The sequence below is a fragment of the Herpailurus yagouaroundi genome, unplaced genomic scaffold (genome assembly GCF_014898765.1).
Source record: "Herpailurus yagouaroundi ecotype Mexico unplaced genomic scaffold, PumYag 202, whole genome shotgun sequence".
In the NCBI taxonomy this organism is placed as follows: Eukaryota; Metazoa; Chordata; class Mammalia; order Carnivora; family Felidae; genus Herpailurus; species Herpailurus yagouaroundi.
Window position 1 is genome coordinate 6,015,694 of NW_024412433.1, and position 71,830 is coordinate 6,087,523.

The 71,830-nt window shown below is 48.0% G+C and overlaps 2 long non-coding RNA genes across 2 annotated transcripts; one reads left to right on the forward strand and one right to left on the reverse strand.

Annotated features, from left to right (window-relative positions):
- Window positions 1-532: 532 nt before the first annotated feature.
- Window positions 533-26,942, reverse strand: LOC121014392 (uncharacterized). Its single transcript, XR_005783192.1, has 3 exons — window positions 26,815-26,942; window positions 25,956-26,129; window positions 533-577 (listed from the first exon to the last, which is right to left on the reverse strand). It is a non-coding gene; the product is annotated as an uncharacterized LOC121014392 (long non-coding RNA).
- A 5,675-nt stretch (window positions 26,943-32,617) lies between these two features.
- Window positions 32,618-39,210, forward strand: LOC121014283 (uncharacterized). The gene is made up of 2 exons (XR_005783140.1): window positions 32,618-32,759; window positions 38,243-39,210. It is a non-coding gene; the product is annotated as an uncharacterized LOC121014283 (long non-coding RNA).
- Window positions 39,211-71,830: the final 32,620 nt, after the last annotated feature.

Here is a 71,830-nt window from a genome sequence, read left to right on the forward strand (position 1 = left end):
CGTGCAAGCCGTAGCTCCGCGTGTCACACAAGCAAACCTCTTGGCACCGGGGTAGAGCATAGATCCCTGATTTAGAAACGCTCTGAATTACAGCCCTTCTAATTTAACGTGGTGTTATTGGGTGCGTCCCATACACCGCCATTTGGTCTGTTCCCGAAGAGCTCTTTCTCCGCTGTTCCTACATATACTGGGGTTTCTTTGATGTCACACCCCACAGCGATGTAGAAAATCCACATGACTCGTTCAATTCTATCAGAAGGGGACAAAATCTCTCAAAGCCTTTCTTGGACCGATCTATATATTTCCACTTAGCTAAGTCATGAATAAAATAATAATTTGACGGTTCTTTTTTTTTAAATTTTTTTTCAACGTTTTTTTATTTATTTTTGGGACAGAGAGAGAGAGAGAGAGAGCATGAACGGGGGAGGGGCAGAGAGAGAGGGAGACACAGGATCAGAAACAGGCTCCAGGCTCCGAGCCATCAGCCCAGAGCCCGACGCGGGGCTCGAACTCACGGACCGCGAGATCGTGACCTGGCTGAAGTCGGACGCTTAACCGACTGCGCCACCCAGGGCCCCTATAATTTGACGGTTCTTTACGGAACGTAAGAAATTGAGTGACACAAGCACCCCACGATTGTGCTCTGGGATAATAGACGCCTTTCAAAAATTGCTTTTGTCCTCTTGGCTCGTTTGGGGTTTTATTATTTTAACAATACAGGCAACCTATGCCAAAGACTTTTTCTGCTACATTTTGTAATCAAAGTAAAGCGATTATAGGCGTTTATTTGCTACCATGTACACGGTCAGTCTTTTTAAGCCACATCTTGGTCCATCTTTCATCTTTTATTTTTTAGGGGCGCCTGGGTGGCTCAGTCAGTTAAGCACCCGACTTCGGATCAGGTCGCGATCTCGCGGTTCACGAATTCGAGTCCCGCATCGGACCCTGTGCTGACAGCTCGGAGCCTGGAGCCTGTTTCGCATTCTGTGTCTCCGTCTCTCTCTGCCCCTCCCCTGCTCGCACTCTGTCTCTCGAAAATAAATAAACATTAAGCAATATTTATTTTTTAATAATTTCAGCATTTTTAATTTTTGAGTCATCTTTGATCATTTGCTTGGAAGCTTAACCAAAGGCTCATTATTTGAGTCCTTGCGCACCTGAGACTGTTTGACCAACAGAGGACAGCTTGGTCGCGTGCACGGCTTTTCAATCAGTTTGCAAAAAACCAATGATATTGTGACTTTGAATTTATCATTTTTGTAAAGCCCAGAGCTTTGTGATTCTTTGTCTGGGTTGCTTTTTTCTTTTATCCTAGCCCTAAATTAAATCATTCCAGAGATAAGTGGACAGGGACAGAACAAGTTGGCTGCTCGTGTGCAAGTTAGCATGCTTGGGGTACCGCTTAAATCATTTATCACATTAGCTACAAAACATTGCTGTGACATTTCGGCAGCCTTCCATTTGACTGGGGTCCAATGTACAGCACTAATTAATCCATAGTTGATGCTGATCATTTCCCATCTGTCTCTCTTGCTGGCACTATTTTTCAGAGACAGAAGACCTTGCCAAAGGATTAGGTTATACCATTCTCCCTCTAATTCCGTGCGTAGAGTCTTTGACCTATGACTCTGGATATACCTCTGGCAGCCTGTGGACAAATTCGGATAGCCCTCTGTGGTTCACTGTTACCCACTGTGGCCCCATCACATGTTTCTCTGTACAAACCGTTCGTCTCTGCACATAAGGAGAGATCACGTAGGAGGTCATCCTTGGACTTGGAATAAGATCCAACTACATGAGAAGAAGCCAACAATTTGGACAGGATTCATCCTCAGTGACTTCTGTGGCCAGTGTCCAGAGTTTGGGCTGTACCTCCCCTCCAGGGTCAGATCCTCTCCCATCAGATTTTCATAAACTGGTTTTCTTCCTACGTGCCCCACCTCCACCCACCTCCTTTTCGAATTTTCGAAGCTTTCGAATAATTCGAAGCTTTTCGAATTATTACTTTTATGTGCTACCGTTTCTTCTCTGCCTTTCCTTCTTATCGTGAAAATATTAGCCACGTACATTAGCCACGTAGGATCCATGTACCTCTCCCCTCCCCCTAAAATGCGGCGACAGTGGAAAAATCTCTCATCAGCTTTGTTCAGGGATCATGGCAATGAAACGAATCAGCAGAGGACAGCAGGCATGTCCTCCCGACGGAGGTCATGCCGACCCAGAGACCCAGCGACCCAAGTCCAGTGGGTTGATGTCGGGGCCAGAAATCCACCTTTTTGGAAAGCTTCTGGATATCTTGATCATCAGTCCCATGGGGGGAAACCAGAGAATTTCTGCATCTGAGGTCTGTAAGTGCCTGAGGGATTAAATAGTCCAAGCCTCCGAAGGGAAACAGAAGCCCAAGACCACATAGCTGATGGCTTTGCTAAAACATACAGAGACTCGTTCAGTATTTCCAGCACACTCACTTAAGAAAGACTGGAACGTTTCTGTTACATCTGAGGAAAATTTGCATCAGTGTGGCTTAAATTTAAATCTTCTAAAAATTGCTCCCGAAGAGGCAAACCCTCTCACACCATGAAAATGCCATCACTCCCTCCGGAGATGATTTCCCGGGATTCCAACGAGCGTGGGTTTCCCCGAGAAGTGAGGGTGGTGTCTAAATCGGTGACCTCGCTGCCCCCAAGTAATCACAACATAATTATTTGCATTTTTACTTTGATCCCCGAGCTTCAGTCTGAAAACCTAACGTGGGGGTGGGCAGTGGACAGTGAAGTCTATTTGGAACATGGCACAAAGTCTCAGAAAAAAATGACTGGCTAAGTATAATCCTACCGAGAGCACTCACACACTGGCCAGCGGCTGTATGTTTTTCAGGCCACCTGGAAACCCACTGAAATAAGAGGGGAGGTATGATCTCTTCTTTGCTTCTATTCTGTTGGATGATTGAATCACACACGTTTATCGTGGGGGACAATCATCTCTAGAAGGCATGTTGATGTTTTTGAGAACGTAATGTTAACTGTGGCTTGCCACGTGTGGCTTTCTTCTTTTGTTCAAATTGGATTCTTAACTCATACCGGGGTCAGCATGGGCTTCCAAATATACAATGGAGGAGTTGAACCAACTCTAAAAAAGATAAAAAGCAAACAGTTAATGTTTGGAACGCATCTGAGCATGGGTGGGTTGAATTCTTGCATTTATCCATCGGCCACAGAAACGAAGTGACACCGGGTCAAATTTTTAAAAACTCACGCTCTGCTGGGCGCTCTCGTGGGACCAAGTCTCTGGCAGCCGTGATTATATTCCTTTCCAGAGTAGGTGCTCCAGCGGGGGGAATGCTAACTATGCAGACAAGCAGGAGAGGAATGTGGTCACCTCTTAGCCCTGACCTGGGGGGTCAGAGGGAGACATCCCGGGAAGCAGAGCTTTGAAAGCAGAAGATAAACATGATGGATGGCGGGGGACTTGAAAGGGAGCAGAGGCAGCTGGCCGCCCTGGGGGTGCACAGACTCCCTTTACTCAATGCCTTCCCTGAGCCCCCAGGCTGTGGGCCCTTTGCGCCCACTTGGGCAGACTTTCCCGAAAAGGGAACTGGACGCTTGTAGGGGAAGGGTCTGTCCAGGGTGCAGGGCTGGTGACTTGGTCTGTGGCTGATCTGCCTGCCCGTCTCGCTGTCACCATTCAAAATGCCTAGGAGAGTCTCAAATTTTTAATCTTGAAATCTAAAGGCGATGGAGAGGGGCCTCGAGTTGCTCCAAGCATCTCCTGTGGGGATCAGTCAGGGCGCAGGGCTTTGTTTCGAAGGAGGTAAGCTGGGGTGGAACCTGCTCACGCTGCTGGTTCAGGACCCGGTAGGAGAAGCTGCAGGCTCTGCCCTCTGTCTGTCACTGCCCGGGCCAAGGGCAGAAGGGACCCTTGAGGACTCCATTGAAGCCCACCTGCTCGCACGGTCATTCCGGGCTCTTGACGCTGCGGCTTCTGCTTCTCCTCTGAAAACTCCCTGCACGGCCACCGCAACCCAGAGAACCAGACTCCGTGCCGGGTTCCCACAACCTCCCTGCACTCTTCCTCCCTCCGACATTTGTCCAGGACCCATCCCTCCCTCCCAGCCCTCCTGAGGAATTCGTTTTTGATAGAATTTTTTTTAACGTTTACTTATTTTTGAGAGAGACAGAGTGCGAGAGAGGGAGGGGCACAGAGAGCGAAGCACAGAATCCGAAGCAGGCTCCGGGCTCTGAGCCGTCAGCACAGAGCCCGACGCGGGGCTCAGACCCATGGACCGAGACCTCATGACCCGAGTCGAAGTCGGACACTTAACCGACTGGGCCACCCAGGCGCCCCATCTCCTGAGGAATTCTACCCTGTCCTTCAGAGCCCAGCTCGTTCACATTTCTAGGACCCTGTCCTCAGACCCCCGAGGGCATGCTGTTCCCATCTGTTTCCACTCTCTGCCTCCTATGGTTCATCCACCCAGTTAATTCCAGTAAATATATTTACTTACTCAACAGTTATCATGTGATCCTCGATACATCCTCTAATGAGGATCAGTTAGCCTTTGGGGGGCATCCCTAAGAATCCGTGGATTGATGGGGCGCCTGGGTGGCGCAGTCGGTTGAGCGTCCGACTTCAGCCAGGTCACGATCTCGCGGTCCGTGAGTTCGAGCCCCGCGTCAGGCTCTGGGCTGATGGCTCGGAGCCTGGAGCCTGTTTCCGATTCTGTGTCTCCCTCTCTCTCTGCCCCTCCCCCGTTCATGCTCTGTCTCTCTCTGTCCCAAAAATAAATAAACATTGAAAAAAAAAATTAAAAAAAAAAAAAAGAATCCGTGGATTGATGAGTTAATCTGTTACCATCATCGTTTTCGTCAGAGCGCAGGTGGCTGCCTCTGAGGCAGGTGGGGGCCTCCCTGGGGTGGCGGTGAGTCCTTGAGGCTCACTTCTGGCCTTTAATAACCTCCTCGCTCTTTGGCATGACGCCATGTCCCAGAGTCACTCGCCTGCCCTGTACCTGGGTCAGCCGTTTCTCCAAGCATCTCTGCTTTCCTTTGCTGCCACACTTCTGAATTTCCCTGAGCTGTAAAATGGTACCTTGTCTGGCTACGATCTATATCTCTCGGATACTCTATAATATTGTGACGTTTTCATGTATTTATTCAACAATTACGCGTTCTCCTTCGCGATGCCTGCCCATGATTTCGTCCAATTTACACGAGTGATGCATATGCGTGTATGCTAACAGACTCATAGTTCGTTATTTATTCCACACGGCAATCCCTCGACAATTGCATGTTTCACGAACATCTTCCCCTACTTCACGGTTTCTGTCGTCTCATTATTAGGGTTCCTCTCCCGGGACAGAACATTTTCATTTTATGTGGACAAATGAAAAACATGTTTGTTGGGGCGCCTGGGGGGGCTCAGCCGGTTAAGCGTCCGACTTTGGCTCAGGTTATGATCTCACGGTTTGTGGGTTCGAGCCCTGCGTCGGGCTCTGTGCTGATGGCTCAGAGCCCGGAGCCCGCTTCGGATTCTGGGTCTCCCTCTCTCTCTGCCCCTCCCCCGCTCATGCTCTGTGTCTCTGCCCTTCCCCCATTCATCCTGTGTCTCTCTGTCTCTCTCTCTCTCTCAAAAATAAAGCAAAAACGTTTCTAAAAATTAAAAAAAAAACACCTGGCGCTTAGTCTTCCATTGTATGGACACCCCACAACTTGTTCATCCGCCGTGTGGCTGATGGACGCCTGTTGTTTCCAGTTGACGGCTACCATGAATCAATCCTATAGGACACACCTATGTCGGTCTTTCCAATGGACGTGCACACATCTGTTTGGGGTTCGTGCCAAAGAGTGAAATCGCTGGCAGGGTAGCTGTATGTAGAGTGACCACAAGTTCCCTTTGCATCCAGATAATTCATGTCTATGCCCAGGATTATGTCCCAGCTTCCTATGTTGCCTTATGCGCGAGGGGCACACCCTCTCTCAGTTGTCCCACGGCAAAGGGACTGCAGCTTTGCTAGGTGGTGAGGTCCCCGAGCCGGACCCGGTTCCACCCCTCCTGCCCACCCCCAGTCTCCAAATTACTGAACGAAAGGGGGTGGAATGAATGGCCTTCACCCTAACCGTGGGGACGTTCCCCAAGCCTGGCACAGTCCTTACGAGCCCCATGGAAACAGGCACTTCTGGTGTCCTGTCCCTCGAAGGAAGAAGGAAGCCCCTTGTCCACGGAGGGAGCCGGGAAGTGGTGAGAGCCCGGCCTGAACGCCGCCCGTCCGGTTCCAGCGCCAGCAGCTGTTGCGATGACGGTCACACTTTCCCTTCCTGAAGGTGGTGTTGCTGGCCCCCGCCCCCCTGAAGCTCTCTGTGTAGACTCCTCCGTGGTTGACCCTCCTTGACCGGTAGCAGAGCACACACACTGTTTGGACTGACCCTGCCTTCATGTGATTCCACTGCTTAACCCGCTAAGCGGCGTGCAGGCGCTGTGTCCCCACGTCCCCCCCAGCCGGCCGGAGGCCGCACCGACTTCCCTTACTGTCGGGGGCCGATCGAGAGCCGTTTCTTTTCTGGGCTCTGGGTCAACACAGTACAGCCCCCTGCTTCCTCTCCCTGGGACTCCGTTTCATTTCTTATTGTGTTCACACTTCCTTCTTTTGTGTAGGGATTCCCCTATTTCCAGTCAAGCCCTTAATTTTTCCTTACCTCCATAACTGCTTAACCAGCCAGCGAGAAGACGAGGAGAGGTCCCTGCCCCCCCTTACGGCTACGCCTGGAACCTCACAGAAGTTCCCCTAAGGAACAGAGAAGTGCAGGGGCGTCTGGGTGGCTCAGTCGGTTGAGGTTCAACCCTTGATTTCAGCTCAGATCATGATCTCACAGTTTGTGGGTTAGAGCCCCGCACTGGCCTCTGTGCTGACAGCTCAGAGCCTGCTTAGGATTCTCTTTCGCCCTCCCGGTCTCTCTCGGCCCCTCCCCCACTCAGGCTCGCTCTCTCAAAAATAAGTAAACGTAAAAGAAAGAAAGAAAGAAAGAAAGAAAGAAAGAAAGAAAGAATGGAGAAATGCAGCTGAGGGACTTCCACAGGCCAACAGCTGCCTCGCCATCCTGATAACACCTTCTGGAATCTACCCCAGCATTCCCAGATGGTCGCGGGTCATTTTCTTTCTCTTTTCTTTGTTTTAGTTTAATTTTTTTTTAAATTTACGTCCAAGTTAGTTAGCACATAGTGCAACAATGATTTCAGGAGTAGATTCCTTAGTGGCCCCCCCCCCATTTAGCCCGCCCCCCCCCCCCACAACCCCTCCTCCAACCCTGTTTGTTCTCTATATTTAAGTCTCATGTTTTGGCCCCCTCCCTGTTTTTATATTATTTTTGCTTTCCTTCCCTTAGGTTCATCTGTTTTGTCTCTTAAAGTCCTCATGTGAGTGAAATCATGTATTTGTCTTTCTCTGACTAATTTCACTCAGCATAATACCCTCCAGTTCCATCCACGTAGTTGCCAATGGCAAGATTTCATTCGTTTTGATTGCCGAGTAATACTCCATTGTATATACATCCCACATCTTTTTTATCCATTCATCCATCGATGGACATTTGGGCTCTTTCCCTACTTTGGCTCTTGTTGATAGTGCTGCTATAAACACGGGGGTGCATGTGTCCCTTCAAAGCAGCACACCCGTATCCCGTGGATAAATGCCTAGTAGTGCAATTGCTGGGTCGTAGGGTGGTTCTACTTTTAGTTTTTCGAGGAACCTCCATCCTGTTTTCCAGAGTGGCCGCACCAGCTTGCATTCCCAGATCGCGGCTCATTTTCTAATCAGAAATCACCTCAATCTGGTCTCAACCTTGATAGAAAAGGTGGATAAGACTCCCAGAGAATACATTTAATTTGAATTCCTTACCCAGGCAAGTTTTCGAAGAGAGCTGCTCTGAAGGCTCATGTGCTCAATGGTTTGTCTGGAAGTCAGAAAGCTCTTTATCAACGGAAACTGTGGAGGATTGGTGGTTAGGTCCACAGAAGCTTGTCTAATATAACCTCAACTAATCGACCATTTTAACGAAAAAACGCAGTGCGCAACAGGGTCCTCGCTAGTAACAACAGCACACCTCCAGTGACATTCAGTACAGAACCCTGACGGCCGGAGAAGGCAGGGAAAACAAATCTCGACTTTTATGGGGATGTTACCTGAGACTGCTCAACACTGTAAAGAGCTTTATAGAAATGTAATATTCTATTTGGTTTCACTTAAAGCAGGCTTTACTTTTTCTTGAGCCACTGAAGTGATAGAATCACTTCGGCGTATGCACCAGAGATTAATCACGATACCGTCAGGTTCCAGCTTTGAAGTGGAGTAGATATCCAGTTACCCGCTAGACAGCTGGAGAGACTGAATCCAAGGGCTTCTCCATGTAGTCCCCCCAACAGCTTCACATTTTAGATGCTTCTATTATCACCTCCATTTTGTCTGTGAGGAAACTGAGGCACAGAGAAGTTAAGCGGCTCGTCGGAAGCCACGTCGCGAGCAAGCAGGGAGGCTGGGCTGTGCACTGAGCCAGCAGGCCCACCGTCCCTCATACTGCACAGCCCCACTCGGATGGCTTCAGACAGGGAGGGGCACTGAGAGACAAGAGACAGGACATGACAGTGTAGTGGGGTCACCGGGGAGCAGGACACTTCAGCTACAGGGTCTCTCTCGAAGCTAGAATTAAGAGTGGGCAGAGCAAGGGATGCCCTGGGAGACGGGCTTCATAGGGTTGGACAGTCAGAGCCACTCGTGCTCCCGAGGGAGCCGAACCCACCACCTCCACTGAAATTCAACCTTTCCCTTGTCCCTTGGCCCCCCTCATGGGGGAGCCCACGCCGAAGGAGACGACAGCATTTGTAGGTGGGGGGACTTGCCAAGATCCGGGCGACGCCCCAGCGTCCGTGTGATGGGAAAAGCAGACAGAGGTTTGAGCAGACGGGATACGATGGTTCTGTATTAGAGTTCCCTTGAGAAACAGAACAAGGGGGAGAAAGATGACAGACAGACAGGCAGGCAGGCAGAAGAGAACCAGGAAAACAGGTGGGGTGGCTCAGTCTGAAGGCCCAAGAACCAGGAGTGCAGGTGGCTAAGGGCAGGGCGTCCTGGTTCCCACGGGGAGTGTATTCCCTCTTCCTCCACCTCTGTTCCAGGCAGGCCCTCCTGGGATCGGGTGACGCCCACCCACACTGCTGAGGGCATCATCTTCATTCGACTGATTCAAGTGCCAGTATCTTCTGGAAACACCCTCACAGGCACACTCAGCTCTCTGGGCAGCCCTCAGGCCCATGAAATCGACCAATCAAGTTAGCCATCACAGGGCGCCTGGGTAGCTCGGTTGGTTAAGCATCTGACTTCGCCTCAGGTCAGGGTCTCACAGCTCGTGGGTTCAAGCCCCACATCGGGCTCTGTGCAGACAGCTCGGAGCCTGGAGCCTGTTTGGGATTCTGTGTCTCCCTCTCTCCCTCCCTCCCTCCCTTTCTCTCTCTCTCAAAAATAAGTAAACATTATTATTATTTTTTTTTTTAATTAGTCATCACAAGTCCCCTAAGCCTGGGAGAAATAAGACAAGTTTAGGGACCTGAAAGACCAGAGACGCTGTGGACACTGAAGGAGATAGAGAAAGAGACAGAGACAGAGAGACGGAAGACAGAGAGACAGAGGCAGGGGCCAGGTCATGCAAATATTTCCCATTTCCATGGAGTGTCACTGCGTGTTTGACACAGGGGAGTAAGTGGACCTTAGTAACTGGACCCTGAGTAAAAGTTTAAAGAGACCCCTCTGGGAGGAGAGAAAATCCCCTGGGGCCGCCTGTGTGGTCCCTGCTGTGCCCTTTAGCTCATGAAGTGTGAGAGGAAGTCGGCGTAGGGGGCCTGCTGGTGATGCGTAAGTCTATATCGCTCTTTTTTACAAATTTTTTAAAAAGATTTATTTATTTTTTGAGCAAGAGATTTATTTTTTTTTTTTGAGAGAGAGAGAGAGAGAGAGAGAGAGAGAGAATGTGAGTGGGGGAGGGGCAGAGAGAGAAGGAGACAGAAGATCCAAAAGCAGGCTCCAGGCTCCGAGCCGTCAGCCCAGAGCCCGATGAAGAATTCGAACCCATGGACCATGAGATCATGACCCGAGCCGAAGTCGGATGCCCAACCAACTGAGCCACCCAGGCGCCTCCCCACATCACTCTTGAAAAGAGTGTATTTGTGGGGCGCCTGGGTGGCGCAGTCGGTTAAGCGTCCGACTTCAGCCAGGTCACGATCTCGCGGTCCGTGAGTTCGAGCCCCGCGTCGGGCTCTGGGCTGATGGCTCGGAGCCTGGAGCCTGTTTCCGATTCTGTGTCTCCCTCTCTCTCTGCCCCTCCCCCGTTCATGCTCTGTCTCTCTCTGTCGCAAAAATAAATAAACATTGAAAAAAAAATTAAAAAAAAAAGAATAATAAAATAAAAGAGTGTATTTGACTCTGCACCATATTGGTAATGCAGAAACACATCTACTCCCATACCAGTTTCCCAACAAATTCTTGTGCATTCGATGGGGTCTGGTTTCCTCCGTGGGAAGCTAACTTGCGAGTTCCGCGTGGTCTTTCCAATCTTAGAAGGAAACAATGAATGTTAAGGCCAAAACGAGAGAACAATTAACCGCGGCAGGAAATGGAGGCTATTCTTGATGTAGTCTCCATATGTCATCTTGATTCTAACTCCATAAATGTTCAATTCCGTCATCATGAAATCAGTCACTGAGGTGTATTTCAGAGCAATAAAACGGCCCCCAAACGTTTGCCTTCTGGCTGGCATTGCTCTGCGTGAAAAACATGCCAACATATTAACATACTTCCCAAATGGACATTCATTAAACATCAGAATGAAAGAGGCACATCTCGGGTCACAAAGTTCCCGATATCTTCATGACGGTCCCGGGGAGGTCTCCATCTCTAACGCTCTTCTTGGCCCGTAGCATCTGTGGCTGTAATCGTGTTTAAGCAGTGGCATTTTTTACTCAGGAATCTGACTGCCCACATTGATCTTAAATTCTATGCTGAAAGCCCGAGGAGTGGGTGTGATGGTGCCGTAGACATCTGTAGCTGCCATCGAGAGAAGGTTCCCTATGAACTCCCAAGAGATGACGTCATACAGTCTCCTGTGTGTGGGCCCTGCTAACGCGCTTCCAGAAGCAAAGGCAAGACGCGACAGTTAGGGTGCCTTCTCACCTGCTGGGCGTTGGGCTCTGATAACCTCATTTAACATCACTGATGGTGTTGTTATCACCACCCCTCTGGCAATTGTACAGATGCGGATGAGCCCGGGGAAGAGGGTCAGAGCCAGCCTAAGGCCACACGGCCATTGCATAGACGACCCAGGATCTGATGAACCCAGCCACGCTGACTTCAGACCTGGATCCCCAGCCCCCTACTTTTTACTCTGCGTCTCGTAACTCCTTTCCCAATGGGAGAATGATGACTTCTCCAAGAGAGGCTCCAGACGTAGCTCTGAGCCAGCTCCGACGAGTCCCTTCTCTTGGGCACTGGGGAGTCTGAGGCCCTGGGCTAGGGTCCTTGGGTGTTAAGGGTGTGTCCGGCTCCTCGGACCTTGGCTTCCTCATCTGTGAAATGGGCATATGAAGGCAAAAATAGCCACCGCCCAGGGCCTGGCTCACAGACCATGTAGGTCAGGAAGTCACTTGTTTCTGCACAACACGGGCAGGAAATGAGTGAAACGCGCTCGCCGTCTTTTTTACGAGCTTGCTCTTGGCTTTCCTAAGCTGTGTCTGCCTGTCCAGGAACGGCGTCGACGCTGCAGGGCACCGCTGCAGGGCCTTGAAGAAATGCTGCTTTGGGTAAGAGGACACTGGGTGGCTGTCCCTGGCCCCTTTTCATTGATCAAAGGCTATTTAGTGTCACTTTGAGCCACTTAGAGTTCAGATCCTTCATCCGAAGCCCCAGGATAAGGGTTAGAAAGCTGGGAGGACCCAGTGGGAGGAAGAAGGCAGAACTCTTGGCCCAACTCTTAGGAAACTCGACAAGCCAAGTTTGTTACTTTAATTTTTCTGGCTGTCATCCGCCGGGTAGGTTTGGGGTGGCATCTCAGAGGGCATTTTGCTTTAACCGTGACGTGGGGGAAGGGGAGGGCCAGCTATGGTTACTTATGTCGGGGCACCAATGCCTGGCAGGCTCCCCGAGCCCGGGAGGGAACACACTGGCCTCCCTCTCTGACCACAGTCCCCCTCCTTACTGCCCCGACATGACCCCAGGACCGGGGACCAGCTTCTCTGCACCCTTTCTGCGTCAGGCAGGTGCCGAGACCACGTAATCGTCTTTCCGTCTTTGGTTTGGATCTGGGAATGTGGGTCTACGTTGTGGTTCTCACGGGCCAGCGTTAACCAGAAGCCCTCAGAAAGGTTTTCAGGAATACAGATCATCGGTTCGTGCTGCAGACATTCCAAATGAGCCGGCGTGGGGTGGAGCCCGGAACCTGCATTTATCCAGCACACCGGTCATTCTGCGACCACATGGAAAGCATGGGCCTTAGGAGTGAAAACCCCAGGGCATCCCCGGCCTGGCTAGATGCAAACAGAAAGTCACGGTCCCATCAGCTTGCGCTCCTGAGCGTTTCCAGGGTGCCCGCTCTGTGCCAAGTGGGGCTTTTAGACACAGGGCCCCATCTAATCCCCAGGACAAACCATGGCAGGGCATCTTCCCGTGCTGGGTGAGGTGACCGCACAGGCCTCCGATTCAGAGCTGGTACCACCCACCGCGGCGACCGTGACCCCTCAGGCCTCTTGCCCAGCTCCGCGGTCTCCGGGCTCACCTCCTTCTCTCATTGGTCCCCTGGCTGTCCCAGGACGACTCGGCCCACACAGCCTTTCAATCAGGTCCCAGGTATTTTGCCACAAGCTCCTTGAGCACCAGTATAGTATGTTGCCTTCGGGGCGGGAGACGGGGGGTGGGGGTGGGGGTCACGGGACTGGCCCCCAAGTTTGCTGTGGCACCCGTGTGATTTTACGGGACGCAGGCACTTTGCCGGGGAAGTGCTTTGGAAAATGCCTGCTGGTGCTGGGCTGTAGGGCTCAGGTTGGTGTCTTTGGTCAAACCCTGGTGTCTGAAGACATGGCAATGGGCTTGCAGCTCTGATGCAGAGGAAATGATACCCCCCGGCCCGCTTCTGACAGTGGGTACACAGAGCAGGATTTCTATCCCTTTTCCACAGAGAAAGTACCTAGTAATTATACTCAGGCTTGGGCCTTCGAAGGACACAAGATGGGTCCCCTCCAGACCTTCGATGGTGAGGCCGAGCTGTGATTAGAGAGTTGGCCGGTCTTGTGGCCGGTGGGGGTGGGGCAGGGCTGTCAGCTTCCCCCTGACGGGAGCCTCCTTACGTCTCAAGGGAATGAATAAGGCCCTCAGCAAAAGGACAGAGAGAAAGCTCTGGGAAAATAACACTCTAGGGATGAGATGAGGCAAATTTGGTCACGGATTCTCAAAAGGAGCAGCCAAAGGGATCGAAGAAGTTTCCAGAAATGAGTGGTAAGCCAACGCGCCTCATATGTCCTGGGAATGGTTGGATTCCAAATATTATGCTTCTCCTCCTTTAAACCACTAAAATTCTCAGATGCTGTGATTCTCTGGACGGCAAACTCCGTTTGCCAGAACCATCTTTGACACAGGAAACAGCACCAAAGCCTCCGTCCTTTACGTAGGAAAAAAAAAAATTACGTTCACTCTAACTTAACTGGGAGGTACCCACAACCTGGAAGATGTAGGTCCCCCTGAGAACCTTGGAAATCCTCCTTGAGATTTCTTTTTAAAAAAAATTTTTTTAACGTTTATTTATTTTTGAGACAGAGACAGAGCATGAACGGGGGAGGGGCAGAGAGAGAGGGAGACACAGAATCGGAAGCAGGCTCCAGGCTCTGAGCCATCAGCCCAGAGCCCGACGCGGGGCTCGAACTCACGGACCGCGAGATCGTGACCTGAGCTGAAGTCGGACGCGCAACCGACTGAGCCACCCAGGCGCCCCCCTCTTTGAGATTTCAAGTGTCAACGGACACGTGTCCTTACACAGCAAGACTCAGGGGAGGCCCCTGCCCATCCCAGCCACCGCGACAGCTCCCTCATGGAACAAGTGGACTCATCTAACATCTCGCCCAACCTGCCTTGAGCATGGTGGACCGAGAGATGGGGAAGATGGGGCTCTTCCTTCTGGAGCTTTCTGAATAGCCGAACTCCTGACGGTAAAAGTGAGCACGGACCCTCAGACATGGCTAAGACCCTGGCCGGTCTGTCCCTGGCCCTCCATCCACTCACTGTATTAATCTGATCAGGGACAACCAGGGCCACGCGTCCTGCTCGCAGCTCCCATCTAAGGGGGGAAGCATTTTCATGTGACACCAGCGCACAGGATGCTCAAGGCGGGTTTCCTGGTACGGGACCTCAGCCAACGGATATTCTCTGGGGATGGATACCAGGCAGGCTCTTAAACTTAAAACGTCTCTCCTTCTTGGTGACACGTTGCTTCGGATACACCACCAAAGACTTGCTCTTTGAGAGAACACTGTTCTCCCCAGCAACGTGTTTCGAAAGTGAGTGCTGATCACGAGAGTGCTCATTTATCTTACATATACTTGCATTTTCCCCCTTATTCAGTATGCTCCTAGGGGTACTAATAGACCAGCCTGGGAGGGGTTTAGTTCACCAAACCACACCTCAGATAATTAAAAATAGATTAGAGGGGCGCCTACATGGCTCGGTCGGTTGAGGGTGTGACTCCTGATTTCGGCTGAGATCTTGATCTCACAGTTCGTGGGTTCGAGCCCTGCGTCGGGCTCTGTGCTGACAGTGTGGAGCCTGCTTAGGATTCTTTCTCTCTCCCTCCCTCTCTCTCTCTCAAAAGAAATGAATAAACTTTAAAAAATTCAAAATAAATTTGAGTTGGAGCGCCTGGGTGGCTCAGACGGATAAGCTTCCAACTTCGGCTCAGGTCATGATCTTATCGTTCATGAGTTCAAGCCCCATGTCGGGCTCTGTGCTGACAGCTCAGAGCCCGGAGCCAGCTTCGGATTCTGTCACCCTGTCTCTCTGCCCGTTCCCCACTCATTCTCTCCCTTTCTCTCTCTCTCTCTCTCTCTCTCTCTCAAAAAATAAATAAACAAAAAAATAAAAATAAATAAATATGAGTTGATTTACAGTGAATTATAATGAAGGAAATGAAATACCAGAAGTTAGTGGACCCATTCCGATCCTTACCTGTACACTGGCTGACCCTGGCCGTTGGAGAGGGTTTTATTTCCCTGCTGCTCGTGTAACAAAGGACCACAATCCTGGTGAGCTGAGGAATGGATTCAGCCGTGTGGTCAGCTTACACTCATGAGCACAGTAGACGAGCAGCCTGTGACGCTGTCCCTCTCCTTGGTGGCATTCGGAACTTGGGGAAAACGTGTATTATCGATGCACAGTAACGATTAGTTACATGTACACATGCGTGCTTAAAGGCAGATATTTCAAAGAAATGGAAGATTTTGGCAAATCGGTGCTACGTGAGTTATGATCAAATAGGATTTCCAGTTACTTCTGACCGACTCTTCTGTGTTATTTAGATTTCCAACAAGGAGATATTTTGTTCCGCGGCCACAGATAGCTGATGCAATGACTTTCTAAAGTTGTACAGGGCCGGAACATAGCAGAGTTGAGCCTGGAACTTGGGAAATCTACTTGAGAACTGTGTTTAATGTTGTCATTGTTCTGAAGAGGTCAATGTCTGTCTTGTGACAGAGGATAAAGCGTCAAGGGTGGGGTGGGGGAAGATATGGAGGAAGGACCTGAGGGGAGCGAGCCTTGGGTTTCCGATGCCTACTAAGCGAAGGGGCCTCCTGCCTACATAGCTGTGGCCACGAAGATGTCTGGAATGTCACGCTCAGCCATGCCCGATAGCTATTGTCATTGGAATCGGGACGGAGGACAGAAGTAGGACCCTGCCACCTCCAGACTGTCAAGTTCAGAGTGGTCTGGCTGCAAGGACCCAGCCCTTGTGTGCTTGGGGTACAGCTGGGCACCACCTACAGGTGGCATTTCACATGGGTCCTTATGTCCAGGCTCGTGTCTCAGCCCCTTTTGAAACTCTGATGGTAATCAGACACACCCCACCCGCGGCCAGGCCTGGCGCTCCCTGCTTCTTGCTGGCCCATCTCCCCACCGTGAGGCTGCTCTGGTTACCCTGGCTGGGGGCCAGCTCGGAACCTCAGACACTACTACGTGCCTGGCATGGAGTCCAGCCACTTCCCGAACCTCCTGCCACCTGATTAGATCTCCTTTGATGTTGCGACAGGAGGTGGCGGGGTAATCTCTCCCTCCCCAGCGTGGCCATAAATACCGCTTCCTTTCTTCCCGGGGGCTGAGAGAGCCGCCTCTCCCGCCCACGGGCCAAGCTTACTTGGCTCTAAACCCCAAACACAGGCACCACGTCGTGTGTCTACCGGAGGAAGTGCCCCACCCTGATTCCAGAACCCAGCACCCCAAAGGCCAGAACCGGTCCATGTAGGGACTGCTCAGCCTCTGGAAAGTCGGCATCATTTTAAAGTAAATCGGAGGACGGATGCCAAGCCAAGCAAAGGCCGAATGGACCCAACCCTAGGACAGTCGATAATGGCTTCCAGGCTGCCCCTCCCAGCAGCAAACGCAGTGGGCCCATCTCTTCATATCTCAAGAATCTCTCTGGAGAGCTTGGGTCAGGGAGGCGGGGTGCTCCAGCTCTGGTGGTAGCCCAATACCTCTTTCTGACAGGTGATTCCCAGACAGGAAGGGTTCAACCTTTCATAGCGTGTCGGGAGAGGCAGCTGAAGGAGTAAAAAGAAAGAAGCGTACGTAAATGGCGGACGCAGTCAATGGGAACCTTGAGCTAACTTCACCCCTCCCCTGATTCCTGTGCCACAGTGAAGCCCTGTGAGAAGGCTAGGGCGCTACTAACTTGCTCCTGCTTCTAATAAACACCGGACACATTTATTCCATGACAGAAACTGTGCCCCCACTGTCAAGGGGTCAACCCTACCACCCCTTGAGTGCTCAGTGCGGCTACCTGCTCCCCTCCTCCCCCCAGCCCGGCAGGAGCACAAGATTTGAAGTGAATTTGTTTGTATGCAAATGCCGAGCCACCCAAGTACCCAGCCGCAGGATGCATGGGCTCCAACAGGGAACCACCACAGAGATGTGACCTTCCTGCCCGGTGTTTTGTGAACTGCCGGTGGCTAAAGCCGAGACTTAAGAGCCATTGGCACCCAGAGCGAGGCCAGGAACTAATTCCCTCCCATCTTCCATCCCCTTCTCCCCAGGTGCCTCCAAAATGAAAGAAAAACACAAACGAAACTTCAGTGATATCAATGATACCACGTTGGGATGGGTAAACACACCAGAAGTGCCCGACTATGCAATCACATAATTGTTGGAGGTTTTAAATGCACAAACGGCACTGTCAATTTTATTAGGTAAGATAACGGAAGTTAAAAGTTTGCATCTTTTTGAGATAAAGCATTGAGGTGAAAGATATCATGTTGGACTTGAAAACATTTCAACAAAAATAAAAGATATTTTGAGAGTTTTCGTTATTTCTTTCTTTATTTTTGAGAGAGAGAGAGAGACACAGAGAGAGAGAGCACACATGCATGTGCGAGTGAGTGGGAGAGGGGCAAAGAGAGAGACAGAGAATCTCAAGCAGGCTCTGTCTTCAGCGCTGAGCCTGATGCGGGCCTCGACCTCATGAACTGTGAGATCACGACCTGAGCCGAAACTGAGAATCAGACGCTGAACAGACTGAGCCCCCCAAGGGCCCCTAAAAGATGTTGTTTTTTTTTTTTTAATGGCAAAATGACAACAATGGTTAAACCAGGATTGGCAGGTGATAATTACATTATTTTCTCTACTTTTCTCCACAGAAGACAAATTCACAAGGAAAAGCGTTTTGTGCTTTTTTTCAAGCAGTTTTTGTTTCCTTTAAGAAGAGAATTTTTGGTGGCTGGGGTGGGGCAAGGGTTGGTCTTTTTTTTCTTCTTCTTCTCCTGATTACAAAATTATACAGTCTGTTGTAGAATTTTTAGGTTATCCTGAGGACCCACAAAGAAAAGGATCAAAGTCACTCATGAGATGAGCACTCAGGGACAGCTCAGGGATGACCACTGTCATCACCCAGATGCATGACCTTCTTTCTATGCCTATTACACACCATTAAGAATCACTCTACATAAGGACAAGCCCATGCAAACTTGCCAATATTTGACCACGTTAACTGACAAAACAGAAATTCATATCATTCAACTTTAAACACACAGAAGATTGGGAAAAGCGTATACCATGCACAAAAGTCAACTAGAAATGGATCGGACTTCTGCAGGAGACCTGAACCCGTAAAACTCTGAGATGAAAACACAGTGGGTCAGCCCCTTGACATCACTCTTGGCAATTTTTCAGGTTCTTTGGATTTGACACCAAAAGCAAAGGCAACCAAAGCAAAAATGAACAAGCGGAACAATGTCAAACTAAAAAGTTTCTGTACAGTGAAGGAAACCATCAACAAAATGAAAAGGCAAACTACGGAATGGGAGAAAATATTTGCCAGTCATATTTCTGATAAGGGGTTAATACCCGAAATATATAAAGAACTCATAACTCAATAGCAGAAAACAATTTTTTGGATTAAAAATAGGCAGCGGGTCTGGGGCGCCTGGGTGGCTCAGTCGGTTGAGCATCCGACTTCAGCTCAGGTCATGATCTTGTGGTTCGTGAGCTCGAGCCCCACGTCAGACTCTGTGCTGACAGGTCAGAGCCTGGAGCCTGCTTCAGATTCTGTGTCTCCGTCTCTCTCTGTCCCTTCCCTGCTCATGCTCTGTCACTGTCTCTCAAAGAATAAATAAATGTTAAAATAAATTTTTTTTTAAATAGGCAGAGGGACTGAAGAGACCTTTTTCCAAAGAAGGCATACAGATGGCCAACAAGTGCATGAAAAGGTGCTCAGCATCAATAATCATCAGGGAAATGCAAATCAAAACCACAAGGAGAGATCACCTCACACCTGCTACGATGGCTTTTATCAAAAAGACTAGAGGTAACAAGTGTTGGCGAGGATGTGGAACAAAGGCAACTCTGTTGGTGAGGATGTGAATGCTGCAGCCACTCTGGAAAACGATACAGAGGTTCTTCAAAAAAATTAAACAGAACTGCTATGTGATCCAGCAATCCCATGCTATATCCAAAAGGAAATGAAATCATGGACCCAAGAAGGTATCTTCACTCCCATGTTCATCTCAGCATCATTCACAATAGCTAAGATACGGAAACAACCTAAGTGTCGGTCAACGGATGGATGGACACAGAAGATGTAATATAATGGAATATACGGCTGTCAGCCATAACACAGGATCTGGGGATCTGACCTCCAGCATGGTGACTACAGTCAGTAATATTGCATTGACATCTGCTAATACAATAGCAGCGGATCTTAAGCGTTCTTACCTTCGTAACAGGAAAAGAAGGTAACCATGCGAAGTATTAGACGTGTTCATGAATCTGATTGTGGTGTCCGTTTCACAATGTATACGTATATCAACTCATCACATCGTACACCTTAAATATATGTGATTTTACTTGTCAGTTAGACCTCAGTTCATCCGGGTAAGGGGTGCGCGGTACGGGGAACAAGAATCTGCCCGTCCAGCCTTTCCCACTGACTTTTCCTGATAAACTTTTATATCCTATTGAAAGTTCTAAAACAGAACCCCATGGGGACTTTGAAAGTGGTCGTATTAAAATGACAGCATTCTTGGGGCACCTGGCTGGCTTAGTCAGCGGAGCAGAGGACGCCTGATCTCAGAGTCATGAGTTCGAGTCCCATCCTGCGAGTAGAACTGACTAAAAACAATAAAACTAAAGGGGCACCTGGGTAGCTCAGTCTGTTGTGGGGTCCGCCTCTTGATTTCGGCCCAGGTCATTCATGATCTCACGGTTCGTGAGTTTGAGCCCCACATCGGGCTCTGTGCTGGCAGTTTGGAGCCTGCTTGGGGTTCTCTGTCTCTCTTTCTCTCTCTCTCTCTCTCCCTTTCTGGCCTTCCTCTGCTCATGCATACTCTCTCTCTATCTCAAAGTAAAGTATCTCTTTGCTTTGCTTCTCAAAGCAAAGAGAAAGCACACTTTCTCTCTATCTTTGAGTAAATTTTTTATCTCAAAAAATTAATTAAATAAAAAATAAATAAATAAAACTTAAAACATGATAACATTCATTATGTCATTATTGAAATCTTTTTGTGTCCCTTAGCAAAGTCTGATGTCCTTCCTATAGGACCTAATAATATCTGATTTCGGCTACACAATCAGTAGTTACAAATGTTTTGAGATAGTCTTCTTTACGTTATGTTTTAGGTGGTCACAAACACACATATATACACATATATGTATTTTTTTTTATTTTTGACTTTTGTGTACCATAATCCTGTCACCCTTATTAAGTTTTTCCATTGCATCACAGCTATGACTAATGATAATTTTGGCTTCTTTCCAGTGGTTATATCTTACTTACGAAATTGGCTAGAACTTTCAGAAGAGTGTTGAATAATAGCAATGCTTTTTATTTTATTTTTTTTTTAATTTTTTTTTTTTTAACGTTTATTTATTTTTTTGGGACAGAGAGAGACAGAGCATGAACGGGGGGAGGGGCAGAGAGAGAGGGAGACACAGAATCAGAAACAGGCTCCAGGCTCTGAGCCATCAGCCCAGAGCCCGACGCGGGGCTCGAACTCACGGACCGCGAGATCGTGACCTGGCTGAAGTCGGACGCCCAACCGACTGCGCCACCCAGGCGCCCCGAGCAATGCTTTTTAGATAGCAAAAGGAACAAAAGGAAAAGAATGCAAGAGATAATGGTTAGTTCATTTCTAGATTTCCATGTGGTAGGCTCACAGGCCATCATTCATGGGATATTGGAAAATAATATTTAATGCAATGGGAATTTGGCCATCACATACTTTTATTTTTTTTAATGTTTATTTATTTATTTTGAGAGAGAGAGAGAGAAAGTGGAGGAGAGGCAGAGAAAGAGGAGGAGAGAGAGAGAAGGAGAGTGAGAATTCCAAGCAGGCTCCGCACTGTCAGTGCAGAGCCCGACCCGACGCGGGGCTTGATCTCACAAACTGTGAGACCGTGACCTGAGCCAAAATCAAGAGTCAGACACCCAACCGTTGACTGAGCCACACAGGCAGCTCTATCACACACTTTTAAATGAGAACATTTAGTCCCAAAGTTTATGAAATGATTTCCTGATTGCTTAAAAAGAAAAAGTAGAGAGGGGCGCCTGGGGGGCTCTGTCGGTTGAGTGACCAACTTTAGCTCAGGTCATGATCTTTGGGTTCGCGGGTTCGAGCCCCGCGTCGGGCTCTGTGCTGACAGCTCGGAGCCTGGAGCCTGCTTCGGAGTCTGTGTCTCCCTCTCCCTCTGCCCCTCCCCCACTCGCACTCTGTCTCTCTCCCTCCCTCTCTCTCTCTCTCTCAAAATAAGTAAACATTACAAAAAACTTTACAAAAAAGAAAAAGTAGAGAAATGTAGATTATAACTGGGTCCCAGCTGAATTCATCCTGGGTTTGCTCATAAGGGGATCTCGCTCGAAGAACAGAACTTGGTTCTGGGACCAAAGAGCAGCCAACAAATTACATCTTTTCAGTTACAGTGGCATCGTCTCTGTCTCTGAATCCCTCACAAATGCGTGTTTCTTCGTCAACTACTCTCCCAAGTGCATCAGATAAGTGGACTTCTCTGTTTCACTTTTAAAATACGAAACTGGGCTGCCCTTGACTGCCATCAAATGCACCCTCCTCAGCCTGGACACACCCTTCATCAGGCGCCGCATTCAGCAGGATTCAGTAAAAGAGGCAGACGTCCTGGGGCAGCCACTGGTCAGCAGCCGCTTGGCTTTTGGTCTTAGAAATCCCTCCCGAGAAATTAAGGGCCATCTCTCCAGGTCACACGTCGTAGCAGGGAGCTGTTCGCATGCTCGCCTATCAGGATCTTGCCCTGTCACACCTTGCCCCAGAAGTTTCTCTTCCGCCCCTAGGAAAGACATTTAGGAAGCTGGTCACATCTGTCCCCTTGGCTGGTGGCGTGGGAGAGCTCCTTCTCCCCCGGTTCTGTCCGGGGAAGTTGAACAGCCTGTGCTTGGTACCCATTCTTGATGACGTTGTTGGCTGTGGGCACTGCTTAGATTAGAAGCCTAGTAGAGGTTAGGGTTTGCGGGCACGTGGAGTTGACGCTGTTACATCTGCAAAACACACAAATTCAAAAACATGAAGTGACTGTCCTAAAAACCCGTGGGACACACCTTCCCACCCCCTCGCCGGTATATCTTGTTTGTCACTGCTTTTCGGAGCGGAAAATCCACCGGCTCCCCAGCACCGGGACCGTCCGTCCCCTGCAGAGACCGACTGTTGGCCAAGGGTTCACCGCCGAAAGGGGAAAAGACCTCCTGATAACCCTGATGGGCTCGTCCGTCGCCAACAGAAGTTTGACAACATTTAAACAATCGCAGAGAGAGCCGGAGTCTGCCAACAAAAGTTGGAAAAGTTGCGAAACTGGCCCCGTGGAAAGTTTTGAAACCTACAGAGGCTCAATCAGACTCCATTGTGGATTTTGCTCAACAAATGTCCTCACTATAAAAATGACGTGAAATAGAAATCCGAGCCTGCGCACAAATTCGAGTTTTGTATTGTTCTTTTCTTTGCATTCACGTGTTATTGAGATTGAGGCCCCCGCAAATACTGGGTAATATAATATAATATTGTAATAGAATATAATGCCTGCGCCCCTTTGGGGAGGGTAATCAGGGTGTTGCTTCAAGTACTCACTTTTGTAATACAAATACTTTACGGCTGATGAGTATTTCAGCTTTCATCCATCACTGGGATATTAGAATAAATCTGGCAATCAGATCTGCTGGAGAGAGGGAGATGTGGTATGCAGAAAGGCAGGAGCAGAGAGAGAAGAGGGGCATCTTTGCCTCCAGAGGCTTCCCACTTGGGCGTCTTCAGACCAAAACCCCTTTCCCGCCCTTCCTTCTTTTCTATTTTCTTCCTTTTTAAAGCTTTAGGGGGCGCCTGGGTGGCACAGTCGGTTAAGCGTCCGGCTTCAGCCAGGTCACCATCTCGCGGTCCGTGAGTTCGAGCCCCGCGTCAGGCTCTGGGCTGATGGCTCAGAGCCTGGAGCCTGTTTCCGATTCTGTGTCTCCCTCTCTCTCTGCCCCTCCCCCGTTCATGCTCTGTCTCTCTCTGTCCCAAAAATAAATAAAAACGTTGAAAAAAATAAATAAATAAAATAAAATATTAAAAAAAAAAAAGCTTTAGTATTTCTTGCCTTGTATTGACTTCTTTTTAACACCTCTTTTTTTTTTTTTTTTTGAGTCCCCTTGCAGTCCCTAGCGGAGGAGGGGGGAGGAGGGAAGGGCGGGGGACACCTCCGTCCTCTCCTGAAAATGTACCCATACAACAGGGTCCTCAGAAAACCTGGCGAAAATGGAAGATCAAGCTAAACGCAAATGCAGAAAAAAAGGGAAGAAGGGGGGGTGTTTGGGCAGAAAGCCAGATTTGCATCATTTGAGCGATTTGGGAAGGGAAGCATGAGCCACCCGCCCTCACTGCCCTCTGGTAACCCTCCTGCCCCAGCTTCTTCCCTCCACAGGAGGGGCCTTCATAGGAGGGGCCGCAGCAAGGGTACCTGCCCCAGGGTCTCGTGTAGCCCTCAGAGACGCCAGGCAGGGCTTCAGGAAACTTCCAGAGACCGTGGGGAATGCCGAGGTGCCTGGGTGGCTCAGTCAGTTAAGCACCTGACGTGATTTCGGCTCAGGTCGTGATCTTACGGTTCCCGGGTGCTGGCCCCGAGCCCGGCTCTGCACTGACAGTGTGGCGCCCGATGGTGATTCCCTCTCTCTCTTTCTTTCTCTCTCTCTCTCTCTGCCCCTCCCTCCTCCAAAATAAATAAACATTAAAAAAAAGAATGTGGCCGCTGGGGGGGTGCGCCCGCGTGTCTCAGTCAGTTGAGCGTCCAACTTTGGCTCAGGTTGTGATCTCACAGTTGGGGAGTTCGAGCCCCGCATCAGGCTTGGGGCAGTCAGCCTGTCAGCTCGAAGCCTGCTTCAGATCCTCTGTCCAACTCTCTCTCTGCTCCTCCCCGTCCCCCCCCCCCCCCCCCCCCTGTGCTCTCTCTGTCTCAAAAACAAAATAAAGAAGAGGTTTTTTAAAAAAAGAAAAAAAGAAGACGTGGGGAATGTTGCCTTGCATAGGTGGTACTTCCCTCCTCCTTCCCCTCCCTCCTCCCTTCCGTCCTCCTGCCCTCCCCCACCCAGGGCAGGTCCAGTAATGAAGATTCAGTGGAAACAGACCTTCTATGATTCCGTGCGTTGTCTTTCACCACAAATCACAGTACTGGAAAGCTAGACAGCGGCGTAGGGATCACCTTGACCAACCTCCCTCTTTTTACACCTGCATCCCCCCCGCTCCAACCCCACGTAAAAGAGAAGAACAAAAAAATAAAATGACAGACTATTTAGGACTGAATTTAACTCGTCTTCCTGCCAGCGGCTCTCACAATCCCGCGCTGTAGGCACAAAAGGCTGAACCAGGACTTGGCTAACGGTGGAGACAATTAGCATTTGTTACTTGTTTTAACGAGCCAAGTGGATAATTGTTTCTGGCCAGAGCCGCCGGGGACGCGACCAGTTGTCTGCGTTCCTAATTTCTGGGCTCAAGCTCTTCCGGGGTGGCAAGCCTGGAATTGATGAGGTGTCCCGTCCGCTGCCCAAACCCTCCGGGGACACCAGACCTGAGACCCGCGGTCGCCCCCGCTTCCTTTTCGTGGTGACCCACTGGGTGCTCCAGCTCCCAGGGGCGGGGCCTGTGGCGCAGGTGCCTGGGGAGCACTCTTCCCCCCCCCCCCACCCCGGCCCCCCCAGGTCCGGCTCCGCTGACACTGCGGGTCCTCAAGCCAGGCCCGCTCCCGGCACCTCTCCGGGGCCAGAGGCCTGAGTCCTGAGTCTCTCCTGCTCGTCTGCATTCAGAGTAAGATGTTCGATGGCATTTTCTCGGAGCCTCTCGAGCTGTCTGACACCCAGAGTGTTGACTGAATTCAGTTCTTGGGTCTCTGCACGGGGGGGTGGGGGTGGGGAGTGCGCCCCCCTCCCCCCATGGATTTGAAGAGGCGGGCAGCCTCACTGGCCGTCCTGGGGAAGTCCTTACTGCCAGCACCCCGATGTTTCTGGATAAAGTTTGGTAAACATCATACATTCTGTGTTGGTCTGTGTTGAGAAAACTGAGAGGGTTCAGAACGTGCCTCCCCCCAAAAAGGATGACATTTTGGCATGTGGATTATTATTTTGAGGCCAAGGCGGGGGGGGGGGGGGGGAGAAAACCAGAAGGCACAAGAAAAGCTCTTTACCTCCCCCGAACTCCCTAAAATAAAGTCTGTACTTACCCTTTTGCAGAGGAAATTTACATTTGTAGAGGAAGAGAGCTCCCAGCCGGCATCTTTCATGGCAGAGGCCCTCCCGTGCACAACAAGGCCGCTGGGATTTACCAGCTATTTGCACTTCCTTCCCTCGCCCACCGCTTAATTTCCCTCCTTCCACGCCCACCCCCCCACCCCCCCCACCAAGCCCGACCCCCCTCCCTTTCCTGCCTTCAGGATGGCGTGTAACTCTCCGCCAGCCGAGAGTCACCTTGGGTCCCCTATTTTTGTGAGCCCCGTGGGCACGTACATAATTAAAGCTGGGGGGCTTTCCCCTTATTAAACCGTCTTATGGCAACTTAATTCTCAGACCGGCCCCCCCCCCCCTGCAGTTTCCGGGAAGCCAAAAGTGCCAAGTCCTTCTTATTAAGTAAGAAGTCGGATTATTCGTTTAGGCCAAACATTGAGAAAAGATTTGCTACGAACCACGTCAAACTCCTGAACTGTTTTTAAAAGGTCGGCTGGAGGATAGAGGAGTCAGGCGGGTGCGCACGCGCGTGTGAGAACGAGGAACCGGGATTTCGGGTGCACAGGGGCTCCGCCGTTTGCCCGTGTCGCTAAATCTGCCCTCGTGACTTCATCTGGTTCCCCTTTCCTTCTCGACCGTAGCCTGGAAGCGATGGAGAAACACGAAGGGAGGCTCACGGCAGTGTCTGTGATTAGTTCCCCCAACCCTCTGCACTTTTCTGGCACACCCATCTCCTGGAGATAGTGGAAACGAGACAAAGGGGTCAGGGAGGGACAAACTTTTGGAAACAACTCCTATCCTGACGGGTACGTTGCTGCAGTGTCTTCCTGAACTCTCCGGGACCCCTTGGATACAGGTGTTAACATTCTCTTTTTAGAGGTGCGGGGTCTGAGGATCAGAGAGGTTAAGTCATCTGTCCGAGGTCACACAGCTAGTAGGTAGTTGATACAGGACTTGAATCGATGCAGGTGGATGCCTTTATAGACAAGCAGGCCTCCGCCTACCCCCAAACGGTGACCCGATGTCAGAGGGACGGACCTTTGGTCCTTCTACCGTTCTCTCAACCTCCGAGGGGCTCCCCTCTCAGGGTCTCTGCCGTTTAAGTGCCCAGGGGGTCTGCGGGAGCTGCTTTGGTTCCATTCCTCAGACACACTGATGCAATTGCAACTTCAGCTGGGTAAGCCCTCTAGTCGCACCAAGCATTTCGCGGGTGGAGCAACTTGACTAACAGGTTTGAGGGTGGAATCAGGAGCCCACAAGCCACAGCTCTTTCCTCCTCCACCCCACCCGGCACCCCCGCGCCCCCCGCCCCTCGAAACCCATGCACCAGGCTCCGGATCCAGGCACTTTGCCCACAATGGAGATGAGAACGTTCCAGATCTTCCCTTGCTGGGCTCCCAAACAGCCTCACCAGAGTAAAAACTGCCCTGTCCTCGAGAAAAGCAACTAACGGGCTATCTGTCCAAACTGGCAAGGGCGCTGTCATCTGCACCCTGCGGCAATAAGGCGCTGACCTTCCCGGGACCGGCCGATCCGACCGGAAGTCAGGGAGCGATTGGCTTGGTGGAGAAAAGCAGGGTGCATTGTTGGAGACGCTGGCATTAAAATGTTTTTGTCGTTTACCTGAAAATCAAATTCGCCTGGATATCCTATATTTTATCTAGCAGCCCTAAGACAAAGGCATAAGGAGGATAGTTTAATTTCACGCAGGTATTTTTCAGAGAGGGTAGACTTAGAAACTCAGAATTTGACTGTGTTGCATTGCATAACTGCTGGGAGGGAAACCGTTCCTTCAATCTTTTCAATTCATCTTCCGTGAATCCGCCACTCCAAAAGTCTTAAAAATATGGCCGAGGGGCACCTGGGTGGCCCGGTCGGTTAAGAGACTGACTCTTGATCTTGGCTCAGGTCATGATCTCACGGTTCGTGGGATCGAGTCCCAAGTTGGGCTCTGTGCTGACTGTGCAGCACCTACTTGGGATTCTCTCTCTCTCTCTGCTCCTCCCCTGCTTGCTCTCTCTTTCTCTCTCTCTCAAAAATAAATAAATAAACATTAAAAAAATATATATGGCTGAAAGGGTTGCACTGATTGGAAACATTGCTATCACAATATCCCAGTGCGTTTCTAAGTAAGCTGGGGAAATTGCCTTTTCAAAACGCTATTAGCATCAAGCAAAATGAGAAAAGAACTCACCACCCAGGAAATGCCCTGCACAGGCAGAGAGGAGAACAGGGGGGGAGAAACAAAACCGGGCGGTCTGCCCTAGAGCGCCCACCAGCTTTTGTCACCCCACAAAGCAGACTCCCCGCCCTCACCAGGCAAGCCTCACTTGCAGCCACATCAGCTCCTGGTGAAAAAACAGACCAGCCCTGGGAATACAGACAGTATCCAAATGTTGAACGTGGCTGCACTCACCACACAAAGGAGGCTAATGCTTTGTCGACAAAATAGCCAGCATCTAATGCGTGGCAGTGATCGGCAAACTGGTGAATTTTACAAGCGCATGTGCTGCTGTTTCAAATTTCCTGATGCCATTAAATGGTGCTGGCCGCACACAGCATGACCTTCCCTCGCATTTCCTTTGGCTTCCGAAGCTAATGGTTTTTCCCATTAGGTTTATAAAAGTAACGCACGCTCATTAACTGAAAATACGGAATGTTCAAAAAAAAAAAAAAATGGGAGGGCGCCTGGCTGGCTCCCTTGGTGGAGTGTGCAACTCTTGATCTCGGGGCTGTGAGTTCGAGCCCCATGTTGGGTCGTAGAGATGACTTACAGTAAAATCTTTAAAGCAAAACAAAACAAAAAAGACTGTTCAAAAAAAAAAAAACAAACCTCCACGGAAACTAGCTTGGCAAATAGTATTATAATCCCGCTACTCTACACGCTTTTAACCTCAGATGCATTTCTTTCCAGTCTTTTTAAAATGCTACTTTGGGGGCGCCTGGGTGGCTCAGTCAGTTGAGCTTCCGACTTCGGCTCAGGTCATGATCTCACGGTCTGTGAGTTCGAGCCCCGCGTCGGCCTCTGTGCCGACCGCTCGGAGCCTGGAGCCTGCTTCGGATTCTGTGTCTCCCTCTCTCTCTGCCCCTCCCCCGTTCATGCTCTGTCTCTCTCTGTCTCAAAAATAAATAAACATTTAAAAAAATAAATAAATAAAATAAAATGCTACTTTGTACAGTGTGTGCATTATGGTGTTCCGCTTTTTTTTCTTTTTTGCGCGTTGCTTGGCACTCTTTTTTTTTTAATTTTTATTTTATTTTTTAATGTTTATTTATTTCTGGGAGACAGAGACAGAGTACAAGCGGGAGAGGAGCAGAGAGAGAGGGAGACACAAAATCCAAAGCAGGCTCCAGGCTCCGAGCTGTCAGCACAGAGCCTGACACGGGGCCCAAACCCATGAACCGTGAGATCATGACCTGAGCTGAAGTCAGACGCTTAACTGACTGAGCCACCCAGGCGCCCCTATTTTTATTTTATTTTAGAGAAAAACGCACGCGTGAGCAGGGGAGAGGGCCAGAGGGAGAGACAGAGAGAAGATCAAGAAGGCTGTATGCTCACCACGGAGACTGATGCGGGGCTCGATCCCAAGACCTGAGCCAAAATCAAGAGTTGGACACTCAACTGACTGAGCCACCCAGGCACCCCCTAGAACTCTTTTTTAAACATCATTTAAGACAGCAACAGCATACTGGAAATAAAGTTAATGGTGAGATTAGCCAAGAAACGTATAACAATTGTTAAAAATAAGACGACATGCCCCAAACACAGTCGCTTATGCTAAGCCCCACATCACGAAACTGAAATTTAACTTAAGCCTCACATCGCCACACCGAGACCTAATTACAGTTTCGACGCTCCCAGAAATAGAATCTTCAACCAATCCATCGGGAATCGCCTGATCCGCCCAAGTCAGATAATCCACTGTCCGTCCTCTAAATGAAAGTGACCTCGGAACAGTCAACCTGATTTTGTGTCCAACATAACTTCCTCGTCCCCGCTCCTTTCTGCCCAGGACTCTTTCATTTTGCACAGCTCCTCGGCGCTCCTTTCTGTCTGTGAGATGGGCTGCTGCCTGACTCATGGAGGGCTGAATAAAGCCAGCAAGATCTTTAAAATTTCTTCGTTGAATTTTGTTACTTAACAGTCCTTTTAGGGAGGATCCATCCCCCCCCCCCAAATAAGCATGCATAGCTACGAAAAAAACTTCATCCAAGTTTTATTCTGATAACATCTTCCACTGTAGGCTGACGTCGTAAGCTCTTGAAGGGGTCAGTCTCATTTCCTACAGATTCCAAAACCTACAAGAAAATGAACAGTTTTCCTTAGGTTTCTGGAAATGGGCAGTTCCACTCTCTGTCCCTACTCTTGGGACAGGAATCTAGCTTCCTTGCCTAAAAAACTCAGAAAGCCACAAGCTTCTGTTCATGCACAAACATGTATAAATGTATAAATATGTATAAATGTATAGATACATTCGTAGGCCCCCCCGGGTGGCCCAGTAGGTGAAACATCTGACTCTTGGTTTCGGCTCAGGTTGTGATCTCACGGTTCGTGGGTTCCAGCCCCGAGTCAGGCTCTGTGCTGACAGTGAGGGGCTGCTGGGGATTCTCTCTCTCTCTCTCTTTCTCTCTCTGCCCCTCCCCAACCCATGTTTACACACTCTCAAAAAAAAATTGTAAAAAATGTTCACAATAGTGTTCTTTATAATTTCAAAAGTATAAAATAAAAACCACTAAATGTTCAGCATTAAGGGGGTTGGCTAAGTAAATTACAGAACATGGGAACAATCCTTTCAGTAATGGAAAATTATTCAGCCATCAAAAGCAATGATTACAAAGAACATTGATTGACATTAACTTTTTTCTTTTTTTTCCTTTTTCTTTTTTTCTTTTTTCCTTTTTCTTTCTTCTTCTTCTTCTTCTTTTTCTTCTTCTTTTTTTTTGGCTCTATGCCCAACATGAAGCTTGAACTCACAACTCTGAGGCCAAAAACAGGATGGTTGTTCTAGGGAGAGGCGCCGTTACCGATGTTAACTTTTTTTTTTTTTTAACTAAACACCCAAGTTTATGTAAACAAGTATTTAGTTATGTAAACAAGTAGTTAGTAAACAAGTATAAATTCGTACGTATTTATATGCGTACGAAGAGGGATTGGAGCCAGGCGATGAGATGATGGGTGTTCTCTTCTTTCTTTGATTCTGCCTTGTCTAAGTTGCCTTTCTTGTTTGTAGCAATCCTGTCTTTGTTGGTCTTCTCCCCTTACCTTCTGGTTGTGGGTCAGAGGGTTAAACTGCCAGACCCCTCGACGGGCACCCCAGCTTTCTCATTCTCTCCACACCAAGTACCCCACATGTGAGGGGGGATTTTGCCAATTGCAAAACACGGTTTGTTCTCGGGCAAGCTCCTCAGGTCCGTTAGCATTAGGAAATTTGCACAGACCTGGCTGTCGCAGCTCCTAACGGTGACTCTTGCTAATAGGACGTGGAAAAAAAGGAAAGAGTACAAACAGGGCAGAATTAGAGAGATGAGCTCTTGACTTCACAGGTCCACCCAAGATGGACGGGGGGGTGGCGGGGGGGGGGGGGGGGCGCGGCCCCTCCACCAGCACACGCCCTTGGATGGAGAACTCTGGGGAGATGCCCTTCCTCGGGGGGGACCCGCCCTCATTTCTTCCCTGTGCTTGCCACGTGGTTGCAAAGCATGTTGGGAGCTCACAAGGGGGTGATGGAGAATTGGGAGAAGCTGGAAAGAGTGAGGATCCCCGTGGGAGCGACTAAATGTGTTGGAGATCCAGGGAGGGTGAGTCAATAGCCCAAATTAATCCATCCAGAAAGAAAGCTGAGCCTGAACTGGACTTGAGTCACTGTTTTCGCCCCGGTGGATTATTCTGCTCTTTGAGGCCCGGTCCAGAAGCCTGGTGCCGCTAAGTGGCCCTTTACAACATGGAACCGAAATGCAGATACGGGCTAGGAGGGTTGCCTGGGTGGCCCGGTGGGTTAAGCGCCTCACTTCAGCACAGGTCCTGATCTTACAGTTCATGAGTTCGAGCCCCACATTGGGCTCTCTGCTGTCAGCACAGAGCCCGCTTCGGATCCTCTGTCCGCGTCCCCCCTACCCCCTCTCAAAAATAAACATTAAAAAAAGAGAGAGACTAGGAGAAAAAGGCACAGTTCTGGAATCAGAGCTCCGATCGGATGGGCCAAAACCCTGGGTAGGGTATGGAGAGGGAGTGTGTTGCAGTAGAAGGATCCAGAGCATCGGAGCCTGCCGGAGAGGTGGGCGTTTGAATTTCAGTCCCCCCCAGCCACTGGCCCCACCGCAGCTTGCACGATGGCTCCCCTGCCCTGTCCGAAGCTTACACAGTCCCTTCGCTGGGACCTCAGCTACCCATGCCCTTGACAGCGGCCCGAGGCCGGGACTTGCTTTGCTGAAACCCTGAGAGAAAGCTTTCTTGCCCTTTCCGCTTTGCCCCGAGCACACCTCCGCCCCCAAATCAGCTACACCCTCAGAATCTGGTTTGTAGAAAACCGTGGCGCCACACCCAGCCCTCTGGCAACACAGTAACTTGTGTGAGAAAAGGAACTTTGTGGTTACAAGGGGCTGGCTTGGGTGTTACTTTGTCACCAAAGACCAATCTGAAAAATGCTAACCCCTGAGACCAGTTTCTTACACTGTCAAAGACCTGTTTCATGTGGCTCTTGGGGGAAGGGAACGGTGATGGGCAGAGTGGTGTTGGGTACACATTTGGCTGAGAGACACGGACAAATAAAGGGTGATGCTGTCCCCTGGACGTTGTGTTCTGGCCACCGAAAGAGAGGGCCAGTGGCCAGAGTTTAAACTGTTTCTGTATCGTTTTCCCCTGAGTTGTAATTTCTCTCTCTCTCTTCCTTGGAAAATGTTGATCCAGAAACGAAACACTTAAAACACATGCATATATATTTTTTTTTTTTGATGTGTTGGACAAATGCAGTCTTCCTGTGGGAAAAGGCAGTCGCTGTGGTTGAAATGGCCTCTCTTTGCTCGCCTGAGTGTGACCTCTCTCGAGTGAGAGATTGCACAACACGTCCAGGCCTTGCACCCGGATTTATTTTTGTGCCAGCGGCCGAGCCAGGAAAACCTGCTTACGTTGCCTAGAGCTGTTTCTGCAAACAGGCAACCGGGGTTCTCTTGCTTCTGTCAAGTGCAAGGCTGTGTCCCAGAGACCGAGCACTTGGCCTACGTCGTGTTCCGCTGCGGGTGCCCCCCTGTCTGGCCCCTTCCTTGGGTGTAGGGGTAAGTCTTCCTTACCTCGGGCCAGGAGTTGGGACCTTGCTTTAGGGCTGGACTCTCTCCGGAGGGGCATCGCTGCTGGAATGTTCTTCTGATACCCCGGCCCTATCACAGTCTTCTGGGACCAAAATCTTTGCTGGCTCCCCATTGTCCATCAGTATCTCCACCTGCCTCCCTGGGTCTCGGGTGTGTGTGGGGGGAGGGGGAGAGGTTGTCCTCAATTACAGTGTGTTCCTGTCCCTAAGGAAATTCTGGCTACCCACTAGGAGCTGGACAGTCTCCTGCATTCCAATCTCCACTCAACCTTTTTCTAATCTCTGATGGTATGGAATCCCTCTCAACCATGACAACTGGCCCTCAACGTTCATTTTAATAAATTTTATTTCTCTTTATTTAAAAAAAAAAGTTTTGTTTTTTTTTTTTAAGTTTATGGATGTATTTTGAGAGAGACAGAGACGGTGTGAGCCAGGGAGGGGCAGAGAGAGAATCCAAAGCGGGCTCCACCTTGTCAGCACAGAGCCTGATGTGGGGCTCGAACCCACGAAGTTGTGAGATCATGACCTGAACTGAAAGAAAGAGTCGGGCGCTTGACCGACTGAGCCACCCAGGCACCCCTCATTTTAATACGTTTTATAGTCATGGTCGAAAACTTGGAAATTAAAGAAAATGGTGGCGAGAACAATAATACAGAAACAGAGCCGCTCCTCGGAAGGGAATCGCTGTTAACACGGGGTGTATTCTTCCCCTGCAGGTGGATAAGGACCAAACAGGATGATAGTCCTTAGGGCCGGCAGAGAAGAGTGAAGTAAAAACTATCAGGCAGAGTGGTACATTGGAAGACAACAATTGAGCATTCAAAACTGAAAATTGCCCAGAGAACTCGGTGCAACGATTCTATCCCTCAGAATCTATCCTCTGGAAATAATAGCAGAAATCTGCAAAAGTATTGCTTTGAGAGACCCCACTGCACCATTGTTTTCAGATGCATAAAAAAAATTGAAAACAATGTAATGGTCCATCAGTTGGGAATTCGTGTAAACAATTATGAAACATCCCTCCCATGAAATACTATGAAGTCAGTAGCAAGAAAACAAAGTGCAGTTGGGATATACAGCATGACCCAGATTGTGGTATTGTGATTTTTAAAAATGTGTCTTATTTTTACTTACCTAACGTCAATTCCAAAGTCCTTTGCTTCGATTATTGACACAAACAAAATGTTGCATGTGCATAGAAATATTTTTTGGCAGGGGCGCCTGCCTGGCGCTGTTGGTTAAGCGTCCAACTTTGGCTCAAGTCATGATCTCATGGTTCACAGGTTCGAGCCCTGCATGGGGCTAGGCCTGCTTGGGGTATTCTCTCCCCCCCGCCCCCCGCCCTTCCCCCAACTTGCACTTCCTCTCTCTCTCAAAATAAATAAATAAACAAAAAAATGTTTTTGGGCATGAGGCATGTCAACGATTAATGGTGGTTCTTTCAGAGGAATGAAATTTAGAGACATCCTTTTTTTCTTATCTGTACGTCCCTGTATTTTGTAATAATCAATAAAACACCGCAGTCCCGTGCTAGAATAACAATAACAAAAATTCATGACTGGAACTGTCCGAGTGTGATAACTTATAGGGACTTCAAAGGCCTTAAATCAAAAAAGGAAAGCCTCTGCACACACAAAACTAGATATTTAAAATTGCACCCAGAAGTAAGCGGTAACTGGATAAGTTATAAACAAGGAAATCCACAACGATGCTCAAATGAAGCAGCAGAATGAAGAAAAGCAATGAAATCCTAAAAAAAGAAAGAAAGAGAAAGAAAGAAAGAAAGAAAGAAAGAGGAAGAAAGAGAGGAAGAAAGAAAGAAAAGAAGAAAAAAAGAAAGGAGAAAGAAAGAAAAAAAGGAGAAAGAAAGAAAGAAAGAAAGAAAATTAAAGTAAGTAAAAAAACAATGAAATCCTAAGTGGAAAAATGAATAAAATAAGTAAAAAAAACAAGGAAATCCTAAGCGGACCTCGTAAACCATGTATGCCTCCTCGGGAACTCTGTGAATCGCATTGCTAGGCGTCAGAAGACCTGGAGTTGTGAAGGGGTCAATGCTGACCCTCTGGGGTCAGCTGCCCCTTCCCCGTACCCCCCTGACACCCTGCCCCCCTCCCCGCCACACTTAGGGCACGTTCTTTGATGCATCGTTTCTACTTGGCTAAAGCAGTCACCCGCTTCTGGTCACCACCCCCCCACCCCCCACCCAATCATCGCTCGCCTGGACAAGAATTTGCATCAAGATACTGGAAAGGTAAACAGCAGCCCTGTGCTTGCCCCCGCACAGATAACGGGAGGGAGCGGTGTGGACTTTCTCAAGAGGCCTTATCACTACCGGCCGGGCATTCGCACCGCGGGCCTCCCTCATCTGCAATCGCTCAAACGGTCAGTTCTCCAGCCACAGAGACTTCAAAGAACAGCGTCATCGGCCGAATCGACCTGGCACAGTCTACACCAGCTGGGAGCCTCAGCAGGGCCCGGGTTCCCTAATTTAAACCCGAAGTTAGTGCATGCACTTCCCAGTCCGTAAAAGAGACGCCATTTTCTCCCGGCGCCTCTGCGAGCTTTCAGACTCGTACTTTCTATGGTGGATGGTCTTTTCTGGGTCGCCCCCCACCCCTGCGGCTCTAGTCCCTTCCTTAACGAAGCATTGGCTCAAAGGGCAACACTCAACGTTCACCGCAGAGACTTTTCCAGATGCTGTGCCTTGTAGGGCTGGTTGGCTCAGTTCCCAAGGCTTGCTAACGATCTAGGCAAAAGCAAAGACGAGAAGCAAACCGGCTTCCCGAGGCTCGTCGGGCACGGCCAGAAGCTACAAAATTAATTGATGGCATTTTCTCAAGGGAGCCGCTGAGAATCCCTTGCAAGTTTCTGGGTTGCGGGGCTTTCGCAGATGCTAAGTCGGGCTCAGCCCCGGCCCTTTGAGGCTCATTCATTCAGAGGCCGGGGGTGGGTCACCATCCTGCTCGTCCTCAAAGCACCTGCTTTTGCAGAGGCAGAACGTTGTGTCGAGTCGGGGTGGACGCGGCCCTAGGATGTTTCCGACCCTGGAGTCACTCACTGCCTGGACGTCAGTGGTGTGCGTTGTACAAGTGGGATCGTAACCTGGAGAGAGAGGCTGCAACTCAGATCCAGAGACAGGAAGCCACCAAAGTGTCGGCTTTGCTGTGACTTGGGCACGTACCTCTATTGTAGTGTTTCTCAGCGGGGTGACAGGAGACTCTCTATACACCCCCGCGGGCACCCCACGGTCACACTCACACACACGCACACACACACGCTAAGCACCCCCGTAATACTCATCCCGCACACGTAAGGTTTCTGTGCTCGGGTAAGGCGCTGTCTCGTGATTGACGACGCCCAGCAAAGGCTCTGAGAAGTCCTGCAGTCAACAAACTTGAGCAGCTAACTTGCTCACCGGCTGTGCCCCGCGTCCACTGGGCCACAGCCCGTTTCCACACAACCTCTGCGGTTTCGGTGAAGCGCACTGAGCCCATGCCAGTGGTACAGCTGCCTGCCTTCGTGGACTTGCCCTTGGTTTTCAGACTTTAGCGACTAGTCATTCTTCTGCACCCAAGGGCCTCTGGCCCCTCATCTTCCGCCGTGCTCCCAGTCGGGCCAGTTGGGCCCGTGTGTGAGGTGGGGATCAGTTCCTCTCTGTGTTTAGTGGTGGAGGGAGGCCTCATAACTCTGACGGAAAGACCCGACCTTCCCCAGCCTCCAGGTCACATAGGTGTGCACCTTGTTTCTTTGGTAACAGTGTCCCTGCCCCGCTGAGCCTCCCGCCCCTGGTAGGAGAATGCGGAGAATCCTGCTGGGTGCTTTCCTCCCTGCTTCCTCTTTCTGAGGCCAGGTTCCACTAGTTTAACTGGATGCCTGATGGTCGCACTGGTGTGGTTACCCCGGGGGGCCAATGGCTTTGCGGGCATCAGTCCGAGGTCCTGTCTCTCCTGGTGGTGGAAAGAGGTCTCCTCTGCCTTCTGAGGACAACCAGGATCTAGAATCAGGATCAGGAAACCAGGATCTAGAATCAGGATCAGGAAACCAGGATCTAGAATCAGCATCAGGAAACCAAGATCTAGAATACCCACTGTTGAGCAGCACGTGCAGGCACTTAAATCTAAGGTTGGGGCGTCTGGGTGGCTCAGTCGGCTAAGCGTCCGACTTCAGCTCAGGTCATGATCTCACAGTCTGTGAGTTCGAGCCCCATGCCAGGCTCTGTGCTGACAGCTCAGAGCTGCTTCTGAGCCTGCTTCGGATTCTGTGTCTCCCCCTCTGCCTGCCCCTCCCCCACTCATGCTCTGTCTCTGTCTCAGAAATAAATAAAAATTAGAAAAAAAAAAATCTAAGGTAATCGTGGATCCTCTCCGAAACAAGAAGAAAAATTAAAAAATAGACTTGGAATTTATAGAAGAGTCACTCCCACCTCATGGAGCAAACACGAAGGGGCCCGGGGCACCTGCTTGTACACCTACAAGTGAATTTCCGGGTCCCTCATTGGAGGCCTTGTCCCTGCGCGGGCGCTGCTGTTGGACAAAAGCCATGCTGCGTCTCAGCAGCCCATGCAGGTGGGACTCCTGTCCCACAGGGCACGGAGCAGACCCCAAGTCGGGTTACCTGGCAGCATCAGAATGTGGTCGGAAAGCACCTGTTTCCCCCTTCCAGGACCGCGGAATATCTCGGTTATGAAAACAGGTACCATCTCGGAAGATCGTAATAAACAATGTATCATATGTGGGATTAAAGAAATGGAGTCAAGATTCATACAGCCTTGGCTTTTATTTCCAATTCAGAAGCTTCTAGGGGCGCCTGCGTGGCTCAGTCGGTTAAGCTTCCGACTTCGGCTCAGGTCATGATCTCACGGGTCGTGAGTTCGAGCCCCGCGTCGGGCTCTGTGCTGACAGCTCAGAGCCCGGAGCCTGCTTCGGATCCTCTGTCTCCCTCTCTCTCTGCCCCTCCCCTGCTCGTGCCCTCTCTCTCCTTCTCTCTCTCTTTCAAAAATAAATAAACATTTAAAAAAGAGAGAGAGAAGAAAACATAAAAAAAAAAAAAAGAAGCAGCTTATAAATCTGTGACCTGGAAATGCCACCAGCCTCGATTTTCTTGGCTGTAAAATGGATATTCTTTTATACTAGTTCCTCCTCTGGTTGTCGTAAGGAGTAAGTGAGATAAAGATGTAAACTCTTAGCCGGGGCCCATCACACAGTAAGTAAGTGCTTAATAAACGTCAACGTCTGTACATGTGTCGCTCATACACAGCACATAGCAGGTGTCAGCCAATGCTTCTTCTCGCGCGTTCGTAAGTAGGAAAACACTCGTAGAAAGAGCCAAAGCCCCCGCCTCCGCCGTCCTACCAACACGCTGACATGTAAAAGCTTGTTTGTTTTTCTGTTGATATTTTTGCATTTGTAATTCACGAATGGATGAAATGATCCTGTCTGCCTTTTCCCTTAGGAAGGCCAGAAGTTAACTCGATGCTGTGCTTACTCACTCTGCTCTTGGTGTGACGTGCCCTGAACACCACGGGATGGCATCACAATGAGACTAGTCTGGCATCCACAGGGCATCCAGAGTCAGCGGCCCAGGTGAACTGGCCACCAGCCGGGAGCCAGGACCCTGTCTGGGGTTAACAGAGGTTTTCAGAGGCGGGGAGAGGACCCCCACGGCTTCTCTTTGTTTTGTGCTAGCTGCTTGGAGCCGGTTGGAGGACACAGGGAGAGATAATGGCCCAAGGAAGGCTTAGGCGTCCCTTTGTTATGGTTTATTTCAAGCCACTTGAAGAGGCCCTTTATTCTTCTGTTTGCTCCTAGTACTTCAAAGCTGGAGGGTTTTTCTTAGGGGGGGAAGAGGGGGTTATCTGAGTCCTAAGCAGCTGGAGGGAGGTTGGAGGTTGCCAGTGAATGGGGCTCAGGGGCTGCTTATTGAGAAGCAGTCAAAAAAGAGAGGAAGAAAAAAGAAACAATTTGGTTTTGTACTTACAGCGAGAGCCGTCCATCTCCTACTTGAGTTGCTAAGACTTGGTGAAGACAAAGATGGTTTGCGCTTCTGGAAACAAATCATCTCACACTTTCCCGTGCCAATCCATCACCTGGGAGGCTTTTTCCCAAAGGCCCTTCCCAGGACTCACTGGAGGGGGCATGGATATTGAGCTGGGCCTGGAGGAATCTGCACTCTAATCTGAGTGCCCTGGGAAGGAGGTGTGGGGCCTCCCCCTGACAAGGCTTCCGAAGCCATTAGAGAAATTCGGGGTCCTGGGGCACCACGGTTGCCTGGCCAAAGGCAGCTGGTAATATTCTGGATTACTTTGCTCCGGATTCCTAACCCCCTGTGGCTCCCTGGGAAATTCTTGCCCCTGTTAAGGGGGAGATGGAACAAAGGAGGATAAAAAAAAAAAAGGAGCCAGACCCTTTTATCCCTTCTGGGAAAATAGCTCCAAAGCACTCTGGCCAGTTGGCTGGCTGAAGTCAGGCATGCAGTGTTGAGCCCCGGGAAGGAGAAAATGGAATTGGTCCCCATAGGTAAAGGACTCAGGGCACCGGCCTCAGGATCCCTGGAAGCGAATTAGCCCTGTGAGCCTGCAGTGTCCCCAGATGGAAACGTACTCCCCGCAGCAGCCCTCCGCTCAAAGGGGCCAGGGCCTTGCCTGAAGCGTCAGGCGGGTGTGTGCAGCACAAGTGCCTGTAACAACAAGTGTTCGAAGTTTCAAGAATAACCCGAAAGATGCAGGGTTCAGGAAAACAAAAGCAGAGACTGGCTGCGCTCACATGGAGGAAAGATACAGGGCTCCCTGCACAGGACGAGGTTGTATTTACACACATATTCCACCGTGAACTTTGTCACGATTACGAATAAGACGACGCGGTTCACATGAGACTTTGATACAATTTTCAATTCGCTGCTCACCAGGGCAAGGGTGAGACTCTTCTGTGACAAGTGGGTAGGGGCAGTGTGTCTCCCAAGGGTTTCCCTGACCTGATGTGTTGTTTGGCAAGGAAAGGATTATACGTATGATAAAGTTGTCTGGAATATGTCGGGGCGAAACGGAGTGAAACACAGTTCCCTGTGGCAAAATTCTCTTTGTTGATTACAAATCTGTGGACTTGGCCACCAGACCCTCCGGCAAAGATTGTCGTTGAAAATTAGCGTGTGCTGAACAGGGTCGGGGAATGCTGGGTCACACGAGTCCAAGGGTCCCCTTTGACGCTTACAACCCACAGGTGGCATAGAAGAGGAAGTCACACAACTGTCCCCATTTAGGCAGCAGGATGATAGATGGGTGTCTGAAGAATTGAAGCACCTATTGACATACTAAAATATTAAATGTAAAAAAAAAAAATCCATACCTACCAGTCACAAAATAATTGCCTCTCCAGAGAACACAAGGGGTGGGGGGGAGAAAGAAACTGGTTTGACGTGTCCTCAAGAATCTAAAGACAAATCGGCCCGACTCAGTCTACAAACGACAAAAAGAAATTGCACTACCCTTAGCCAAAAAAAGACCCCTTTTCGATAGCTAGCAAGTCTCGTTGAAGGAGAAAATAATCATGGTGACCTGTGATTTCTGTGCCCTGAGCCTCAGGAAATCATACATGGTAACACCAGGAGTGATCGGACCCCAGAGAGTTAGGGGGCCGCCCCTCAGAAGAGCCCAGACAGCACCATTTCACCTACAGAAGCAAGACTTGAGATTCCAGGGAAGCCAGATAAGGGAGGCAAGAATGGGCACCCAGCCCTCATTTTGCCAGGGAGACGAGAATATTAGGGCTAGCTTAAAAGTAGGCAAAGCACTTCATTTTGCAGAGCCTCTGATCTCTTCTTTACCTTATCATGTGAACACGTGGCAGAAAGTCGACACTGGTATGACTTAAATATGAAATCGTATTTTACTGTAAGGGAGAAAAGCTATTTGCTGCCGAGGACATTTAATGTCAATCTCAAAGCAGGAATTAGCATCATACTTATAGCTGAGATGCTCTAGGAAGACCCATTAAAGAGAAGACCAGAAAAGGGTTCACACTGTCACCACGCCTCTTCAGCACGGTCCTAGTAAAGGACTGGTATCCAACATATACAAAGAACTCTTAAAACTCAACAATAAGAAAGCAAACAATCTGATACAAAAAAACAAAAACAAAAACAAAAAAACAAAACAAAAAAACTAACAAACAACAAAAAAAACCGCATCAAAGACTCTAACAGACACCTCACCAGAAAGTATACGAGAGCTCTGGATTTTCTCTTCAATATTTCTGCGACCCTAAAGCTGCTCTAAAAAAATAAAGCCTTTTGTAAAGCAGCTTGTGAGATGCAATTAAATGAGTGTGAACGAATTCTTAACCTCCTTCTTTCTTTTCAGTTTAAAAAAAAAATCTTTTTAAGTCTGCTTATTTATTTTGAGAGAGACAGAGAGAACGTGACGGGGGAAGGGCAGGGGCGGGGGCGGGGGGAGAGGATCCCAACGGGGCTCGAGGCCATCAGAGCACAGCCTGGCGTGGGTCTTGAATCCACAAAACCATGAGACCGTGACCTGAGCCGCTATCGAGAACTGGGTGTTCAACCAACTAAGCCACCCAGGTGCCCCTTCCTTATTTTTAAAAAATTTTGTTTATTTATTTTAAGTAAGCTCTACCCCCAACCTGGGGCTCAAACTCACGACCCCGAGACCAAAACTCACATGCTCTTCTGAGACAGCCAGGTGCCCCTATTAACCTCATTATTAATGGCAATACCTAGTAGGAGAAAGAGCCACTGTATGTATGTGTCTACAGATGTGTGTATGTATATATAATTGTGTATATTATGTGTATATGTGCAAATATATCTATAGCATATGCCCAGGAATACACTTATCAAAACAACGTGAGATTCCATTCAAGAAAAACAAAAATAGACTATAAAGGACATCTAAAGATAAACAGGATGGGGGCACCTCGGGGTTCAGTCGGTTAAGTGTCCGACTTCAGCTCAGGTCATGATCTCACGGTTCATGGGTTCGAAACCCACGTCAGGCTCTGCGCTGACAGCTCAGAGCCTGGAGCCTGCTTCGGATTCTGTGTCTCCCTCTCTCTCTGTCCCTCTCCCGCTCACGCCCTGTCTCTCTCTGTCTCTCAAAAGTGAATAAAAATGTTTAAAAAACTGGAGAGGTTTAGAGAACGTTGTCATGTTCCTGGAGGATAAACTTATCAGTTGCAAATATGACATTTTTGCCCCAAATTAACTACAGGTTCAATGAAAGTCCGCGAACTTTCTAATGGATTTTTTTTTCTAATATTGAATGACAATTCCAAAGATAATCTGAAGAAAGTAAATAGGTAGGTGTACTCATTTCTTCTAAAGATGAGTGATGATGAAGGCTTTAACACATACGATAAACCTACAGTAATTAAAAAATAAACACATCTAAAGAAAGGAAACTGTTCTGACAGAAGACGCAGAAGGCTTCGCATGAAAATGGTGATATAATAAATTCGTGGGGAAAGAGTCATTTGATAAATAGTACTGAGAACATGGTTAGCTGTAGGAAATCAAATAGCGATGTCTTGATTAAGGAGATAATAGGGAACCCATTACCCAGCTTTCTGGCCCTGCTGAAAACAGCTGACCAGTATCTGGTTAATGCGTATTTAGGGGTTGGGTCCCGCCTGTGCTCATGAATTCCTTAGACCGTGTTATCCATGGAATATCTTATCTTGTTCTCCACCCTGCTTTCCGCATCTGCTTGTTTGTAGTCTTGGGAACGCCTTGTTTTTTTGCGCGCTTCCTATATGTTCTTACCCGCACGTAGCCGCTGACGTATTACGCAATGTTTTCCCTAACGTATGCCTAATAAATACGGGAGCTTGAGAAGGAGACTTCCCCTAGCCTCCCTCTCACCTCTCTTGACTTGCACGGAGTCTTGAGTGATCCTCTCTGCCGCCAAACCCGCAGTTGGTGACCCTGACCCGATATGATAGCCTTGAGAGGAAAATTTTCAGGTGGCAGAATCGAGAAGTTCAGAAGAAAGTGAAACTGTCCAGACTCCAGACAGTCCTTACCCAGATAAGGGACAGCAGTACCTGTTGGGGAGAGCTGCCAATGTGTCTAGTTTTCAGTAAGAGTATTGCTCTCCTCTTTCTTAGCCATGGGCCAAAAAATGACAAAGGAACACGATTGTATTTAAAAACCTTACAGCAGCTTTTAAAAGGTGGCTCATTGTCCTGTTACAAAAGATCAGTTAAGTAAACTGTTAGGAACAACACGAGGTGCCCGTGCCTGGTTCCCGACCGTGGTACAGTTGACTTAGACCTATGGGAACCAGTGGGGAAAAATTTTAAGAAGAAAACATGAAAAAGTAGAGAAGGTTCCTGCTTCCATTTTAATGACCTGGAGTTTAGTCTGTACGACATTATGTTTGTTGTACGTGTCTCCAGAGGGGGAACAAATTAAGAAGGAAAGCCTGACCCCCACCTCTCTTACGGCACCTCCTACAAAGGAGGATGACTTCTCTCCAACGCCCTTCCTGTCCCTATTCCTCCCGATCACTTAAAGCCAATACCTAGATGGGAAGGAAGCAAACCATCAATTAAGCGGTGATGTTTACAAGAGGGATACGCTGCTGGGAGTTTCATGCATTCCCCGTCATTACCACTGCTGGACATCAGCCTAGGCACGAGTCCCTCCTTTTTACTGTCTTTGAGGAATCGAAACGAAGTGTTGCTGAGAATGGTGTCCAAAGCTCCTTTCCTAAGGGGAACGGTTATGAAATGACCCCTTGGGATTGGAAGGCATTAGCAAAACCCACACTTTCCCTCCCTGAGCATGCTGTGTGCACTTGAGACTATCAAGAAGATTGTGCCACACAGGCAATTCGTAATCGAGACTTGGGTATTCCGATAGGAGTAGATTGCAGCAGAGGACTTCTGGGCAAATTGATCATGAGGAAGATGTTCAAGTTGTATTGCAGCAACTGGCCAAGACAACGCTAGTGTGGACTGCCAGGCCGTTCTCTCTGGCATCCATACTCAAGCCAGAGGTATCACTGAGTTCATCAGGGCGTGCCAGCATATGGGAACTGAGATACATAAATCACAAATTCTTGCGGCTATTATGAGGCCATCTCTAGCCTCTCATGCCTGCTTTAAATGTGGAAAACCAGGGCGCATACAAAAGGACTGTCACCAACGAACAAGGGGACAAACCAATAAAGATGGTCCCAGAAGTGGAGAAGGAAAACATTGGGCAGATCAACACGCATCTAAATTTGATAAGGAAGGACGACCCCTCTCGGGAAATGAGGAAAGGGGCATCAGCTCCCACGCCCCCAATCCCAAGTGGTGGGAAACCACTATTCCTCAGGTTTTCTTAAACCAGGTCAAGGATGGGTTACAGACTTGGGGGCAGCCACCACAGGAAGTGCAGGATTGGATTTATGCACCACCTCGGAATTCATTTGAAAGGAACAAGATCGTGTGTATGCAACACCCACCGGGATATAGGGTTCCTTACCTCCCAGTACAGTGGAGGTTTTTTCTAGGAAGGTCCAGCCCAAGAAGAAAGGGAATTTTTGTACTATGTGGAGTCATCGACTCCGATTTTCCCGGGGAAATTCACCTTATGCTAAAGGTTAATGGGTTACAAATTACCCCCGTCTGGAACACGATTAGCACAACTACTCCTCATCCCTCTGAAAGTTCCGGACGCTTTCACACGACAAAGGGGAAATAAAGGATTTGGCGGCATGGGATCCAAGGAATTATATTGGACTCAGCTCATTCAATCTGAGGAACCTTTTTAAACTATTACTGTGAACGGAAAGCGATTGACAGGGCTAATTGGTACCGGAGCAAATATCTTTGTTCTTGCTTCCCATGCATGTCTTAAAGAGTCAGAAAAAGACCTAGCCTCTTAGCTGTTACCGGAGTGGCACCGGAGGCCCCAACACTCCATTACAAAGCAAAAGGCTCCCCAGGTGTGTTGGGCCAGGAGGACAAACAGGTTACCTCCAACTCTTTATTCTTCCTGTCCCTATGTCTTTATAGGGAGGGGGCTTACTTAAACAATGGAAAGTAGTCATTCAGTCTTTGTAATAGGGCCACTGTTACAATTCTTCCCCTTCCCCTGGTATGGAAGTCTTCCACTATTTGGGTTGAACAGTGGCCCCTAAAAGGGGAGCGATGAAAACAAGCTAAAAATCTGGTTTCAGAAGCCGGTCATATGGAACCTTCCACCAGTCTTTGGAACACACCCATTTTTACAATTCCTAAAACATCAGGAAAATGGAGATTGTAACTTGACCTCGGGACTATCAAGGCCATTATCCACCCTTTGGGGGTAATACAGCCAGGCTTGCCCAACCCTGCCCAACCCACGTGGCCTATTACAGTCATAGATCTTAAGGACTGATTTTTTACTATACTTTAGCCAAAAAAAAGGTAAAGAACGTTTTGCCTTTTCTCTACCTGTGACCAACAAGCAAGAGCCTTTGTCTAGATATCAATGGAAAGTATTACCTCAAGGAATGGCTAATAGCCCAACCGTATGTCAACAAGCCTTACTGCCCACTTGTAAAAAAATTCCATCCTGTCTAATTTATCATTATATGGATGATATTTTTCTTGCAGCTCCTACACAGACCTTACTTTTCACGATAGATCAACATTTACAACTTTCCACAAAAGACCATGGGCTTCAAATAGCTCCTAAAAAGGTTCAAATGCAGGAGCCTTGGCAATATCTAGGACATAGAGCTTTTGCTCGGACAATACGGCCTCAACACATCTCCTTAGATACTACTCGATACCTACCTTAAGTGATTTTCAAAAAATTTTAGGGGCTATTAATTAGACTCATCCCACTTTGGGAATTACTATGAAACAACTTTGTGATTTACTTACTAGTTTAAAAGGAGACACTGCTTTAGACTCTCCTCATAGTTTAAGCCCTGAAGCAGAAAAAGAATTATTATTGAACAGGCATTTAAAAACAGGCAACTGCATCACCAGCGGTTGGGTTACCCTGTTTATCTGTTTCTATTTCCTACCCTCCATAGGCCCACCAGACTTCTCGGCCAACTTATAAAGAAACCAATGTTTAGAATGGTTTCGATGAAGGAGCGTGAGGCAAACTGAGGACCAAAGTCCAAGCTAGCACAGCCTGCTTCTGGGTGGGACATGTATGATATTCCTTGGACACTCCCAGCTACCCCAAAACAGGGAAGGACAAAAAAACAAATGGTTAAACTGATAAGAGTCTCTGCCAATTTACCAGAAAAAGGCCATCCCATCACAGCCTAAAGTCGAAGCAACTCTCTACTGTCTTAGTGTCAATGCTTTGCTAGAGGGAAAAACCACCTCAGCTTGACAATAGCTGAGCCTCCAGTAAGTCTTTGAAAGTCCCTTTGGAAACTCTCTCTTGCCTTTGACTCCGTAAAAGGGTCGCTCCTCACACCTGCAGTCAGCTCTTCCTGCCTACAAGTCCTGTCCCCGTGCTTTAACAAAATCACCTTTTTGCCCCAAAGACGTCTTCAAGAATTCGCCGGCTCCAGATCCCACAAACCCCACCATCACCTCCAAACCTCATCCTTTGGTGACCAAAGGTGGGGCTTCCGGTCTTTTCCTCTGGACTCTGAGCCGGTGCAAATTTGGAAAGTAGACTTTCTGTTTTCCTCCTTTACTCTCATTTCAGGGGCTTTTCAAGAAGTATGGTCTGATTGGAACACTTTCACGTCGATCGCTCAGGCTGTGGTCCTCCAGCTTGTGGCTACTTCATGGGGAGGAGGAAGCCTGGCTTTTGGCTGGAAGCTAGTACCCTGCCCGGAATGGTAATAAGATCCAGGAAATTGATGCCCTTTCCTGTCCTGATATAAAGTTGTCTGTCGTGGGCACAGGATAGCCACCTAAGTCCCCAGGACGGCCACCAGTCAATCTTAAGACTCCTGTGTGAGGTTTCCCCCTCATTGGTGTATTGTGACTCCCTCCACAACTCTGGTCTAGCCACTTCTGGCCAAGGGACCTCCACTGGGAGCCAGCGGAAACCAGCAAATGAATTAAAACCCAACTGGGGGAGGGGGGTGTTTCCTAGGGAAGTTGGCTGTAAAGACTGTATGTGTTGGAATGTGGCTTAGGCCATGATGGATTTTCGTCTCTACTGTTTCCTGTCAATGGCCTCTACTGACTACTACTTAAATTACAAAATTGGGCAATTCCCACCTTGTAACTTTCCTAGTGTTTTCCATGGGTTAAAAATGGTGGTTCCTTGGCTTTCTCAGCAAAGCAAACACAGTCCATATGCCAGGCACCCATTTGTAGCCTAGGATGCAATGGGGAAGTGGGGAGATGCTAGCATCGGTCCTTTGGGAGCCTTTAGTCATTTGGACGCTCTGATTTCTTTTGAGGGACGCCTAGGGTCGCTTTGACACCAGGAACCTCTGACATAACCTGCGCAGGGGATGCCACCCAGGAGTCCCGGAGGATTCTTGGGGTAATGGACTCTCTCTCTCTCTCTCTCTCTCTCTCTCTCTCTCTGTCTTTCTCTCTAGGAGGAGCACTGAAGCTTCTCTTTGGTCCCCAAGGACTCTCCCTTGAGATCCTTTTTGACCCATTGGAAACTATTTGGATTGCAAAATTTAGGAAAGGACTGATCCCCGTAACACTGCATGGCCTTTAATAGGATCTAGCGGGAAGATCTCTTCCGCAGGAAACAGGGCAAACGGATGGAGGTACCCTGGGTCCAGGCCTTCCTGGCTCTAAATCAGGACCCAGAACTAAGGGCCTCTTGCAGAAGGTGTTTGCTTGAATGTCTTTAGCAGGTAAACTCCCTCCTGACATTGGACATCTAAACAGGCCTCCTCCTGATAGAACCCAGTCCCTGGAGGAAACACAGGCCATCCCTAATGAAGGATTGCTCATTTCCACTCTTTCTGTTCCTCCTCAGATGGATGTGAGGGCTTCTCCCTCATTCATTTCCTGGGTTAAGGGCTATAATTAAAACCGACTGTGGGTAGTCTATCTCAGGATGGGGACTTGAAGGGATATTCCCAAGCAGCTGCTGAAACTCCAGTTGTTTTTGGAGAAATTCCTTATCTTCTCTGGCCTGACGTGGACTGGCTAATTCCACTAGCTGGTGGGAAAAACAGAAACAACAACAACAAAAAAAACCCGAAAAACAAAAACCTGGCGTCTGCTCACCTGTCTGAGTTGACAGGCTTTAGGACCAGGAAACGTCTCTCTCTGCCCTCTGGGCTTTTTACTCCCTTCTGGCTTCTTGGCCAAACCTCACCTCCTCAACCTTCCCCTCCCCCTCCTCCTGGTGCCTGAGGCACCATCAGGTCCTCCTCCCACCCTCAAGGTGAAGAGAGAAGAGCACCTCCTTGGACCGCCCACTTCAGATTCCCCGGCTGGTGTCCCGGGTAAAAACCAACAATACGGAACAAATTGACTTTTAAATGGATGCAGGTGAAACACATTCAGTATTTAACCTAATTGAAATTTTGGTTTGAGAGAGACCTATCTTTAGAGTTATCAGCATTAAATATGAAGCTTCTATTCTACGAAGGTTCACCGAAGGTCGAATAAGCTCATGTGATCTCTGTTGCAATTTGCTGGCAAAAAGATGACTTAACATAATGGCTAAGTTTGCACGTCTCAAAGTTTTCATGGATCATTGTAACGGAATGCTAAAGTATTGCTTACTGAACGTAAGTTTGTACTTGTGACTTCTTCCTGCAGAGAAACTAAGGCTATTTGGGTCTGTCGGTGAACATGCTTTGTGCTTAACTGGTTCATGAATTTGCCATCCAAAGAATTCTGATGGAACAGACAGTTCACAATTGGTTACTACTTAGTTTTCACTGGAGACTGAGGTTTCTAAGAGTTAAAATTCTGCTAAATGTAATTAAGACTGATGGGACATTAGGGAAACAACTTTGTATGGAAAAGTAGGAGATGTGTCAAAAAGATATAAGGAATGGAAATATATATTTTTGTTGAAGGTAAAAAAGGTATTTTGTCCTAAATGAGATTGGTTGTTTGGAGAGAAATGGCTTGGGACAAAATTTGAATGCAGAGGAAAGTTGTAGAAGTTTCATGAAGGGAAATCTTTGGAAAGGAATCTTACATGTGGTTAACATGGACTAAGGTTGCAATGAATGGTGGTTGTTTTTTTTTTATTCTATTTTTTAAAATTTGCATCCAAATTAGCATATAGCGCAACAGTGATTTCAGGAGTAGATTCCTTAGTGTCCCTTACCCATTTAGCCCATCCCCCCTCTCCAGTAACCCTCAGTTTGTTCTCCATATTTATGAGTCTCTTATGCTTTCTCCCCCTCCTTGTTTTTGTATTATTTTTGTTTCCCTTCCCTTATGTTCATCTGTTTTGTCTCTTAAAGTCCTCATATAAGTGAAGTCATATGATATTTGTCTTTCTCTGACTCACTAATTTCACTTAGCAAAATACCCTCGAGTTCCATACACGTAGTTGCCAATGGCAAGATTTCATTCTTTCTGATTGCCAAGTAATACTCCATTGTATATATATATATATACGACATCTTCTTTATCCATTCGTCCATCGACGGACATTTGGGCTCTTTCCATACTTTGGCTATTGTTGATAGTGCTGCTATAAACATGGGGGTGCATGTGTCCCTTCGAAACAGCACACCTGTATCCCGTGGATAAATGCCTAGTAGTGCAATTGCTGGGTCGTAGGGTAGTTCTATTTTTAGTTTTTTGAGGAAGCTCCATCCTGTTTTCCAGAGTGGCTGCACCAGCTTGCATTCCCAGCAATGAATGGTTTTTAAAGGTACACTGGTATAAAGTTGAAATTCTGCTTTTCTCTGTTCAAAAGATTTAAGTTTTCTTGGATTGTTGGTCTGCTCTTGATAAGAAAATGTAAACAAAGGTTTTTCTCTCTTTTGTCTGCTGGAAAACCAAGGTTTATGTTTTGTCTTTATCAGGTCTTTGATTACTTAGTTAAAACTTCTCAATGTTAAAGGAGATTTGCTTTGCTAACAACTGTATAACCCTATATATTTGCCTTTGGAATCTCTTATTGCCAACTCGGTTAAATAATTTAAAGTTTTAAGATTTGTAACAATCCATAATCCTATTTAGGAAGCGCTCTATAACTTTCTAAGGTTTTAACAAATTTTCCCAGGATTTAAGTTGTAAATGGAGTCTGTGAGCAACTAGGCCTTTTATTATTATTATTTTTTAATGTTTTTATTTTATTTTTGAGAGAGAGAAAGAGAGACAGCATGAATGGGGGAGGGACAGAGAGAGAGGGACACACAGATTCCAAAGCAGGCTCCAGGCTCTGAGCTGCCAGCACACAGCCCCATGCAGGGCTTGAGCCCACAAACTGCGAGATCATGACCTGAGTCAAAGTTGGATGTTCAACTGCCTGAGCCACCCAGGTGCCCATAGGCCTCTTTATTTGATATGTTTATGTTACTCTAGAAACATGTCAAACAGGGACACCTGGGTGGCACAGTTGGTTGGGCGTCTGACTTCGGCTCAGGTCGTGATCTCACGATTCGTTGGTTCGAGCCCCGCATCGGGCTCTGTGCTGACAGCTCGAAGCCTAGAGCCTGCTTCGGATTCTGTGTCTCCCTCTCTCTCTGTCCCTCCCCCACTCACACTCTGTCTCTGTCTCTCTCTCTCTCTCTCAAAAATAAATAAACATTAAAGAAAATTAAAAAAAAAAAGAAACACTGTCAAACAAATAATGATAAACCTTAGGTTGTATTGCTTGGGTAAATGCTCTAACTGCTCAAATATAAGTGCAATTCCTGAAGTTTTCATATGTTTTGGTAATAAGGTCATCACCTGATACTCCGATTGTCAAAGTGATGTGTCCAAGAAGTAACTGGAACACCTTGTCAACTGCGTCATAATGAACTCATGGGACCGTTAACCATGTCCGTTTTTGAGTTTTGTTGTTTGTACTTAATTGTTCTGATGCTCTTACATCATCTGAAGGTGCTTCATCTTCTAAGAGATTCACCAAAAGGACTTTTAGGACAAATACAGGTATTTGACATCTGTAAGATTAATACTAAAATGGGTAAACATTCCCAGAACTAAAAAGCTGCATTCAAACGGAACAAGAATTAGGAACGTGGGACAAAATGAACTGAGGAAGAGTATCGTCTTTGTGACTCTTGTGTTGCTGGTTCTCTAATGTTTGCTCTTCCAGATTAAGGAAACATTCTCTTAAGATGTCCCTGATACACAAAAATAGGATAAAGTATTCATTTGTCAAGAAACTTTAAAGTTTCTCTCTCCCTAAACCCTCTAAAATTCAAAAACTCTCGGTAAGTGTTCTTTTTTTTTTTTTTTTTTTCAGGGCAGTTACACTTATCAGCATAAGTTCAATAACAATCTGCTCTTCCCATAACAGGACACCATTGGAAACATTGGTTATTTTACAAGGCTTTGTCTGGAATGTCATCTTTGAGAGACCCACATGGACTCAGATATGACCATACAGCTCTATGGAACTAAGGTTGACTTTATGTAACATGAAGTCAGTAGAGCCCCTTGGAACTGTTGGCCTGATACCTTGCTTACCGAGTTCCCAGCAGCCTCACCAGGTGGTAAAGAAGGTCACTTCCTGGCAGGTGCAGGAACTTCAGGACATCTTGGGGACCTCGTCAAGAGGAATTCGCCCAAATCTACAGGTATTGCGGGCATGTCTGATGGCAAGTATTGGCTTGGCTTCTGGCCTGGAGAGGCTCCTGAAAGTTCGATCTAGGTTCCTTATAAGAAGTTCCAGCAAAGCAAATTTTAAAAGATCTATATGACCAACCGCTATTTTGCTGAGCTTATGTAAACAATGAAGCCAAGGTAAAATTGGACTTATTCTACCAAGGAATTAGTTTTGATTTGGCGATCGCTGAAAATGCGGGTTTTTAGAAAAAAATTATATTTCAATAACGTACCTTTATAGATGTTGTATTCTAGTTCTAATCGTCTTTAAATGTTAGTTGTTTGCCCAAACTAGACAACTTGAGGTAAACTTTAGAGATGCTGTCACAATATCACAGGTATGGACAACCTTCTTGCTTGTTATTCTGTGGTGATAGTAACAAACCCCATGGGCATAGATTATAGATTACTTGAACGCCTGGAAAATGGGATGGGCTCTCCCAACAATTATATATAAGAAGTCTTTTCTCACTATAAACCTATAAGTAGATAAAGACTATGGTGCTTTATTAAATTATTCACTTGAGGTCGGGTTAATTCATAAGTCTCTAAACGTGCAAACCATTTCGTCCCTAAACCTGATCTGACAGTTACCAGAAACCCACCCATATAAACCCAGGAGACGTGGTTTATTTAAAGGATTGAAAGTCTAATACAACAGGGGATTTAACTCCAAAATGGAAGGGCCCCTACAGGGTCATATGAGGTACCCCCACTGCAATAAAGTTAGAGGGGCACTCTTCATGGGCTCCTATATCTAAAATTTTTTTTTTTCAACGTTTTTATTTATTTTTGGGACAGAGAGAGACAGAGCATGAACGGGGGAGGGGCAGAGAGAGAGGGAAACACAGAATCGGAAACAGGCTCCAGGCTCCGAGCCATCAGCCCAGAGCCCGACGCGGGGCTCGAACTCCCGGACCGCGAGATCGTGACCTGAGCTGAAGTCGGATGCTCAACCGACTGCGCCACCCAGGCGCCCCCCTATGTCTAAAATAAAACCTGTTCCCCCTTCTGGAAACCAGTGAGCAAATTAATATGCCCTCTCATTCCCGTGAGCCTCGAACTTCTCTTAGGCTGGTCGTACCTTTCTCTTTCATTCGCCTTTCCCCGATTTCTACTACCAATTCCTTCTTACAATGGGCCATTCAAAAGGATCACCACGGACATTTGAGTTACAAATCAGGAAGACCAATCTGATTCCTGCTGCCTGTTCCCACTCTCATATGAGGAGGCTCCACGCCTGACATCTAAATATCTCACTGGCAGCACTGGGAGACACGGGGTTTGTAATTTGCCCTAACCATTCACCTCTGTTTTTCTTACTTCCATAAACGTACCTCTTATTAACTACCTGATTGCCTCCTGAATAAAACACAGCGGAGGCCTTAAATGACTCTCAAAATAACATTATATAACGAATACTGAGATAACTCAAATGCAGAACACGGTTCCGCAAAATAGAACGGCTTTAGACGTTTTAACTGCCGCACCAGGGGGGACGTCCGCTCTCATAAGAACAAAACGCTGTGCATACGTTCCGGATGACCCCACAGATATTTCTGCATTTCCAACTGACATGAATACTCAAGTTGACACTTTTAACCATCCCTCTTTCCCTTAATGACTAGACTCTTGGACTGGAGGATTTTTGTCAGCTACCAAAGGACTTTTATTCGGGCTAATCTTTCCAGTTCTGCTACTTATGTTTTGCGGTTTTCTCCCACGTCTCTGCCTGGCGCCAAGACCCCATGGCCACAACAGCTTCTCAGCCACAGATGATCCTCACCTACAGAGATACCCGCTTACCGTCCACATTAGATTCAGCTGCCTCTGCCTTTTGGAACTCCCCTATACCTTCCCCAGTTGATCAACATTGACCCATAGGTAGGGACGTCTCTACACCCCTACTCTGCAGGAAGAAGCTACAGAAAATGTTACATTCCACCTCCAACAACCTTAAATATTTAAGGGTCAAAATTGTTCAGGGAGGATATGATGAGGGAGCAAGAGGCAAGCTGAGGGCAAAGTACAAGCTAGCACACGCCCCCTCCTAGGTGGGACAAGTACGATATTCCTTGGACACCCCCAGCAACCCCAAAGCCAGAAAGGACAAAAAAACAAATGGTGAAACTGGTAAGTCTCCACATGTTTACCAGAAAAAGGCAATCCCAATCAACGGTCTAAAGTCCAGGAACTCCCTACTGTCTTAATGCTTTGCTAGAGGGAAAAACACCCTTAGCTTGACAATAGCCAGGCTAGGCTTTCAGTAAGCGTGTGAAAGTCTCTTTGGAAACTCCCTTTTGACTTTGACTCCATAAAAGGGTCACTCCCCACACTTGCAACACAGCTCTTCCTGCCCTCGGGTCCTGTCCCCGTACTTTAATAAAATCACCTTTCTTGCACCAAAGACGTCTTCAAGAATTCTTTCTTGGCCACTGGCTCTGAACACCCCCCATCACCCTAAGACCTCATCAGCTTTTTCTTTCCCACTCATTTAAGAAAACCCTCACTCCCTATATACAACAAATTACAGAATTATTATTTAAGGGCAGATATCCATTGCCAACAACTAACAGGATATGATCCTGATTTAATATACCCTGGGGAATCTTATGAATGCTTTCAATGGATTCTTAATCTGGTGAACTGCAAAGTGCTATGGCAGACTTTGTTGGCCAATTGATACACTTTCTGCCATCAGACAAATTGTTACCTCTTTAAAATATAACTTCCCCCCCCCCCCCAATTCTCCACAGCCAATTTCACAAGCAGTCACTGTTTTCTAGATGAATCAGGAAAAACTACTAAATCTGCCATTGCTTGGTTGACCAATGATGGCCTACAGGAATCTCCAAAGAACAAACATCTACTCAAAGAGCAGAATTAGCTTGACAACAATTTCCAAGCCAACCTATTAATATTGGAGCAGATTCTCAATATGCAATTTATGTGATACGAAATATAGACCAGGCCTCTATTCGGGAATTAAAGGATAACTTTCTGTCGTTATTTTTAACTTTACAAGCCTTACTTACTAGGTAAACGAACACACCCTCTTTTTGTCACTCACATAAGATCACCTTTAACAGAAGGAAGCAAGGTTGCAGACCACGGCTCTCAAGACTGCTCAATTATCTCATGACTTTCTTCATCAACATTGTAAGTCCCTTATTAAGCAATTCCATCTCACGGTTCCTCGAGCTAAACAAATTGTTGCTGCTGGCCCTGACTGTCAACAGCAATCAGGACACAAGCGATGGGGAATAAACCCCAGAGGTCTAAATGCAGATTAGCTTCGGCAAACTGATACTACACATTATGCCCCATTCGGGCGTCACAAATATATCCATGTGTTCATAGACACCTTTTCAGGATTTATTACGGCCTCTACTCACACCGGAGAAAATGCAAAAAAAATATCATTTGTCATTTTTTAGGTAGGGACGTCTCTACACCCCTACTCAGCAGGAAGAAGCTACAGAAAATGATACCTTCCGCCTTCAACAACCTTAAATATTTAAGGGTCAAAATTGTTCAGGGGGGATATGATGAGGGAGCACGATGCATTTTCACAAGCCGGTAAACCTCAACAATTAAAACTGACAACGTCCCGGATACCTTTCCTCCATGGTACAGGAATTCTTCCAAAATTGGAATATACAACACGTTATGGGCATAGCACATAACCCTACCGGACAAGCTATTCTAGAACGTACATATGCACTTTAGAACAAATGCTTCCTAAACAAAAAAGGGGGAACATACATAATGCTTCCCCTCGGAACTCACTCTATAAAGCCTCATACACAGTAAACTTTTGGCCTCATAGCTGCCGCATGACATTTTACTCCATCTACCGGCTCCAATACCAACCAAGGTGCTACTTAAAGACATACAAGGTGATAATTCATGGAAAGGGCCCTACAAACCATTGGGACGGGATATGCATGTGTCCTCCCATCAGGACCTCACTGGGCACCTGCCCATCTGACTAAACCGTACCATGAGTTGGAAGGATCAGCCCCTCAACCCTCCGCTCAGATGGCCAATTTGTCCTCACAAGGACCACAAGGGAGACCATACCCATGAACGACCAAGGCAAATGATGTCACCTGGGGACAACTTACTACAGGATCATCACGCCATCGAAGTCATGTGCCGTGTCGGAGCACCACCAACCCCAGAACACAGGTTTTTAGCGTATTTAGCTGTGGTTTCCCAAAACTCCACTAAGGCAATGATTTGCTTCGTCTGTTTCTTTTCGCGCAGACTGCTGCTGCTTTTTCACCACTGTAGTGGCCTCAAATCATAGACCCTCCCCCACCTCTTTCTTTAAGGCAGTTAAAATAACATTTGACAACCCATATTATGTTTTCGAAGTACCTCCTCCAGCTTGGTACACAGCCCATCTCAGCCATTATAATATTACCGAACTTTCTATCTCACATATGTTTATCTTAAAAATACAGCCTCAAACTTGGCTGCCAGTAAATCTAACAAGGCCCTGGAAAGGGTCCAATGGTCTCGTGGAATTTTCCCAAGCCATTTCTAAGTAGAGACCTACAAGATTTGTTGGATGACTCACTGTCTTCTGTATCTCATCGACTGTCATCTTACCACAGCCTCTGTTGCAGCGGTCTCCCGGACAGAGTCTGTCCACGCTGCTAAAGTAGTCGATCGCATAATGACTAATATCACCAAGGCAATGATTACTCAAACACAGAGTGACAACAGTGTCACGCGAGGACTGTATGCGGCAGGCGCAGCGAATGGATGGGGGACTGCCAAAACACACAGTGTGAACGGCAACATGACAAAATATGGGTCACTCCCTTACAATACACTATGCCTCAACACTCCTGGGATTTGGTGAAAAAACACCTACACCGAACTTTCTCCGCCAATTTACAATCTGAGGTTAAGGCTCTGTCTTTCCAGCTGCATCAGCAACTGTTAGACACTCAACAGGAAACGCAGATACAAGTTGAACAGCAGTTATCTGACAATGTGAAACGGTTAAATCCAACCAACTGGCTCCATGGCCTCAGTTTACATATTTGGACTATTGGAGCTCTTCGCCTGTTGATCTTTTTTTGTATTCTCATAGCCCTCCGAATGATCTATATACCATAGTGGCCTCCCCAAGACATCACGAATGACGACTGATTGTCCTCCTCAACTCCCATGAACAAGAGTCTTCAAACACAGAAGGGGGATATGTGGGAAATCAAATAGCTATCTTGGTTAAGGAGATAATAGGGAACCCATTACCCAGCTTTCTGGCCCTGCTGGAAACAGCTGACCGGTATCTAGTTAAGGGGTATTTAGGGGCTGGGTCCCGCCTGTGCTCATGAATTCCTTAGACCATGTTATCCATGGAATGTCTTATCTTGTCCTCCACCCTGCTTTCCGCATCTGCTTGTTTGTAGTCTTGGGAACACCTTGTTTTTTTGCGCACTTTCTGTATGTTCTTACCGGCACGTAGCCACTGACATATTGCGCAGTGTTTTCCCTATAATGTATGTCTAATAAATACGGGAGCTTGAGAAGGAGACTTCCCTTAGCCCCCCTCGCACCTCTCTTGACTTGCACGGAGTCCTGAGTAACCCTCTCTGCCGCCTTCAGCTTTGCTGGACAGAGCCAAAAGCCAAACCTACAGTTGGTGACCCTGATGTGATAAGCCAAACCCTCAGTTAGCGACCTAAAATTATCTTTTTAAAGAGGAATTCAGTCTTTATCTGATGTAGCCTAAAATAAACTTTAATTAAGGTAGCAAAGAGTTTTAAAAATTGAAAACTGTAACATATTTTCTTGTTAGGAGAAACTTTTTGCTACAAATGCATGCAAGGATTTACAAATGTAAAGATCGATACTTATAGAATCAGAAAAAGTTAAATTCATAAAAAAAAAGTCTGCAAATGAACTTAGGTTATACGTAGGACCCATTTTATAGCCTAAAATTCTTTTAGTATCTACTAAGAAAAATTAAAATAAAGACACTAAGCATTCAGGAAAGAATGTTAGAACAAAATTCAGGAAAGCAAATATGAGAAAATAGTAGGAAGGAAATCATGAATACAAATGCACATATTAATAAATCAAGAGAAAAGGTTGACCAATACATCTTTCTCTGAGAAACAGTTAACACAGAGAACACCAGACCATATTTGTACCACAAGGGTAGGAATCCTGCCCATTTTTTTTTTTTTTTTTTTTTTTTTTTTTGCCCATCACATCCTCAACACCTTAGAAAATGCCTAGAATTTGGTAGGTCCTTCATAAATAATTTCTGAAGAAATGAAAATAGATATGCCACTTGAAAAATAAAATGAAAAGATTAGAGAAAGTAATTATGGAACATTAAGAAGGGAAATATGGAGATAACATGACAGGGAGGTTAAAACTTAAAATATTTCTTAAATTTGAAAACCTTCAAGGAATTAGAAAAAAAAAAGTTTATCGAAATGAAGTCAGTAAGAAAAAAAAATCCGAAACTAATATCCATGGGAAAGTTGTGTCAATTATGGCCCACATAAGAAAATAGGCTGGTCGACACATGACTACTGTTTTAAAGATTTGAGAAGCCTCCAGTATCCGTGTAATGTAAACTGTTCTGAAATATATTTTATTTTATTTTATTTTATTTTTTTATTTAAAAAAATTTTTTTTTCAACATTTATTTATTTTTGGGACAGAGAGAGACAGAGCATGAACGGGGGAGGGGCAGAGAGAGAGGGAGACACAGAATCGGAAACAGGCTCCAGGCTCTGAGCCATCAGCCCAGAGCCTGACGCGGGGCTCGAACTCACGGACCGCGAGATCGTGACCTGGCTGAAGTCGGACGCCCAACCGACTGCGCCACCCAGGCGCCCCTGAAATATATTTTAGAGAATGTAGACGGGGGTGGGGGAAGGTAGCTGTCTCATAGCTCATGCTTCAAATGTTTTGACTATCACAAAATTCAAAGTTTTGTTTTGTTTTTTTCTTTAATGTGTCAAGAGATGCATGAAACGTGATGTGTGAAGTAGCATCCTCGGAGAGCATTGGCCATGCTGGTAGACAATCAGAGAAAAAATGAAAACAGGAGCTACAGAATAGCACAACACCACCAGAGACTTAAGAAGTATTAATTTGAGCAACAAGACCACATTTGGAAATGTGAAAATAAAAGATAGTACTCAATGTCGACCAGAGTGATAGGAAATAGCACTCATATACGATGCTCGTTTCAGGTAAATTTGAACAACTTTTGCAGAGGGCATGTTGGCAGTATGCATCCGTGGCCCTAAAAATGTTCACATCTATTGACTCCCAAGTTCCACTTTTTGGAATAATGCCTTTTATCCAGTAATACCGCCTCTTGGAATAAACAAAGGTGCAGCCAATGAGGCACCAAAGATGTTCCCTGGAGCATTGCTTGTACTCACAAACACGGCATGGCGTCTGGCATTTTCTTGATACAAATATTCCAGAATGTTTTCAATCACCTCTTCTCATTCAATTTTCAAAAATCTCTTGGTAATAAATTTTTCATGCCCATTTCAAAATTTCAAAAGTGATAAATTAGGAACTTACTTAAAATCCAAGACTTGCTTGGAGGAGGAGCTCGGACTAAGTCCAGGTCCTCTGAGGTCTGGTCCAGTGTCCCTTCTACATGATCACATGGTTTCTACTATGCTGGGGTATTAGAGCTGAGTCTTAGAAATTACCTGGTTCGCACAAACCCCTAAATTGGATGAGTGACGTGGGCGCACAGAAGTAAGTCAGCCTGGTGTACCAATGACTGAACATGGCCATTGTCTTCTCTTCTAATATAGTATTCTTAGGACTGCATTAAGTATTTCTCCCAGAGCAAGGTATGGAATGATTTCAAGGAGTGCCTGGGCCATGAGGAAAAGACCTGGGGGGTAGCTAACAGACAGTCAAGCTACTCCAGAGCATTGTTTCTACATACATCCAGCTCTGTCGCTACTCCTCTCTGCCTACACCATCCAAAGTTTCTCTTCCAAATGTCCACTGGGGCACGTGTTTTCTCATCTTTGCCTAGCAAAAACATCTTTTAACAGATTGGCAGAAATACTCCTTAGGACATATGAGGTCAAGGATCGACAGTTCCTTTACACCAGGGAGTCTTAAATTTCTTCGTGTGTAAGTATCACCTGGAAGCTTTGTGAAAAATGCAGAATCCAGGGCTCATTCAGTAATGGCGCTGGTCCAGTGGTTTTGGAGTGAATCCAGAGATGTTTTAAACACTTGGCCAGGCTCAACCAGGGGCAAAAAGTCCAAAGAGCCAATGAAGCAATGTTTCATACTTCCTATTACTTCTTGACTTGTAATCATAATTTTAGGCAACTCCCCTGAGCCTCATGGGTATTTCAATCCAGCCATTAGGACTATTTCTCCTGTGTCTTCAATGCATTTTAAAGCATTGTTCTTGCTTATACTTTTTTGGAGACCTAGACTTGGTTGATTTATCAACGCTGCCTCAAGTCCCCGTAACAGCTGGCTTTACCCTACTCTTTCCTTCATCTGGTGTTTGGAGGAGAAATTACATTACGTTCCCATATCGGCCATTAGCTCATGCCATGGGCAATTCATTTATTCAACACATGTTGAATGGCAGCTCCCAGTGGTGCAGAAACTATTATAGGACTTAAACAGGCTTTCTTTTCAGGGGACTCCGTTTGATGTGTCTCTTGACCAGTAGAGCACCATCGACTCTTCTGGTGGCCATGGCCAGTTTTATGGGTACAGTACAGTCGCATACAGGTCCCCACAGAGGCCTTACATTTGGTTTAATGCTCTGCTGTCATTGTCTTGAAATGCTTACTGCCTTTTGAACAAGAGGCTCTGTTTTCACTTTCCGCGGGACTCTGCAAACCAGCCGGTACAGCGGCTTATAGTCGGAAGGTGACATGTCAGATGTTCAAGAAGGGAAATTTCATCTGGGGCTCCTGGTGCAGCTCTGGTGGCTGGTGGCATAGCACTAGGGCTGCTCAGCCTGGGCTGGCCCATATCGTGTCTTTGCTACATATCACGCTTCTGGTTGAACGTAACACTTCCCTCGTTTTAGTGGTAATGAGTCCAAAGTCACTTCTATTTCGAGCAATCTTCATTGAAGATAGGATAAATAAGCCCTTGGAATGGAAAGACCTCAGGGGACCGATCAGATGTCTAGCTCTTCCCTCCACAACCACTTCTATCTCTACTACTTTAGCCCACGAAGGTCATAGATTCATGAGCAAACCGGTGCTGGAATATAAGATATAGGTGTGGCTTCGGACCATGCCAACACGGCTGCATTCTCTGATTGCTGGGCTGCTAGGTAGAGCCATCCACCCAGCACAGCTTAAACACAACAACGCAGGAGCCCCTCCAAAACCCAAAAGGAAGACAGGCAACCCAGTCCCAAGAGGTTCTGGAATCAAGATTTAGGAATCAATCAGGGACCAGCAGACTGTTCTCTCCAACTCTGTCTGGGGGAGCCACCTGCTTCCTCTTCCTTCCTTGGTTTTTGCTACAGGCCATCTTTGTTTCTCCTTCTGAGGATTAGCTCTTTCCGTCTCATTTGCACATGGCAGAAATGTAGCCGACTGAGGCACAGCTTTTCATGACCTCCCAGCTCCAAATGCCCTGCAACAATTACACGGAGCCTTGAGGTAGCAATTCTGAATTTCCAAGAGAGGAAATCAGACCGGTGCTTTGATCACGAGTTGCTCTCTGACCCTGGACATGCTGCTCGTGTGCGTCGCAAGATCTGTGACCCACTCAGAAGGGTTCATAGGAGCAGGCTCTGTGAGAAGGAACTGGGGAAGAAGGCTGTCCAATGGATTCACCTGCTGCCTGGGGTCGCAAAGGAAGGGAGTGATCGATATGCAGTTCCGGGTGGCGGGCAGGCTTTGGGGGAGGGTGAGCTGTGGGCGGAGCCTACTGCCGGGTATAGTTTACAAGTGTTGTATGGTTTTTTGGTTGGGTGATGAGTTCGCTTGTGCTCACTTAGGTTGCACAGAGATCGTGAAGCCATGATATTGCATCGTGAGCCTGGGATTATGATTAATAAGAATTTAAGGTACCTTAAGATCGAAACCTTACTTTCTTTCCTGATGGTGGGTGCACAGGTGTCTGCCTTCTTACTAGTTTTCAACCCACTCTTGTGTTTCGCACACCCAGACACACTGCCGTGAGGTCAGCCAGCGCTATTAAATCCCCAAGGGAGGACCAATCCGCATTCCCTGAGAGGCTGAGGCTCTGACCCAGCCATCTGAGGAGCAGCTGAGGGCCTCACTGACCCTGCCTAGATGTCACTCTGGGTGACCTGTAGCAGTGACCAGCCAGCCTCCGTGGGAAGGCTCACTGCTCACTAAGCTTTAAATGCAGCCCGGGAAGTGTTGCTGAAGAAGAAGCTTCTCGACTCAGGGAATCTGCCCTCCCTCCACTCTTTCCAGAGGTTCCTTTTCTCGCATGTCTCTTTCGAAGGAAAGGCACATCCCTCACATTCACATCCGTAACACGCCTGTCCGGAATCAGGTTATCCTGACAAGTCCGTTGAGACTTCCTTTGCGTAACTCACGTGCCTGGCTGCATGCTTTCTGACGGATCAGGGGTGCTGTCACCTCGGCACGGCAGATGAATGCTCAGGAAGGAGGAATGGGGACACCAAAGAGAGACGTCAGGTCCCCATTTGTCCCTCGCTCCCCTGACCCACAGTCTGAGCCGCATTCTGTGGCACGGGATGAGATTGAGAAGGAAAAGCTCTGGAATGGAAAAAAGGAAGGAAAGTCACTGGTGACTAGAGGCTCTATGCCCTCCATCAGCCCGCCATCCATTTGGAGGAGCCTGGACGACTCCTTCCGCCTCGATCGCCTGCGTTGTGGAGCGATTTGGGGAGCACGAGGTACAAACACTTCATTCCCGAGGGTGGCGGCTCCAGACAGGGGAGGGCAACTCGGGGACCAGAGCCGACACGGGGAAGCCTCGGGCACTGCTCTCCTGCTGCCGATGACATGTGCTGGCTGCGGGCCTCACTCGCCTTGTTTTTCCATCCACCTTCGTGTTTCATGATCTTCACCTCAGACGCCAAGAGTGTAACAGCAGGTGGCACAGTGCCTGCCCCAAATATTGGCGGTTGCTGTCCTGCTTAGTTTTGGGGTGTCTACGTCGCTGGGGTGCTGCTGAAAGCCGGGTTCCTGTCCTCTTGCTCACCACGGAGTGGCTCCATAGAAGCATGTCCGACGATGACAGGGCATGGGACACAGTGCTGGTGGGTTCCGCCCGAGGACAGGCAGAGCGAGCGACCTTTGCCCCCAACCTGTCCCTGCATGTGCCCCTGTACAAACCACACAGGGCATCGCCCTGCCTTCCAGCCTGTTCTTTCTCCAAAGGCGATCCGGCCAGCAGACGGCTGTCATGGGTCTAGTAGGCAATAGCCTCAGGACGGATGCCACTAAGATACCCACGCAGGCCCCGGGGAGCCAAACAACCTGTGGGCCTCGGCGTGAACTCATTTCTAGGGAGGGGGTCAGAAAGCTCTGGGAGCCCCCCAACGGGGGCCCTGGCTCCCTGATAATTCGGGAGGAAAGACTGCGAATCGTACATCAACATGCTGCTTTGGAAACTCCCATGACTTCAGAAAACAGAACCCTTCCACGGGAAATATTGCAGCCCTCCGCGGCTGACCCCGCAGAGGTCTGACGTTAACCGAGCACAATCCCAGTAGAGCATTCTAATATCGAAATAGAACTGGAACGGAATGGGTGATATCGGGCAACATTTTTCGTTTTCCTTGGAGTCTTAGCCAGGGATCTAGCAATATGTCCCTCAGGGAAGGTAGCTGATTGGCCAAGCACGTCAGTAACTGGCTTTGCCACTGTTGTATCTCTGATGTCTGTGGCAGTCGAAGACCCCGACCGTCCTCCCGCACATTTGCCTACAGAATGGTTTGTTTCCCTGTTGAGGCTACAGTGATCCTGATATGTATCATTTAGGAAGCCCTGGATCTTCCAACGGGGCCACCTGGAACAGGAATTATTTAAGACCCTTGACTTCTTTCTGGAAGTTCTATTCTGCAATTAGGGGGCTTGCATTTTTTTAACAGTTAATTTTTCCCATTGATGCATTCCCCAAATGGTTGAACTAATTGTCAGTTGAAAGGCAGGTATTCTAAAATGGTGGTTTCTGTAACGTGGATTATGATAATCTTGCTTCTTGGACCAGAATCCCACCCCAGATTGTGGAAGGTGCCACAGAGCATGAACACATTCCACGGGGCTCCGCGGACCAGCCTGCCTTCTCCTCCTGTGAGTTACCCCGGGAGCTTAGGGGGTCTGGGCCGGTGGGGTGAGGGCTCCCCTCGCAGTGAGGCACGGGATCCGCTCTCAATTTAATAATCCAACAAGAACAAGCACACAGGCCAAGATGGTGGAGAAAGGCCAGGATGGTGGGCATCTCATGGATATGGGGAACCCGTGCAGAAGAAGTTGTCATGAAAAGCTATTCTTTGTGGCAAATTCCAGTCTACTGAAGACACCCTTTTCCTTGTCCTCGGCTGCGGACGAGCCGCTGTAGCTCAGAAGCACTGCCATTGGATTGGCAAGAGGCGCATGGTTGCTCTTCACCAATGTGACCTTAAAAAGAGCCACAGGGGCGCCTGGGTGGCTCAGTCGGTTAAGCGGCCGACTTCGACTCAGGTCATGATCTTGCGGTCCGTGAGTTCGAGCCCCGCGTCAGGCTCTGTGCTGACAGCTCAGAGCCTGGAGCCTGTTTCAGATTCTGTGTCTCCCTCTCTCTGACCCTCCCCCGTTCATGCTCTGTCTCTCTCTGTCTCAAAAATAAATAAACGTTAAAAAAAATTTTTTTTTTAAAAAGAGCCACAGCCCACAGTTTCCACGGAGAGATGTGGAGTAAAGGGGGTGGAGACGTTTGGGGCTCATGTTTTAGACTTGCAAGTTCCCCAATTTCTTTCTTTCTTTCTTTCTTTCTTTCTTTCTTTCTTTCTTTTTTTAAGTTTATTTATTTACTTTGAGACAGAGTGCGAGCGGGGGAGGAGCAGAGAGAGAGGGAGAGAGAGAATCTTAAGCAGGCTCCAGGCTGTCAGCACAGAACCTGACGTGGGGCTCATTTTCACGAACCGTGAGATTGTGACCTGAGCTGGAATTAAGAGTCAGATGCTTAACTGACTGAGCCACCCCAGCGCCCCTCTGAGTCTCCCAATTTCTTCAGCTCTCTTAGCACTTAAGACTTAGGTCCCCTTTGCCCTGTATATTTTCTCAAAGCCTTTCTCAAAGCTTTTCTCAAAGCCTTTCCGGGTCGTCCTGACCTTTTTTCCTCTGCCGGCCATCATGCGCACTTGACTCTCGGTGACTCTGATGCTAGCTGCCGGCAGCCTCAGCTCGGATAGCAATCAGGGGTCCCAGGAGGTCGGTTTTACAGGAAGAAAATGCAACAGTTATCTTGCCTGGGGGAAATCTGGGTTGTCACTCATCGGGGGCTTTCAGGCCAAGAAGAAATTGCTGCGGCCTCTGCTTTTTAGCTTTGAATACCAGAGCAGGGAAATGTGTTAGTTCAGGGTCACCAGCACTCAGCTATCAGGGTGGGGTGCTGGAAAATGCACCAGGCTGACTCAGGGCGCCTGAGCTCGGTTCTGCCCACGGGACCAATGACATGCGCAGGCCCCGGTGAGAAAACGCAGGGCCTTGTTCAGAAATTCTTAAAGTATTTCACAGTGGGAACAGCAGACCGTTAAAACCAAGCACAGGGGTCTTTTGAGCTCGGGGCCTTATGTGCCTGGACCTGCTGTAGGTCTGTCATATGCCCTTGGTCCCACGGGGTGTGTGACCTTGAGTAGGTCCCCATGCCTCAATTCCCCCACTTGGAGAAAGAGAGCATTGGAGGGAGAGGGCTTCCTGATGAGTGCTCCCCAATAAGGGCTCCTCCCCACTCACGATGCCACGAGGGGCAAAGGGGTCGTCACCCTGAGGAGCCTCAGGAAGGGGGACACAGGACGGTATTCTTAGTGGGGGCGGAGCCCAGGAAGTGACACCCTGAGCTGGGAACAACTGAGAGACACCAACCAGGAGCCGGTGGGGACCAAGAGGGACCCCTGGTGCCAACACAGCTGGTCGTAGAGAGCGGGGCGTCTCAGATCAGGCTGTGAGGACACAGTCCCACGGACTGGGGGCTCCACCAACAGGCATTTACTGCCCACAGCCCCGGGGGCTGCAAAGTCCACCGTCAAGGTGCTGGCAGACTCGGTGTCTGGAAGGCCCTTTTCCTGGTTTGCAGAAGGCTGCCTCCTTGCTGTCCTCACACGGCAGAGAGAGTGATCTCTGGTGCCTCTTCTCTGGTCCCTCTGTGCAGAGCCTGTTTGGGATTCTCTCCCCATCCCCCCTTCTCTTCCCCTATTTATGCTCTCTCTCTCTCTCTCTCTCTCTCTCAAAATAAAAAAATAAAGTTAAAAAAAAAAAGCTATTAAAAAAAAGGACATTCATGCCGTCATGAGAATCCCACCCTCGTGACCTCATGTAAACCTACTCACCCCAAAGGCTTCACCTCCTAATGCTGTCCCGTTGGAATTTAGAGTTTCAACACGCACGTACGGGGGACATGTTCAGTCCGTAACGTGTTTGGGTGTGCAGCCACAGCGACATTCTTGACACTGAGCCCAGCTAGGCACTTCAATTCTTGGACGGTGCGCACAGCCCCCGGGAGCTTGGGCAGCCCACACCCCCTTAGAGAGAGGTGCTCCTGGGAGCCCCAAGCTCTGTGCCTCAAGCAGAGGCCAGTGAGCCCCGGGGGTGGGCATCTGGGCCGGGCAGGGATTGCCTGCAGCTGTCCTACCAGTTTTGTCCCCCAACTCTTCAATCAGATAAACCCCTCCACCTTCACTGGAACCCTGGGGAGGGTCAAGACAGGCAGGAACGTTAGCTCTGTGACGCTCTCTTCTTCTGGAAGGAAATCTCCAAAGCAGGCAACGTGGTCCAAAGGGTGTTGAACAGGAATTGGCGGGATGCACATGTTTTTTCCCTCGGGGACCCTTGGTTTTCATGGCGTGTGGCTCCTTGTTTTTTTTCTGGAACACCTTGCCCCTCCCTCATCTACCTGGAGGGCTCCTATTTATATTTCAGGACTCGCTTTGGATCCTTCCCCGAGCAGGTCCCTGTTAACACCCCTGGGTCTCCCGCATGCAAACCCGCTCAAGGAGCTCTGTGTTCTCCTCATGGTTTTCTTCCCTGACGCCCCGGAAGACATAATCCCATCAGCACATAGACGCCCTGTCTCTGGCACACAGGAGGCACTTCCTGATTTTTTGTTGGGTTGATAAATGAACGCATGAGCTTAGAAGCCGTCAAGGAGTTTGTTTTCCTGGCTAAACAGCCGAGATTATGTGCTAGAACACAGTCAAGACGTAGATGAGCAGAAAGAACACAGAGACCACTGGGCCGGACAGAGACACAGATCAGACTCACGGGGCCAGAAACCCGCCACACTCCCCGCCAGGCTGCTCTGCCCTACACGGCAGTGAATAACTCGTAGCTGCCTCCTTCTTCAGGGCTGTTTCGGGGGGCTGCTGAAGGCTGAATGAGAGTTAGCTTTAAAGTAGCCGGCACTCGGGGCACCTGGGTGGCTCAGTCGGTGAAGCGTCCGACTCTTGGTCTCGGCTCGGGCCGTGATCTCACGGTTCATGGGGTCGAGCCCCGCATTGGGCTCTGCGCTGACAGGGTAGAGCCTGCTTGGGATTCTCTCCTGCTCTGCCCCTCCCCCACTCATTCCTTCTCTCTCTCTCTCTCTTTCTCTCTCTCTCGAAACAAAGAAATAAACTTTAAAAAATGTTTAAAAGAATTAAAAAAAATAGTTGGCACTCAGCCTTTGAAAAATTAGAAGTCATTCTGGATTTAGAGCCAACAAGAACTGCTGATGCGTCGGACGTGGGGGGCGAGCCAAGAGGCGGAAGCTGCCCATGGTCTTGGCCTTGAATGGAAGGGCGATGGGCGCACCATTGAACGGAGCGCAGAATACAAGGAGGGAAGATTTAGGGCTTCCGTGTGCACAGTAGAGAAGAGCACCCCCTCCACCCTTCACGGCCCGGAGCCCCCGTCAGCTTCTTTCCCCGACAGCTCCTCTTTCTGTGTGCAGGTATCTTTCCATCGTGAAGTTTTCTCTCCCTCGCCTCTGGGCACCGGGCTCTGCCATGCTGAAGAATATTCTGGGAGTCATCCCGTCTTCAGGCCTCCCTGCGGGGTCAGTTGAGGCTTTCACCACGTGGTATGGCGCCGCTGGGCCCCTGCTGCCCCCCTGCCCCCCTATTCCGGCCCTGACCTCAGTGGGCTCCCCTCTAAACCTCCTGAGTGGATCTCCACTCATGGCTTCCAGGGGACACAGATGGGTGATGAGGCTGATTTATTTACACGAAGGAAAAGCCCACCAAGTGGCCTGGAGTGTCAAGGTGGCCGGCCGACAAACTGTCTCCCTCACCCATCAGAAACGAAGGCTTCACCGGGTGGCGCGGGAGGACAGAGTCTCAGGTTTGTGCAAGATTTAAAATGGAAAACAAATGGCTGATTGCCAGGGAATGAATTAATACATGCTTTTTATTCACTGACACCTAACTGCTTGTTGTGACATGGGAAACATCTCTGTCTTATGAGCAGCAGGCTGCGATTTGTCCCACAGAGGGATTGTTTCCCTGGAATAATGACTAATGGGCGACTTTGGTCTAATCTGTGCTTTCTTGGCCTCGTGACCACGGGGAAGGCCAGGGTCAAGATAATGGTCCTAGGCAGTTTTCCCAAGGTGCTGCTCACACCCACTATTCTGGGAACTTCATCCCCTTGTTCTAGAAGTGTCCTTCCCCAGCTCTTGCAAGAGGACCCCGGGACTGCCTCAGTGGGAGTCAGCAATACTGGGGACTCCCCTCCCTCCTGGGTCCCAGGCTGTGCTCGTAATCCCATAATCATTGTCCAAAATCTGAGAATCACGAAATGGAAAGAAGCAGATTTAACTCACCTATAATTTCGCCTCTCAGTCACTGGGCCCAGGTGGCTCGTGTCCTTTGTTTTTTTAATTTCTAGCCCCAAAACAGGAGCATTTGCTTCCATGGTATACTGAAATCTATTTTGCACTTATGTTATTGTTTTAGAGATTCCTGGTGCCATTTTAGAGTCTCTGAAACCGTGACTTTCAGGAACGTAGCATCCTTCCTTGTGGATGGTAATGAATGAATGGTCTCCAGGCGTCAAAGTCACTGGCAAAAAGTTAGAGCTCTTGTTAGTTGCGAGGAGCTATCCTTCCTAATCAGCACTGTTTAGGCATGTGTTTAAAGTTTTCTAATTATTTTTGTTTTGTGTAGTTTAAATCTTAGTTTCAAATTCTAATTTAATTGCAAACTTCATACCATGTAGCCATTTTTGTAATTCAAGGTTTTCCTATGCACGTTGGTTTTCTATGCACAGGTTTTCCTATCCTATAACTATTAATAGTTTTACAAAAATCCCTTAGACCTTTGAAAGAAGGTATTTTTTTTCTTTAAAACAATTTTTTAATGTTTATTTAGTTTTTGAGAGCAAGAGACAGAGAGAGACAAAGAGTGAGAGTGGGAGAGGAGCAGAGAGAGAGAGAGAGAGAGAGAGGGAGACACAGAATCCGAAGTAGGCTCCAGGCTCTAAGCTGTCAGCACAGAGCCCGACGCGGGGCTCCAACTCACCAACCGTGAGATCATGACTTGAGCCAAAGTCAGATGCTTAACTGATTGAGCCACCCAGGCGCCTCTCCAAATATTTTTGTAGTGAACTTCGTCTTAGATTTTTAGCAGTCTATGCTTTAAATACTATTGTCAATGTTATTTTATTTGACACATAAATATTCATGATCATTATGGTTTTATCGTAATTATATATTTTCCAACCTGTCTTTCCCAACATTGTCTAAGACCATAATCTTTCCTGTTTAATGATCTTGCCTTCATATTATTTTGTCTAAGACCATTTTTTAAAATCTTTCTTTCTTGTATTTGTGTGTGCCTATATATATAATTGTCCATCTTTTAAAATTTCTGTTCCATTGTTCTATTTTAGGGGAGTTTTTAAAATTTTATTTATTTTCAGAGGCAGGGACAGATCAAGCAGGGGAGGGGCAGAGAGAGAAGGAGAGAGAAGCCTCTGCACTGGAGATGCAGAGCCCAATGTGGGGCTCGAACCCATGAACCATGAGATCGCGACCCAAGCCCAAACCAAGAGTCAGAGGCTCAACCACCTGAGTCACCCAGGAGCCTCTAAGGGAGTTTTATGGCAACAACTCACATTTAATGTTGGTTTGATACATCTATATTTATTGCAATATGATTCCTACAATAGCATTAGCTGCTTTTTCATGCCCTTATCTTTAATTTTACTAACATTGACTCTAAGTTGTAAGATACCTTCCCAACTGTCCAAAACCTGATGTCTCCTGACTGACTTCGTATCTACTAAAATGATATTTCTCCACAGCATGAGACCCGAGCTGTGGGGGTGCAAACTGGTGCAGCCACTCTGGAAAACAGTATGGAGTTTCCTCAAAAAGTTAAAGAAGTAGAATGACCCTACGACCCAGCAGTTGGGCTACTAGGTGATTGCCCAAAGGGTGCAAAAATACAGATTCCAAGGGGCACACGCACCCCGATGTTTATACTGGTTCTATCGGCAATAGCCAAAGTACGGAAAGAGCCCAAATGTCCATCTAATGATGAATGGATAAAGAAGACGTCGTGTGTGTGTGTGTGTGTGTGTGTGTGTGTGTGTGTAGATGTATATATAATGGAATACTACTCGGCGATCAGAAAGAATGAGACCTTGCCATTTACAACAACATGGATGGAACTAGAGTGCATTATGCCAAGCAAAATACGTCAGCCCAAGAAAGACAAATTCCATATGATTTCACTCATGTGGAATTTAAGAAACAAAGCAGATGAACGTATGGGAAAGAAAAAAAAAAAGAGAGGGAAACAAACCACGAAGGACTCTTAACGATAGAGAACAAACTGAAGGTTGATGGAGGGAGGTGAGTGGGGGATGGGCTAGACGGGTGACAGTACTGAGGAGGAAACTGGTGATAAGCACCTGGTGTCGTGTGTAAGTGATGAGTCACTAAATTCTACTCCTGAAACTGATTTTACCCTCTATGCTAACTAACTAGAATTTAAAGAAAGCCGTGAAGAAGAAGGAAACAAAGAACCAAGCTGTGGAAGCCCACTGGAGCTGGTCCCCAAGGTCCCCACCCCAGCCACTCTGGGGCTCAGAGAATGGCCTTCTCAGGGCCTTGGCAGGAGGAAGGGCCATTAGCCCCATTTCCGGTGTTCGTAGGTGCTTACCTGGGCCATCCAACCTTCCAGATGAAGGGGCAGGTTGCTTCACTGGGGGGTGTGCCCTTTAAAAAACACAGACTAGCAGGACTGTCCGTGGTTAGGAGAAGGAACACCTTGGGGTGCAATTCGCATCCTGTCGGGAACTCACTGCCCGGCACTTACTGACGCCTCTGGGAAGGGCTTGGCTCCCTCTCGTCTGACCTCAGAGCTCTGTTCCAGAAACCACATGGTGCATCAGCTAATGAGAGTCCCTCAGTCTGTCCTCATGGGCACTAGCGTTGGCAGAAATCCCTCCTAGACTGGGGCCAAGCTTTAATTGATATTCTTAGCTGCCGGTGCACTTGGAGTTTTGCAATTTTGCGTGCGCCGTCACGGGTCTTTTAGGGGGAGGGTGAGAGAGGACGAATCAGGCCATCAGGCACCTGCTGGGAGCTACCAGCTGAATCTGCGAGTCTGTAAGTGTGCCTCTGAATGACATGACGTGAACCACGGTTTCGGGGTTGGTTATAGAAAGCTTGTGGCCCTCATTTCAGCAGCTACCACAGTCTGGCGTTTTCCAAACTGTGTGTTGAGGAGAAAGAGGTCACGAAGCACACCGTGTTTAACAACGAAACAGAACAGGGGAGGAAGAGGTCACGGTCAATCACGTTGGGAAATCAGCACACGCTATGTCCCTTGGACATTCAAAACACGTGGCAGTGTATTACAGGTTGGGCGTATCCTGTAGCAAAGGAAGTGACTTAACTTGGTTAGAGCAACCCATCTCAATACCTGGCTTTCACACCTTTTTGGTAGGGCAGCCGGAACGTTGGACGGAACGGGTGGTTTTCCAGAATACACCTGGGGAAGCAGCCCTGCTTCTCTGGCCCCTGATCATGTTTCACCAGAGCCCTGGCGTGGACACAGAGCTTGTTGATTCTTCTAGATTATTCATAGTAGTTAGATCTTCAGAAAACAAAATGCCTCGAGCATATTTTCTTCACCTTCCGCAGAACTCACGCTCCTGATTTGCAATGA